Below are 72,089 nucleotides of genomic sequence, written 5' to 3' on the forward strand. Positions count from 1 at the left end.
CTGCTTTCGTGGTTTACTTCTCCCGGAATTCTCAGCATGTCCGGAACGGTCGTTAACGATTCGGTTGCCAATTCTAGTGCGGAATCGAACACGGTAAAGATGGTGAATCCAATTGTCGTGGAGTTCATTAAGTGCGACTGCTGCGGATTGACTGAAGAATGTACTCCCGCTTATATTACCAGGGTTACGGAACGGTTCCACGGTCGCTGGATCTGCGGCCTTTGTTCGGAAGCTGTGAAAGATGAGATTTATCGATCGGAGCGGCTGATCGGGATGGAAGAGGCTCTTAGTCGCCACATTAGTTTCTGTAAAAAGTTCCAATCTTCCACTCCCAAAAATTCTACAGAGCATCTGATTACGGCTATGAGACATATTCTCAGGCGTAGTTTGGATTCTCCGAGAGCGATGAGAACGATCCCGAAGAGCCCCGCGAGAGACGGTGGAGGAGTTTCGAGGGCCTCTCTCTCGCGGTCTGGGAGTTGCATGCCGACTTTGGCTGGTTAAGATGCAGGACAAGGAGGTACGAGGACGCAGAGCGTGAAAGGTAAAGAAGGCAAAAAAATGAAAGTGAGATAAAGAAGTTTTTAATTCAATTATAGAAAGTTACTAGCAGGATCAGAAGTTTAGGTTTAGATTTTCTGCAAGAATTTTGGTCTAGAAACTCCTTAGTTTTTTCTATCTTCTGCCTTTTTTGAGGATTGATTACTGTAAAAAAGGCTTTAATTGAATGGGATTGAGATTTATGCAATTGTGATTTTTTTATGCTCTGCTCTTCTTCGTCCTCCATCAATAGCTGCAAGCATGCCAGAATGAGCTTATTATAGTTCTGTTTTTTGATACTACGAGGCTTTTACTGCTTTTTTTTTTTTTCCTTTTCACTATCATTTACTCTGAAGCAGGAAAGTGTTGCCATTGGAGACTCTTCATTCTTGCTTCTCTGGAATGTTCCTATAGCTCTTTCTTCTTGTTTCTAAATTCTAATCTAATTCGCTGACCTGCTCACTTCAGGTCAATCCTTTTTCCTTGTTTGAACATTAATATTTAGAATAATGTAAATCTGATTCTCCATTAGCTATTTTATAGATGTTATTACCATCCATAGATTCTATTTTTTGTTCTTGCTCTATCACCGACTTACCAGAGTTGCTGACCCTTTGATTTTCGCAATTGATACAGGTTGTACTATTTGGCTATTGAGTCTTTATTTTGTTTGTTTGTTTGTTGAAACGGGAGTAAAAATATCATAGAATAAACACCTTCAAGTTTTACTTTAATATGCATTGATGGTTTGAAAATTATCAAAACTGAATTGGTTTGAGTTGGGAAATAAAATTCGAGTAGATTTGTTCTTCTTTGAATGAGTAAAAAGCTTAAATGGCCTGTTTGGAACCAATAGAAAAGAAAAGAGGAGAGAAATGTAGTTTCTTTTCACTTTTTGGTAGCAGGAAATTATGGAGAGAAAAAAATTAGAGAGAAATTTTTTTTTGCACTTTCCACATATATCCAAACGTACATTTCCCTTCCATAATACTATTTCGATCTTTTTATCTGTGTCTTGGTTTCTAAGCTATTTTGATTTTTTTATCTGTGTCTTGGTTTCTGAGCTGAAGTCTGGTCCAGCTTTCGGAGAGCTGCTTTCATCGTAATATTGGAGTTTTATTGATTAGGAAAATCTATGCCCATCCTGATCCTTCTCAGAAAGAAACTCTACCTGAAACATGCTGAGGGTTTATCAGGCTTCGTTCTCCACTCTTTTGAATCTCTTCTCTGTATCTCCAGAAGGAGATATGCTTCTGCTGGGGATTTTTCAGACTTTTTCTGAACAATGACGTGAATGCCTATTTCATAGACTTGTTTCTGTCCATGTTCTGCACCCCACCCACGTGATTACCCCTGTCCTGCTTTCTGTTACAGATGCTTCCGTCTCTACTGGGTTCCACTAGAAAGATGCCGGAGGCCAGAAACAACCTTTCAATTGTCTCTCTCCTCTTTGGTGGGGGTCCTTCCTCTGTCCGCATATAGATACTGGACAAAAGAAGCAAGATGACAATTTAATACTCTTCTTCTTAGTTTCATCTTTAAAGTCCAAACTAAGCCTGGCTCTCGCCCATTTTCTTTATGTTCTTTTTTTCTTTTTCTGATTAACCTGTTTTTGTTCCTTCCCTATTGCATCTTCGGTCTCTGTGTTTCCGGCCATCTTTTTTGGTTAAACCAAAGGTCGCATTAAAGAAAGGATGTGTCAGTAAATCGTGTAGGCACTTGGAAGCCATGGGAATCAGTGACATCATTTACCTGTACCGTCTGCTATGCAAATGCTAAGCCAATCAAAACTCAAAATGATACCTGTCCTGTCCATATCGAGGTTTCTCCCATTTCAAGAAAAAAATGTTTCTTTTTCCATTGAAGCACTTCTATGATGGTCCCTGAATAAGTACTACGCAAGGTCAGCCAATAGATACTTTCTTGTGCTTCTAGTATACAAATAGCTTTGGCGACAATAAACGGGAAACTGAATTTCGATCCGGGTACCGTTCCACCTTGAAATCTGATAAATATGGGTTGAAACTTAAAATTTTCAGCACATGTCTAAGTAGACATAAAAATTTGATAAAATTTAAAATCATAATTAAATGGTTTAAACTATTAAATACAGATCATGAAATCCACCAAATGGGTAATTGGTTCAATTCAAATATTTTAACCCGTGGCATAATTCCAAAGTAGCGGCCAAACAACTAAGCCCTATTGACCAATTGTGATACAAATTAAAAAACCACATTCACAATTCAATTAGTAGTTGACCTACAACTAATATTGAAACTTTGATCAACAATACAAGTCCAGATGTACAATCCCATAAGTCAACTTGGAATCAACCCTTAGTAAATATGGCCAGTCTAAAGTTAAAGGAGTTGACAAATTGAGGTGAGATTATTACCAAGATTAAATCAAACACCTAAGTAATTAACTAAAACTTCTCCATTAAGAATTAGTGGTCCAAATCATTTGATATGAGCTATCATATAAATCCTGCCTAGTAGGCAACACTCAGTGCCAACAAGAGCTACATGTGGCACAACATGATCTATATCATCTGATACATGGAGTAGCCAAGAGATAAACTTGCCAGTGCCACATATCGTGATCCCATAACAAGCACACTTGGGTTTGCCACGTATCATGATCACATGAAGACGAGACTTGGTTTCACTTTGTGTCGTGATCCCACGAAGAGGAGGTTTGACCTTGAAGTGTTGTGAGCTTGTGAAGAAGAGAGTTGGTTTTGCCACACATGGTGATCTTGTAAAGAGGAGACTTGATTTTACAATGTTATTATAATTTTGTGAAAAGGAGACAACTTCGTCACGTCTTGTGAATTCATCTAATGAAGACTTGACAAAGAGAGATTGGAAGAGAGAAATGTGGGGTGGTTGAACTATCTTGTCCCCATTATAAATAGTGCGCTCCCTTTAGCTTGGAGCATTCACAGTTGCATAAATTTTCACCATACGACAAACAGATCTCTCCTTTCATCACTTTGTCACAGTTCAAACCCACCATATGACATGAGACCAAATTTTTTCGTCCACACATCAAGTAGAAACTAATTTTAAAATATTTAAATCAATCTAGTTTGCTTGATCTACAATGGTAACTCAAGCTTATTAAGTGGAGATTTAATAAACGGTTTACAAAAGATAGGACCTTAATGACTTATAATTTTCTTTTTTTTATTGTAGTTAAAGGTCATGTTTCTATGCAAATCCACCACTTACTTCTGTTGAATTTATGGAAAAGAAAGATAATTCATTAACTTATTATAATCAGAGTATATGAACCTCTATTTATAATAGAGAAACGCAGTAGGGTCCAATTGCAATAAAACTACCTTTGTCCCAATTACAACGAAACTCTAACACTTAAAGATAAGTCTTAACATAATTAAATAACTCAATATAGATAAAAGACAAACATAACTCAAACTAGAACTCTTCTAGGACGTGACCATAAGATAAAGATGCCTTTGTGAGTCCTTCTTGATCTTCCAACTTATGTGATAAGGATGTCAACTCGTGGAGATCATGGTGGGTCCTATTTCTTATGGACTTGAGCCCATCTTGTTGGTTTTCCTTGGTCGTGTGACCCATCTTATAATACTCTTAGATATGTGGGCCTTCCTTGGTTGTGTGGGTTGGAGCCCATCTTTCAACACTCTCCCTCAAGTTGGGGGTGAGAGAACATCATGAACTCCTAGCTTGCTGCATATGATGTATTGAATCTTTTTTGTATAAATTGACACATCTTCCAATATGCCTTCATCTTCCAACACTCCCCCTCACGTTGTTGTGTCCTTTCATGAGGCCCTACTGGCAGAATATAAGTGAGAGTAAAAATAACTCCTAGCCTATAAGACATTACTCCATACTCCAGTCCTAATACTGGATGTAGGACACACTTCGTCTTTTGTAGGTAGTGTGTCTATCAGCATTGCTATGAAGTGTCCACTACTGTGTCCCTCCACAGGACAACGACTCTTAAGTGATAAGAGTAATAAAAGCCATTACGGGGGTTGGAGGGAGGTTTTATCATGGTGTCCCAATCCGGGCACCGACTCTCATGGTGTCCCAATCGTGATATTTTTGAGAGTCAAATAAATTATGGTATGAGAAAAGGTATTGAGGCCACCTCTTTTTCAATAATAATGTCTCATCCAAAGGGACATAATAGCTGCAGCTGTAATGTAACACGACCATCTTCCAACACATATAACACGAATCAAAATAATAAACCTTTGTAGAAGGACCTATGAAATAATCATAATCCGATATAAATATTTTTTCTTAGACGCATAAGCTTCATCTTTTGTACTCCCCCTTTCTTGAATATTTTGGTCATATAAATTTAACCACAACATATGGAATAAAATACCTCTTTCTTGTACTTCTCCCCCTCAAGCTGGGAGGTAATGACAGTGATCCTTGCTCGAACCAAATATCATAGATGTAACAATAAGCCCAAATATCAGAAATATATAAATAAGCTCTCAAACCAAGGAGAAGTGAGATATTTTCTTGATATATCAACTCAAAACGTGACGCAAAACAATGGGCTTAAATTTGGATTTTTCAACGCAACAGAATACCAACATGACTTTGATTCTTCCAATACGAAAACATATTTAAATATAGATCAGATTGACATGAAATTTTCTCTTTTTGAAACTAAACTTAAATAAATTTCATCTAAGTATAACTTATCTTCATGAAATATAATTATCATAAGATAAATAATCTGATAGATTTTGGTCTTTGTCATCTGGCTGAACTAAGCACTATTTCTCCTTTTTTTTTCTTTTTAGAATGACCATTAACTCTTCCAAGATCAATATCTCCTTATGAAAATTCATACCGAGAATTGGTATAATACGTAAGAAAATAGACTTACATATCTGTCTTTTGATATATAATTCTCCATATAAAGTCTTCTTCTTGATAGCATAAAATACCTCAAAATTTGAAGCTTTCTACTACTACTCGAACCTCTTTTATAATTTGACCTTTGCTGCTTCAAATATCGATTTCTCTTTGTAGACAACTCAGATCAAAATTTGGTTGAATAGATAAAAGAATATACTTACGGATATTCTTTTTGATATATATATATATATATATATATATATATATATATATATATATATTTCTGCATATAAAGTCTAGTTCTTGATAGCATAAAATACCTCGGAAATGAAGCTTTTTGCTGCTGCTCGAACCTTTTTGCAATATGACCTTCGCTCATTCAAATATCAATATCTCTCTGTAGATAAATCCGATTGGAAAAAATCATTTTGATTTGGAACGTAGACTCAAATATCTTTCCATAAATATATAATTTACAATATGAAAATTTCAATATAGTGCTAAACATGCAAATAAAATTACAAGTATATGGACTAAAAAACAAAAACTGCGAACCTAAACTTAGGGTTTAGGGTTTAGAGAAAAGGATCTCATTATCTAAGTGGATTGACCAAGTAAACTCATAGAACCTTCTATGATACCATGTTGAATTTATGGAAAAGAAAAAAACTTTATTGACTTCGTTAATTTATTATAATCAGAGTACATGAACCTCTATTTACAATAGAGGAAGGTAATAGAGTCCAATTACAATAAAACTACATTTGTCCCAATTACACCGAAACACTAACACTTAAAGATAAGTCCTAGCATAATTAAATAACTCAATATAGATAAAAGACAAACATAACTTAAACTAGAACTCTTCTAGGACGTGACTGTGAGATAAAGATGCCTTTGCGTCCTTCTTGATCTTCTAACTTATGTGATAAGGATGTCTGCTCGTGGTAATCATGGTGGGTCCTACTTCTTATGGGTTTAAGCTCATCTTGTTGGTCTTCCTTGGTCGTGTGACCTATCTTATAATACTCTTAAATATGTGGGCCTACCTTGGTCATGTGGGCTAGAGCCCATCTTCCAACAACTTCTATGTAGATCCACCTCTTATGTACTTTCACATACTTTGACATACCCTTATGGGACATTATGCATCCTTATCTCTTTCTCCAGTACTTCGAAAAAAAAGAAAGAAATATGGAGCCACCAAAAATAGAAGAAAGAGGTTCTAGCCAATACTACATCAAGAACTCATTTGGGTCTATTCACCCAATCAATAAAGAAGAATTTATTAGAGCAACAACTATGCCTTGAAACAAAAGAAAACAAAGCATTCAAAGTTTCTATGTGGTCAGGGAAGATCATGCACCATGCCAATTTTTGGGTGACTAAGTCTCTATCAACAACATGTGGAAAGTCTCATGCTGAAACTCTGTGAAGAATTCCTCAATATTCAAGTCACATAATGGTGTAAAAGAAGGTCAAGCAATACTAATTGGATTATAACAGTTCTTCTCAGAAAAATTAGTTCACCATAATCAACATCTCGAAGAATTAGTGTATCTATCATGATGACACAAACACTAAATTTGGAACTACAAATTAAAAACTTTCATCAAGCAATTCAAACATGAGACGAGTAAATTCATGTAAAGGCGCTCAAGTTGCACAACTAATTGGCAAAATTGAGTCATTGACATTACATTACATCTTGGAATGGTTCTCCTTCTCTTACTCTTCTTCTTCCCCTATTGAATTATTTATGAGGTAAAGTCTTAGAATTTAACATAGTATTAGGGTAGGGATTCTAGGGCTTTGTTTTTACTACATTATTGTCACTTTAGATGCTTGAAAAGCCAGTAGATTTTTTGCAACAAGAAGAGAGCCTAAACTATTTCTTGCCTCCACAATCTATGAAGATGGCATCTTCTCTCTTAAGATGAGTTTTTTATTCATGTAATTGGAAAAACATGTCTTTTTTTTATTTTCCTTATTCTCCCATGCATGTTTAGTTTCCTTTCATGCATATCTTAGACCACATAAATATGTCATGCATGTAAAATTCGATTTTTCTTAAACCCATGCCATTCATTGCATAGTTGGAATCGTTGGATAGCCATCTCAAATTCGAGTAATCCCTCAATTTAATTTTTTTTTCTCCCAACAAGGCATCTTTCACTAAACCTCATGTGCATATACTCAACAAAATAGAATAGCTGAATGCAAAAATAGATACCTATTAGAGGTTGCTCGGGCTTTACTTTTATTTATGAATGTTCCTCATTTTTACTGACCTTGTGCTATTTTGACTTCTTGTTATTTTATTAATTGTACGCCATCAATGTGCTTGACAATACATCTCCTTTATAATCTCTTTTGCAAGATATCACACCTTTTCCTATTCCAGTTGGAGTGTTTGGATGCATTTGTTTTGTTCATTAACTCTTGCCAGCTAAACAAAAACTTGATCCAAAAATCCTTTAGGTGTAGTTTTTTGGGGCACACCAGGAATGAAAAAGGATATATTTACTATCCTCTCACAAAACCTTTATTTTGGATGATATCAAATTCTTTGAGGATCACACTTTTATGCCAAAGCCTCCACACCTCCAAGTTTTGAATCTTCTCCAATTTTTGAGTCTCTTGTAGGTATGCCTCGATCAATTGAGCCATTGGACCAGCCACCATCTCCCACTGACCAGAAATTTTCGGATCCTCCTACTCCATTGGCTGACTACTCACATGTTCCTTCTACTGATTCTAAGGTTAGTTATTCATCCCCCTCTTCTCCTATTGTTTTTGGACTTTCCTATGATACTTGATCAAATTCCCTTCGTAAAGAACCCGGTTCTTGTGTTCCTCACTAGGCTTCTACATCCGATTCTATGTTGATTTTTATTTCTACTCACCAACTCTCCTCAAAGTATTGCTCTTTTCTTATTGCCTTATTTTCTATTTCTATTCCCAGGAATCATGAAGAGGCCCTATAGCATCCAGGTTAGAGAGCTGACATGGAAGAGGAGATGATGAACATGTATCACAACAATACTTGAGACTCGATTGATTGAAAGATACCTATGGCTCTTCGATGAGTTTTTACGGTAAAATATAACATTGATGGCAACATTGCTTACATTAAAGTGTGGTTGGTTGCCAAAGGTTTCACTCAAACTTATAGAATTGATTATGAAGAAACATTCTCATCAGTGGCCAAACTCAATTCTATAAGACTTCTTATCTCTATTGCTTCTAATTTTATTTGATCTCTATACCAACTTGATATCAATAATGTTTTCTTCCATGATGATCTTCTTGTGGAGGTCTATATGATCCAACCACCTAATTTTTTGGTTGAGGGGGAGAAAGTGTGGAAGCTCAATAAGTTAATTTATGGGCTTAAACAATCACCATGAATATGGTTTGATAAATTTAACAAAGTAATGCATGATTTTGATTATAAGAGATGTGAGATGGATCATTGAGTATTTGTGAAACACACTAATAATGGTGTTGTGCTTATGACTATTTACATGGATGATATTATTATTACTAGAAATGACACGAATGGTATCAATCAATTGAAGGAAGGGTAATGCAAATATTTTCAAACAAAATAATTTGGTTTATTAAAGTATTTTCTTGGAGTTGAAATGTTTCAATATCAACATTGTATTATCTAACAAAAAAAGTCTTAGATACAAGACCTAATATCTCATTTTTAGTATGTTATTATTTAGATTATGCACAAACCACAACTCTCTCATTGGTAGGCACTCGTGAGGATTTTGAGGTATTTAGAGAAAAGTCCAATGCATGGAATTTTATATTAAAAACATAGATACCTCAAGATCAAAGGATTTGCAAATGCAGATTGGACAGGTTCTCTTGATAATAGAAAATTAACTTCCAATTTTTCATGTCTTTGCACTAGCTTGAGAGGGAGTGCTACAAGTAGACATGTATTTACCTTTGATTATTCAATGTTGCTTATTAGTTATAACATTCTCTTCTGTGAGACCTCCTTCCATAATAATTCTGGATTTTTAAGATTTCTTATTGTCAAAATCATGTAAGACTCTTCCATATCTACTCTTCAACACCCTCCCCCTCAAAGTGGAGTTTACAACTTCAACTTTCAATGAAAAGGATTATTGGTCTTCAATTTTCTTTACTAAAAAAAATTCTTCACGGATGCAATTCTTCAAAGATAAAAAAACTTCATCTTTTGTGCTCCCCCTTTATTGAATATTTTGGTCACATAAAAATTACAACAACACGTGGAATAAAATACATTGTTCTTGTACTTCTTCTTCTACTTCTTCCCCTCAAGCTGGAAAGTATCGGCGTAATCCCAACTTGAAACAAAAACATAACTATATTTATTATCTCCTCCATCAAGGTGTCATAATGATAAGAACTCAATCACACACAAACTCTCAAAAAATAAGATGAGTGATGTATGTATAAAAAAATTTGAAACCAATCCTCATAGGATTCCTAACAAAAGTAGTGATAATAATCACTAAAAAGGATAACACCAATCACTGAAAGGACGACGATAAAAACTAACCTAAGGGTACTCATAAAAAAAGTCTCAATGGACTTAAAACACCCATATGTATATATAATGAGAAACAAAGCATAAGAGGTTGGGCCAAAGGGGTATGCAAGAGTAAAAAAAAGGATGGTAGGAGAAAGGTAACCAATAAAAAGGGCTAAGTGGGGAATGTAATGAAGGAAAAATAGCAACTTCAATAATAAGAAGGAGATTACAACGATAGAAAAATAACTTAAAAAATTTGACCAAGTATGACCTCAAGATAATTTTCATGAGGGTGAGCAAAATTTTTCAAAGTTGACAATGCTGAAGATATACAACCAAATAACAAAAACACAAAACTTGAAAACAACATTGACTATGAAAACTTTGATAATTGCCTAACTTAACTTACATGTTTCTATTTCTAAATTGATCAATCCATTTGACGAAAATTTATAATCAAATACTCAACGAGAATACTTTTTCAGATTCTGCATATTCAAAATAAAAACTTTCCAATGATAGACTTTCTTGAATTAGCAACACTTTCCTAAATTAGACTTTCCAAAGATGAGAGATTTGGGATCAAAGAGGCTTCAAAAAAGAAGATAGAGTTGAAGTCAAACCAAAACTCTATAATTAGAAGACAAATTTGGCTAATAAACTCAGATTTATGAGAAAAGGAAACTCAATTAATGTCAATGCCTAGAAAGATAAAATGAGAGAAAATAGGAAAAAAGAGAGTTTTTGGCATAACTGACCTTTGGTACTTCTAATATCAATATCTCCAAAAATGTAGCTCAAAATCACAAAAGATTTGTTGATCAAGAAACTAAACTCGAAGAGATTTATTGTGATATCTAATTTCCCACAAAAATATTTGTTCTTGAAGCTTTTATGACCTCTTGCTTCTCTTCATTATGTAGCTTGACCCTTGCCAACTCCAATGTGAAAATCTCCTTAAATATAGATCAGATTGAAATAAATATTTCTCCTTATGAAATTAGATTTAAATAAATTTCACATAAGTATAATTTATATTCATAAAAAATAATTATTGTGGTTTAAATAATTTGATAGATTTCGGACTCTATAATGTTGTCAACTGCTTCTTTGGCTTGAATGACCACCGACTCTTCCAAGATCGATATCTCCCTCTAGAAAACTTAGATTGAGAATTGGTTAAATATATAAGAAAATAGACTTATATATATTTATTTTGATGTATAATTATCCATATAAATTATTTTTTTATGACATTAAATGGTTTTAAAGTTGAAGCTTTCTACTGATGCTCAAACCTCTCTTGCAGTCTGACCTTTGGTGCTTCAAATATCAATTTCCTTTTTGTTGAAAACTCCGATTGAAAAAATTCATTGTGAGTTGGAAATTAGACTCAATGATATTTTGCTCAATATATAATTTTCAATATTAGAATCTCAGTATAGAGGTGCAAACGCCTAGAAAACAAGGGTATTGGGAATGAAAAGAGATAAAAATAGAGAATACGAACCTAAACTACTGGAGATGATAGATAAAAAAGGATCAAGTCAACTCATAGAACCTATTCTAATGCCATGTTGAATTTCTGACAGAGAGAAAAACTTCATTAACTTGTTGTAATTTAATTACATTGAGCCCCTATTTATAATAGAGGAAAGTAGTAGAGTCCAATTAGAATTAAATTACCATTGTCCCAATTACACCCAAAGTCTAACACTCAAAGATAAGTCCTAACATAATTTAACAACTGAACATAAATAGAAGACAACAACATCTTTCAACTGAAACTCTTTGTGAGACCTCCTTCTACAATAATCCTGGCTCTATTAAACTTCTTGTGAGAGTCATGTAAGATTTTTTCGTATTTTCTTCAACAACTTTGATTATTCAGTGTTGCTTATTAGTTACAACACAAAGGCAGAATTATAATTATGATAAAAGTTTTATTAAAAATAAAGATAAGGAGAGGAACTTGAGTATGTTGTAAGGGGGGACTCTCTTTCTCCCACTTTCTTCCACACTTCTACCACCTTCTAGTTCTCCTTTTCCTTTTTTCCTTTTCTCTTCTCTTCTCCTCTTCTCTCTTACTCTTCTTCTTCCCTTACCATAGTATTTATGGGGTAAAGCCCAAGAATTTGACATAATGCATAGAACACAAGTGGCATGCCCAACCTATGTTAGCCTATACAAACAAATAATTCAGGCTCTGCAAATGCCACTAGGAGTCACCATCAAAATTTAAAACATTTGACAAAATGATATTAGAAGATAAGAATGGCATTCTTGTAATTTGTCTGATGTTTTAGTCCTTATTTTCTACCCTTAGGTTAAAGAACATTTATGTAATGTTTCAATTTTAAATCACTATATAAAGGGTTAGGGATCACATCGAAACCCTAATCACTCCCGCCCTCTTCTCAAGCTTGTGCCTCACATCTTGTTGGAAGACATCTCGAAGAGGCATTAAATAGAGGGTGTAAAAGGAGGTAATGTTAGATGCGGGACCGTAACAAAGGACTTCTCATAAGGATGACACAAGGGTGTAAATAAAGAAGATGATGTATGTCTACTTATGTCTTTTCTTTTATAAAGCTTGTAGTCCCAAGGGCATTGTAGTTATTGTAAACCTCCTTCCACAACTATAAATAGAGGTTCAAGACCTGGGGAAGATCATTAAGTCTCCCCTCTTCTCTCTCAAATTCGTCTCTAAAGTTTTCTCTTCTCTCAAGCTCTCTCTCCATCTCTTTAGTTGTCTCTCTCTACTTTCACCTTTCGTATGTTTTTTCCTCTCTTTTCTTCTCTTCTTCTTCTTTCTCTCATCTCTCACCACCTTGGTCGAGGACCTTGTTGTGGGATCCTAAATCCAACATGGTATCAATGCTAAGGATTTAGGATCCTCATGTAAAGATGGAGCTTAAGTTGTTTCGTTGATCAAACCCCATTCATGAAGCAAAGTATCAAGCCAATGACAAGATAAGTTTTTTTTTATATATCTTCATTCTTTATCTCCTTTAATGATAGGTTGCCGAGTATTTGATCTCTGAAAATGGATCAAGAGATGATGGTTTTTGTATAGAATCTTTAAAGGATATATCTATTGGTTTAGAAGATGTTATGATTATGTTTACTTTGCACTTGGTTTGCAAATTTGGTTTCTATTGATCAAGATCGGTTATGTTGTAATAATTTGCATGAAAAGTTGATATTTTATGCATTGGAAGTTATATGAAATCAAGATTAATCATCCACTGATTAGTATGATTGAAGAGATCTGTCTCTTGGATTTGATGAATTGATTTAAATTAGTTGTTGTGATGCTTTCATTGCTCCTCTCAAAACAACTTTGATAGTTTTTTTTTTTTTGTGGAGCAATTACTAAGCCTTAAGTTGTTGTTGGAAGATATGATGTAATTAAAGTGTTATTGATGTAATAAGTTTATGTTTTCTGTCTCTTCTTCATTCTTATTAGGGAAAAGGGTATAATTATAATATTATTTCTTTTAACATCTATACATATAGCTTAAGGGGGAGGGTTTGGACTAACTCCATAACTTTGTTCTTCTCCCTTTTTCTTCCTCACATGCTCTTTTCTTTCTTCATTATTCTCTCTTCTTCTTCCTTCTCTTCTTTATCCAAGATGTAAACTATGGAATCCTGAAAGTCAACATGGTATCAAAGCAGTGATTGATTTTTAGGACTCCTCTGAGATTAATGTTCCTCTGAGAGTATACTACCACCATTCTCTGTATTTTTACTCCATTTTCTATATTCATGAGTAAGGTCAATTAATAAGAGTACATGTTGAGATTATGAGACATAATTAGAAGAGTCTCTCTTTCCCTCCTCCTCTGCCATTGAAGTTGTTGGAGATAACAAACCTAAAATAGTCGAGCATGGTGCAACAAAGATGGTCAAGATAGATAAAGTAAGATTCAAGGTCGCTGGTATTTCTGCCATTGGTATCTCTTGCTAATACTCATCATCTTATTTTTGCTGGATGTTTGTTCTACTCAGCCTGGAGGTATTTTTCGGTGATCATGCACTCTATTACTGCTGCTTGGCTTGGGAAGCTTACTTTGTTTTAATTCTCCTACTGTTATGCTCGGGATTACAAATCCATCGGTATCCTTGTAATCTTCTTCAATCACGGGCACCAAATGGATTGAAGACTAATCCATAGATCACGCTTGATCATGGATTTTGGCAGAGCTGAGTTGTTTATCTTGGAAAGTTGCTGGCATTACCTATGATGGTAGGCTTCTACCAATTCTCTCTGCCTGGTATCTTCGACCAGTCGTGTTCTGCTTCATCCAGCTCAGTTTTGCTCTCTACTCTCTGCTCTCATCCAGCCTCGTATTGCTGCTCTTGCTGTCATCTGTTGGCCGTCAGAAGTCTTTGTTGCCATCTTGCTATGATCTCATATATTTCATCTATGGTATAATTGCCTCATCCTATTGTGTCTCCTAATCGTTTCTCCTTGAAAGATTGTCATTATCATCGTTCGTCTTCAGCAAGTCGTATCTACTACTTGATCTATTTTTGGTAGTTATATCTTCAAAAGATATTCGTGGTATCTCTTGAAAGTTGCCTCTAAGCCAGCGCAGATTACTGTGGCTATCAATTACTGGTATCTATTATCTTTAATTACTGGTATTGCAATTCCAACGAACTAATCCGAGTTATACATTGCATCTTGCTGTCTTCAATCTGGCCAAAAGTACTCTACGACATCATCTTGATTGCAAGCTTGGATTATCCTCAATCTAGCTCGTCAATCTCATCCAGTCTGTTTACAACAATTGCCTTCTTCCAATCGTTATTCCCATCTAGTCTATTTACAACAATTGCCTTCTACCAATCGTTATTCTTGTCAATTTGCTCTTCGGTTGGAAATTTGCCTTCACTGTTTTTGGCTCGTCTCCTTCGCTGGCCAAGTTAATAGTAATTCAGTGAGTCCAGGGTGGTCGTCTCCTTCCATGGCGTGAGATTGTAGCTGTCTCGTTGCTTTGTTGCTGTTTGTAGAGGACGAAGTCTCGGCTTGACTTTGCTACTCTAGTTTTGAAGACCAGTGCTTCATCCATCTAACTCAGACTTGACTTGATTTTGACTCAGATGGAATTTTTTGAGCCTGATACATGCGGTTATGTGGAATTAAATTCTTAATGCTATTAATCCAAGTTTATCTCCTATTGTATCTTCGACTTACAGATCTGGCTTACTTGGTATCTGACTCTGATCAACTTGGACTCATGAGTTAGCCTGACTCGGCCGACTTGCTCTCTGCCTTTGGTATATTGGTCCCGATCCTGTGTTGCTGATTTGGTTTATCCTGAGTAGGTGTGTCATACATACTGGTCTGATAATTGCATTTTGGTATTGACAGAGTTACATTGGTCTGACACCGACTCAAGCCTTGACTCCGTTTTTCTTTTTTGTTTTTTGGTGATTCGGCTTAACTCAAAGATATTATGGTAATTAAATTGACTTGACTCGGTTATTCACTGCTATTTGCTATATGTTATCTACTACCAGCTTGACTTCAGCTTGATTATTACCTTGGATTATCGTTAACTTATTACTTGGTGCACAACTTCCTTATTCAAGGATGGACTCCTTGCAGATTATTTTATGTGGCCTTATTATTCTTCAGGATTTTTATTATTTACCGGTTATCCTCTACTATATAACTATATATTTGGTACATGTTATTTGGACATTGACCCATTTCCGTAGCTACTATTGTGTCTCTTTGATTGAGACATTATTATTGAAGATGAACTCCTCAGTTGCTGACATTGGGTTCATTATTTGCTGATTGTTGTCGGCATTGGTTCATCTGTTGAAGAATTTGAATTACTTCGGAAAATAAAACATATGGGGACCCCGACTACTTGACCTTCTCTTCCTATTGGTTCTCCGTTACCCTTTTGTTATTTGACAACTTTTTTACTATCATCCTTTATTTGACTCTCGCTTACGCCCCTTTCGTCAACCCTTTTGAGTGTTGCTTTGGTTAGTCCTTTCTATATCTATGGGTATTTTTAAAGTCCATCAAGACTTTTTATTTAGTACCCTTGGGTTTTTATCTCCGTCTTATGAATGATAGGCATTACCCCTTTAGTGATTTTTATCACTATATTTGTTCAAAATCATTTGAGGTTGGTTTCAACTTATGTTTTATCATTCATTTCTACCATTTGAGAGTTTGTGCCTGGTTTCGTACTTATCCTTGGGACACTGTGATGGAGGAGATTATTACTACATCTTTATTATTTGTTTCAAGTTGGGATCACTGCCATTACCTCCTAGTTTGAGGGGGAGTATTGGAAGATATGATGTGATTAGAGAGTCATTGATGTAATTTGTTTATGTTTTTTTATCTCTTCTTCACTCTTACTAGGGTGAAAGGTATAATTGTTATGTTTTGAATTTTAACATCTATAAATATAGCTTAAGAGGGAGGTTTAGATTAACTCCATAGTCCTATCTTCTCCCTTTTTCTTCCTCACGTGCTCTCTCCTTTCTTCATTCTTCCATCTTCTTCTTCCTTCTCTTCTTTATCCAAGATGTAATCTATGTGTTGAATTTATGAAAAGAGAAATACTTCATTGACTTCATAAACTTATTATAATCAGAGAACATGAACGTCTATTTATAAAACTACCTTTGTCCTAATTACACCCAAACTCTAACACTTAAAGATAAGTTCTAGCATAATTAAATAACTCAATATAAATAAAAGACAAACATAACTTAAAATAGAACTCTTCTTGGAAGTGAACATAAGATAAAGATGCCTTTGTGAGTTCTTCTTGATCTTCCAACTTATATGATAAGGATGTCAACTCGTGGTAATCATGGTGGGTCTTACTTCTTATGGGCTTGGGCCCATCTTGTGGGCCTTCCATGGTCGTGTGACACATCTTATAATACTCTTAAATATGTGGGTTTTCCTTGGTCGTGTGGGCTTGGGCCTATCTTCCAACACTTCCCCTCAAGCTGGGGGTGAGAGAACAACATGAACTCCCAACTTGTTTCAAATGATGAATAAAATCTTTTTGTATAAAATGGCACATCTTCCAATTTTCCTTCATCTTCTAACACTCCCCCTCACGCGTCCATGAGGCCCTACTGGCATAATATAAGTGAGAGTAAAAATCAATTCTAGTTGTATGACATTGCTCATCAATCTTGTCAATTAACTCATGTTGGATGTTCGACACACTCCTATCTTCTATTAGTAGTAGGTCTATACACTGTTCGGAAGTGTAATAATAAAAAACTCCTCCATCATTGTGTCCCTCCATAGGACAACGACTCTCAAGTGGCAAGTGGTAGGAGTAATAAAATCCATTACAGGGGGGGGGGGGGGGTAGTGGGTTTATTTATAATGGTGTCCCAATCCGGACACTGACTCTCATGGTATCCCAACCTTGATATTTTTGAGAGTTAAATTTATCATGGTGTCCCAATTCGGGCACCGACTCTCATGGTATCCCAACTGTGATTATTTTTGAGAGTCAAATAACTTGTGGTAAGAGAAAAGGTACTGAGACCACCTCTTCTTAAATATTAATGTCCCCAAAGAGACATTATAATTGCAGCTGAATATAGCATGACCATCTGCCAACTCATACAACACGAACCAAAATAATAAACCTTGTAGAAGGACCCATGAAATAATCATAATCTGATATAAATATTTTTTTATTAGATGCAGAAGCTTCATCTTTTGTGCACCCCCTTTCTTGAATATTTTTGTCACATAAACTTATCTATAATATATGGAATAAAATACCTCTTTCTTGTACTTCTTCTACTTCTCCCCCTCAAGCTGGGAAGTAACGGCAATGATCCCAGTTTGAACCAAATATCATTGATATAGCCATAAACCCACATAACAGAGATGTATAGATAAACCCTCAAATCAGGGAGAAGTGAGATATTTTTCTGATATATCAACTCAAAAAGTGATGCAAAACAATGGGCATAAATTCAGATTTTTCAATACAATAGAATACCAGCATGACCTTTGATTATTCTAATACGAATATATCTTAAAATATAGCTCAGATTGACATGAAATTTTCTCCTTATGAAACTAGACTTAAATAAATTTCATCCAAGTATAAATTCTCTTCATAAAGTATAGTTATCAAAAGATAAATAATCTGATAGATTTCGATCTTTGTTATCTTGATGAACTAAGCGTTGTTTCTCTTTTTTTACCAGTATGACCATTGACTCTTCCAAGATCTCCTTAAATAAAAATCATACCGAGAATTGGTTGAATAGGTAAGAAATAGACTTATATATAGTTCTTTTGATATATAAATCCATATAAAGTCTCTTTCTTGATAACATAAAATACTTTGGAAGTTGAAGCTTTCTGATGCTGCTCACCTCTTTTTCAAACTGACCTTTGCTGCTGCCAATATCGATTTATCTATGTAGATAACTTAGATTGGAACAAATCATTTTTATTTTGAACTTAGACTCAAATTTATTTCCATCAATATATAATTTCAATATTAAAAACTCCGTATAGATGTAAAAAATGCAAAGCAAACTACGTGTGTTGGGACATAATAGGTAAAATAATTTACCTACAGGTCTTTCTTTTGATATATATTTCTCCATATAAAGTCTAGTTCTTGATAGCAAAAAAATACCTCAAAATCTGAACTGCAGTTGCTTGAACCTTTTTGTAATCTAACCTTCGCTCATTCAAATATCGATATCTCTCTATAGATAACTCCGATTGGAACAAATCATTTTTATTTTGAACTTAGACTCAAATTTCTTTCCTTCAATATATAATTTCAATATTAAAAACTCCGTATAGATGTAAAAAATGCAAAGCAAACTATGTGTGTAGGGACAGAAAAAAAATAACGACGAACCTAGACGTAGGTTTTAGGATTTAGAGAAAAAGGATCTCATTATCTCCGTGGGTTGATCAAGTCAACTCATAGAACCTGCTCTGATACCATGTTGAATTTATGAAAAAGAGAAATACTTCATTGACTTCATAAACTTATTATAATCAGAGAACATGAATCTCTATTTATAATAGAGGAAGCTAGTAGAGTCCAATTACAATAAAACTATCTTTGTCCCAATTACACCCAAACTCTAACACTTAAAGATAAGTCCTAGCATAATTAAATGACTCAATATAGATAAAAGATAAACATAACTTAAACTAGAACCCTTCTTGGACGTGACCATAAGATAAAGATGCCTTTGTGAGTCCTTCTTGATCTTCCAACTTATGTGATATGGATGCCAGCTTGTGGTAATCATGGTGGGTCCTACTTCTTATGGGCTTGGACCCATCTTGTAGGTCTTCCATGGTTGTGTGACCTATCTTATAATACTCTTAAATATGTGGGCCTTCCTTGGTTGTGTGGGCTTGGGCCTATCTTCCAACACTATGGAGTCTTGAAAATCAACAACTGCTATCTTCCTCTCCACATTGAGATAAGTGGTGTATTTTCTTGCCCAAATATTCCAAGAAAAAAAAGGGAAAGTGAAAGTGTTTTCTTTGGATTAATAGTTGGTGCCAAGTGAAGAAGGAAATTTCTTTTCTTTAGATCACCTTTTTTAGACCACAAGATATTCTCTTTCTAGCCTTCTCAAGATCCTATATAGTTGGAACGATCTCAAATTGCTTTGATTTACTTGATTTGGTATCTTTGCCAAAAATAAATAAGGCAAGTCAAGATTGAGATCCTCTTGAAGTGGAGCCTATTAACAAAGGAAAGTTTCCCTTTTCCATCTTTGGTAGTGGCTGATTTAAGAGAAAATCTTCCATGGTTAGATTGATACCCTTTCTTAATTTAGAAAGATACATGTGTATCTAATTGATATTGACCTGCATGAGGGATTTTTATTGATTTATGCTCAGGTTGGTTCCTCTTGATTTTGTCTCTATCCAAATTGGTTCATCCTTTGGCTCATGTTGGTGGCTTAACTCAAGTTTTATTTGCTTAATCATTTGAGAAGTGCATTAATACATGGTCAAGACAAACATATATTAAACTGGCTCAATTTTTGATATTGAAGTTGATATTTTATCAAGCTCTGGATTATATTAGTTTTTGAAGCTTTCCCTCTATTCCATACGAAAATTGCCTTTGATAGTTAATGATTGAAGATTACATGGGAAGTAAAAGTGACCTCCTCAAAATTACAACTGTAACCTTGAGAGGGTTGTCTAATTACTTAAGCTGGTTACAATCGGTTAGGAGGTTTTTATTATCCAAGATCTCTTAGTCATCTAACTAGATCAACTCCACCTATTAATGAGGAGGACACCTCCTATATTAAATGGTTGAAGAATGATAGATTGGTTATTAGCTGGCTCATAAACAACATGGAAGAGCATGTGGAAAACAATGTAGTTCACCTTGAAACCACCAAGCAGATATGGGATACATGTGTCAAGATGTATTCAAGTACAAGAACCTACATAAATTATATGATGTCTTTCAAAGCATGTTCAATACAATTGATACCTCAAGAGGAGGACAATTGACATGAGTACTTGGCACGGTTCAGAGGGCTGATTTAGGAGTGGAAATTGTTCAACCCTCTTCCATTGATATATCTGTTCAAGAAAAACAATGGAATGCATTAGCAGATGCTATTTTCTTGGCAAATATCAAGCCCTATCTTGAACTGGACATAACCCAACTCCTCCACTCTTCATCACTTCCATCATTCAATGACATAAGTGCAATACTACTTCAAATACCAAACCCTTCTTCTGCCCCTCATACTGAAGTGTCATCTACTATGTACTCAGGTAATAGGAGTACATCTTCTACCACCCGAGGGCGCGGTAGAAATTTTAGAGGAGGCCGAGCAAGAGGAGGTAGAACTGGCTCGGGTTCTACAAGGACAAATACCTGGGTATGCATTCATTGTGGTGGACTTAACCATCTGGTGGATACCTATTGGAAGCTTCATGGCAAAGCAGATTGGGTCACCGCCAAATAGTCTTCAATTCATAATGATAAAAATGAAGACAAATCTGGGTCCCAAACAGGCAAGAAGACTATAACAAATGATGATTATGAATTATTCCACAGGATGAAAACACTGATGGTAAACTCTCTATCTTCTCCTGCATCTTCAACTACTAATGTTGTGTTATGCACCTAGAAAATATATACCAAAAGACCAATCTATTTGGTAGCGAAAAGCCAAGTACTTAACCTAGGATCACAAAAATACTCTCGCCATTATGAGCCGATGTCCACGACAGCCCACTCTAGCGACACTAGCCCTACCCACATTTTGAGCCTACCAGTAGTTTTAATCTGGCCTCTAGGTTGCCCCCTTCGGAATTTTAGTTTTGCCCCCTTCAGAATTCATTGTGATGGGCCCAAGCACATAAGAAGTAGGAGTCACCATGATTACCACAAGCTGACATCCTTATCAAGAAGGACTCACAAAGATAACCACAAGCTGGTTGGAAGATCAAGAAGGATTCACAAAGATCATCACAACTTAGCATCTTTATCTTATTTATCTTATGATCACGTCCTCATAGAAGAGTTCTAGTTTGAGTTATGTTGTCTTCTATTATATTGAGTTATTTAATTATGCAACATATCCTTAAGTGTTAGAGTTTGGGTGTAATTGGGACAAAGGTAGTTTTATTGTAATTGGACTCTACTACCTTCCTCTATAATAGAGGTTCATGTACTCTGATTATAATAAGTTAATGAAGTCAATGAAGTATTTCTCTTTTCCATAAATTCAACACTGTTTTATAAGAAGGTGACTGCTCCTTAGATAGCCTAAAGTGACTAGCCAAAGGAGTACTCACTACTTTTGCATTGTTCATGTTGAACCTGCTCAACACCTTCACATATTCTTCTTGTGACAGTTTCAAAACATCAGTATCTCTAGTAATCCTTATCCCTAGGATTTGTTTTACAACACCCAAATCCTTCATTGCAAACTTATTGGACAACTCCCTTTTCAACTTATCTATATCCTGTTTTCAAACACCTTCTATCAACATATCACCAACATATAGCAGTAGGATGATGTAGAAGTAATCCAGCTTCTTCACATAACAGCAATGATCCACTTGGCACCTCAAGAAATCATTACTACTCATAAAGGTGTCAAACTTCTTATACGATTGTCTTGGAGCTTGCTTAAAACCATACAAGCTCTTTTGAAGTTTGCACATCATTTTCTCCTTTCCTTGTGCTTTGAAACGATGTGGCTGCATCATATACATTTCTTCCTCCAAATCACCATGAAGAAAGGTTGTCTTTACATCCAATTTCTCTAAGTGCAAGTCTTCATTTGCCACAAGTCCAAGCATTGTTCTAATAGTGATCAATTTCACTAATGGAGAGAAATCTCAGTGTAGTCAATGCCTTCTTTTTGTTGAAAGCCCTTTACCACCGGTCTTGCATTGTACCGCTAGTTGCCATCATATTCATCTTTTATTCGGTACACCCATTTATTATGCAAGGCCTTCTTCCCTGTTGATAGCTCAGTCAATTGCCATGTCTGATTGGAAAACAGTGAATTCATTTCATCCTTCATGGCCAACTCTCACTTGTTTGATTCATAAGCTTGCACAACTTCCTTAGAACTCTCGGTCAATAGAATATAATCCAAGCATGGGAGTACCTCTATGGTGGTCTGCTAGTTATAGCAGATCTCCTGAGTTCAGTCACAAGAATGTTCGGATTTACTTATGGGGGTATGTTTTTGTGGTCTTCCTAAATAATATTCTCCATTTCAATAACTAGAAGATCTCTCAACTGAATCACTTCAGACTTCTTGGGTTCATTACTTGTGCTCCCTGACCTTGTTCTCAACATGTCTTTATACAGTGCACCTTCATTGAAGATCACATCCTTGCTCTTGATAACGTTATGACTTTGGTCATCCCAGAAGCGATAACCAAACACGGTTGCACCATAGCCGATAAAGAAACATATCTTAGATTTAGCATCAAGTTTACTTCTAACAGTAGAATCAATATGAATGTAAGAAATACAACCAAAAATTTTCTAGAAAGAAAGGTTTACCTCTTTTTCACTCCAGACCTCTTCTGGTATTTTGCAATCCAATGGTGTTGAAGTACTTATGTTGATCAAATAGGCAGCGGTGCTAATGGCCCCAGACCAAAACATCTTGTTAAGTTGTGCAACCTAATCAATGCCCTACGCTGAGTCGATATGCAGGTCACACTTGCCCTAGTTTCCTCTTTATATTTGGGGCGTCGCTATTAGAGTTTTATCATCCGAGGAGCATCAGTTACGGCCTAGAGAGGTTAGAGAAAAATAACACCTATAAGTGTGTGTGATCTCTCTTGTAAACTATTTCATCTTCATAGTGGATTACTATAGTGGCGGAAGACAGGATGTAATTTACCTTGAGCTAATCTGGTATTTGTTTGTTCTTGTGCTTAATTTTCCTTACTTCCACGATTATTATTATTCCTCTCGTTAGTTTGGAATTAGAGCGTAATTACTAACAAGTGGTATTAGAGCTTTAGATCATGATTGAGAGCAATGGCTAGTAGAGAAGGATTGACACTTGGAATCAACAAGTTTGATGGTATGGATTTTGCGTTTTGGAGGATACAGATCCAAGATTATCTTTACAGTAAAAAGATGCATGCACTACTTCTGGATATGAAACCAAAAGGTATAAAAGATGATGAGTGGAATCTCCTCGATAGACAGGTGTTGGGAGAAGTACGGTTAACACTATCAAAGAACATTGTCCACAACATGGTGTCGGAGAAAACCACAGTGGGGAAGATGAAGATTTTGTCCAATATGTATGAAAAATCTTTCTCAAATAATAAGGAACATCTCATGAAAAAACTCTTCAATTTATAGATAACAGAAAATACATTAGTGGCATCGCATTTGAATGAGTTTAGCACAATTGTCAATTAATTGACATCCGTTCAAATTAAATTTGATGATGAGATTCGTGCTTTAATTCTTTTGGCGTCTCTATTAAAGTTTTTGGGAGCCTATGAGAGCTGCGATCAACAACTCCGTAGGCAATGGGAACTTGATCTTTAATGATGTTTGGGATACCATTCTTGTGGAGGAAGTTTGTAGAAAGAACTTCGGAGAATCGTCGACTTCCAATTCTGCCCTAAGTGTCGATACTAGGGGCAAGAACTTTGAGATGAATTCTAACAAGGGCAATGGTAGAGTGAAGCCAAAGAATGGAATAAGCAAGTCCAAATACGAAAGGAATGTGGAGTGCTGAAATTGTGGCATGTCTGGTCACATAAAGAAGAACTGCAGAGCACCAAAGAAAGATGACACAAAAAATGATTCAGCAAATGCAGTGATTGAGGAAATACAAGATGTTTTACTCTTGTCGGTTGACAACCCTATTGACTATTGGGTGTTAGATTCAGGAGCTTCTTTTCACACCACTGCGCACCATGAGATCATGGAAAAATATGTTTCTTGAGATCACGAGAAGGTGTATCTTGCTGATGGAGAGCCTTTGGATATTGTTGGTATTGGTAATGCCAGTTTGAGGATGTCAATCTAGTTAGTGTGGAAAATTCACAAGGTTTGACATGTACCAAAATTGATGCATAATCTGATCTTTGTAGGGCAGCTTGATGATGAAGGCATAATGTGACTTTTAATGGTGATGCATAGACAGTCACTAAGGGAGCCATGGTTGTTGCATGAGGAGTTGCAACTAGAACTCTTTACATCACTTCCAGTTGTAGAGACACGATTTTAGTTACTGATGTTGTTACTTATTCTGATTTTGGCTCGATCACATGAGTAAGAAGGGAATGAAAGTGCTTCAATCCAAAGGGAAGCTACCAAGGTGTTGAGAATGAGACAGATTTGAAGGTGAAGTGCCTACATTTAGATAATAGGGGAGAATACATAGATGATGATTTCAAGATGAAGAAGACCATTCCTAGAAAACCTCAACAGAATGGTGTGGTTGAGAGGATGAACAAGACTTTGAATGAGCGTGCTAGGAGTACGAGATTACATGCGGGATTGCAAAGATGTTTTGGTCTAAGGCTATTAGCACTGCTACCTATTTGATCAACAGAGATCCTTCAACACCATTGGATTGCAAAATACTAGAAGAGGTTTAGAGCGGCAAGCAGGTTAACCTTTCTTTCTTGAAATTTTTTTGTGGTGTTTCTTATATTCATATTGATTCTGTTGTTAGAAGTAAACTTGATGCTAAATCTAAGATATATTTTTTTATTAGCTATGGTGGTACCGAGTTTGGTTATCTCTTCTGGGATAACCAAAGTCGTAAGGATATTAGGAGCAAGGATGTGATCTTCAATGAGGTGCCCTGTATAAAGACAGGTTGAGAACAGAGTCTGAGAGCACAAGTGATGGAGCCAAGAAGTCTAAAGTCATTCAGTTGAAAGATCTTCTAGTTATTGAGATGGAGAATATTGCTCAGGAAGACCAGGACAACATACCCCCAAAAGTAAATCAGAACATTCCTATGACTGAACTCAGGAGATCTTCTAGAACTAGTAGACCACCACAGAGGTACTCCCCAACACTGAATTATATTCTATTGACTAATAAAGGTAAACCAAAGAGTTATGAGGAAGTCAGGTAAGCTAAAGAATCAACCAAGTGGGAGTTGACCATGCTGGATGAGAGTAATAATAATAATCGTGGAAGCAAGAAAAAACAAACATAAGAACAAAAACAAGATTTATACAGGTTCACCTCAAGGTGAGACTACGTCCTATCTTCCGTCGCTGCAGTAATCCACTATGAAGATGAGATAGTTTACAAGAGAAATCACACACACTTATAGGTGTTTTACTCTAACCTTTCTTCGGGCCGCAACTCAAGATTCTCCTCAAAGATGATTATACTCCAGGTGATGAAACCCTAACAATGACGCCCACAAATATAAAGAGAAAATTAGAGCAACCAGATTATAAGTGTGAAATACCCAAACTACCCTTAATAAAACAACACTCAATATGTCATGGATCTGGCGGGGGCTCCGCCCTCAAAGCCCAGGGGAGGGAAGCTCCCCGCTCCCCTTCAACCCCCATGGCGGCCTTACCGCGAAGGTCGACTTGAGTACCAAATCAATGCAGGACGTTGTTTAGACTTCACAACTTAACAATCTCCCACTTGGAGACTAATCTATCATCAATATCTCCTCTACAAAGAAAATAACTTCTCAATCCTCATAGAGAAGTTCAACTAAAGTTGCACACAACTTCAGTTTCTCAATCGTAACAGTCTTTGTCAACATATCAACTAGATTCTAACTCCCTTGAATCTTCTCTAGTGCCAATACTCCATCCTCAAGAGCCGATCTAATGAAGTGGTAACACACTTGTATGTGCTTTGTTTTGGCATGATAAACTGGGTTCTTTGCTAAATAAATAGCACTCTGACTGTCACAAGACAACACATTCTTCCCATGCTTGAGACCAAATTCTTCTAAGAAAGACTGAAACCATACCATCTCTTTGTTGGCTTCAATCACAATGGCATATTCTGCCTCATTAGTGGAAGAGAAACTATCTTTTGCAACTTAGAGACCTAACTAACTGTTGCACCACCCAATGTGTATACATATCTAGTGGTACTCTTCCTACCATCAATGTCTCCAGCCATGTCAACTGTAGGAAGATAGGGCCCAAGCCCACACGACCAAGGAAGACCCACATATCCAAGTGTGTTGGAAGATGGGCTCAAGCCCATAAGACCAAGGTCCATACATCTAAGAGATATAGAAGATGTGCTCAAGGCCCACAGATTAAGGAAAAGGCCCATAAACCCACATACAATGATGGCAGGATGGTAAATAAAGAGTCATCTCATAGAGATGGAATTGATGTAATTAGGTTAAAGTTCCAGGGTTAAAACCCTAAGTGTAGGGGTATTATTGTAATACAGTTGTTTCATTCATCTATAAATAGAGCTTCAGGGAGAGGGTTAGGACATCAAGTCCATAACCTCTTCTTCCTTTGGTTTACTCCCAATGGGTGTCTCTCTCCTTTTCTCCATGAGCTAATCCATGGAGTCCTGAAAATCAACATGGTATCAGATCATTGACTTTCAGGACTTGTAGTATAGTTTTTAGAATTTCTAAATTTTAATAATGGGTGTGTGCCTCCGCATTGTCTCCTTATGTTTTCGGATTCTCAGTATTTTTTTCTCTACTAATTATATAGTCCTTGTTTCTAGTCCATTGCTAAACGTAGCAGAAGACGGTTAGAATGCATATCAAATCCTCCTCGCCTTTATCTAGTTAATCCCAATTCTGAAATCAAATTGCTAGTTTATCATTCATAGCTTTAGCTAGTAGAGATTTTGAGCCAGGAAACCAGTTACAAAGCCGATCACTATCTCTTGCATTTGCGTCTCCACATTTTTTTCTCTGCACTCTATTGTATTTGGTTCTGAAAAATGAGAAAGAAGCAGCAGAGTGAGACAAAACGATAGCAAGGTCTCTGTTATATCTCTTGCTCTTCTTTGTCTCTAGAAAACAAAACGAGATATGGAATCACAATTCGAAAGCAGCAAGAGAGGGAGTTTTAAGATTAGCCATCGGGACCGTGGCCACAACGACTGGCGCCAAGATCAACCCACGAATCGAATCCACAGTCAGAGGCACGACAATCCATCGGAGGTTGGAGTTTCCTCCTTTGTTTAGTCATTTTAGGAATTGTATATAAGAGGAAGTTTCTTCTAGTTTTTGGAAGAAGACCGATGTTAGTCTTTCCAACTGGTGAATAGTGATCTTAGGGTTGTGTATTGTCCTACAAGATCCCTAAGTTCAACTTTGTCAATTATTTTTTTAACTTCGGACATCAGTTGAGACTTATTTATATTTTGAAGTACGTTGGTTTCAGCTATTTTGATTATAATCTCTTCTTTAGTTGGTTTTTTCTTTAAAACATTTTTTTTAATTCCCTAATTGGTTCTACGATTTGGGAATTATTAATTTTTTGTTCTACATAAACTTGTATATCATATACCATTGGTTTGGTAAAATTTTCCTTTAATACTTCTAAATGAGATATGAATTCCTCTCGAAGAATTTCTAGTATACTTTTTATTTCGATTTCTAACCGTTGGCATAAGAAATCGACATATTCGAGAGAATATTTTTCATTACAGCTTTTATGATAAAAACTTTGATGTAAATCTCTGACTAAATCAATTATATTAGTTAGTGTAGGATTTTCTTTTCTATGTCATCCATGTGGATAGCCTAAAAAAGTACATATTTGGGTTTGTCCTAATTTGAATGTAGTGCTACTTGAAGGACCATTACACCTTTTTGACTTACAAATTGTGATTTTTGGTACATTTTTCTACCAAAATATATAGAAATTAACCTAGCAACTAGATGTAACCTTGGGAGTATGTTACCTAACCTTGGATCTAATATACAACTTGGGTCCGATACCATTTTTGTAAACACACATTTTCAAATATTACCTAAATATGCCCATCATGTTTTCTACTGCTACTTACTACTATTAAGGTTTTGACCCTAATCTTGTCGGCTTACCACTAAGTTGGATAAATTGCTTAAAGCAACCTTGCGGTTGTTAGACGTCCACAAACCGTACATGCTAACCGATGTGGTTCCTTAGCTGCTTTAACAAGGTAGAGTATAACTCCGTTTCGTTTTCTACCTTCGAGCATAAATGAACATTTTAAGTTATAGACAAATTTGTTGTTTGACATAAATTCTACAAAAATATTCATTAAACACTATTCGAAAATTACTATTCAAAAGTATGGTTCATAATTATTGTTTATACATACTGAGAAAAATTAAAATAATATAATTACTACAGTACTCCCTGGGTTACCGACCAGTCACCGGTTAGTTCCCTGTTTCTAATTAACCACTACGGCTGAAAAGGCACATACCATGCTTTGTTGCTGGAAATCGCCTTTGAACTCTTCTCCAATTTCTTGTTTATTTTTTTTGATGATCGTTTGAATAGCTGAGAGTCCAATTTATAGATTTCTGTTTTTTTTTTTTTATTTCATCCCTAAAAGGAATGGTTGTAAGGAAAAGCGTAAGGGCATTCTTGACCTTTCCTTTAATTCCAAAATTACCCTTGCATTATTGGACAGTAGCACCGAAAGTAGGGCTAATTTCGTCTTTTTATGTTGTGATGTCATCTTTGGTGACGGAAGAGCACCTTCTTTGCTTGTATCATGCTGACGTTAACTGGTTGACGACCGCGATCGATGTTGTCTAACATTCGTTAGTTTGTTGACGATCTTTAAGGTTTTTGTCTGTTTAGAGCAAATTGTTTTCAAAAAAACTTCCTTGTACAGAGACTACACAGGTGCTAGATTTCAAAAGCTTCCTTGGCTAAGGCACAACTTTTCTTCTGTTGCCATAGTGCTTGGACATTTTCCAAGCCACATTTTTATTTCTACTTCTTCTTGAGCCTTCAATATGGGGATTGGAGTCTCCTTATAACTCTTTGATATAATCAATGGAATTAGAAAAGTTTTCTTTAGGATTATATGCTGCAAATATTGGACCCTGGTCCTTATCCCAATTGCTCTGCGGTAGCTTCACTTTGCTTCTAGGCATTCTTTGACTTTTGGCTTGATTTTTGGGTTGAATTAACGAAGTTCCCTATCATTTTTGTCTCGACTTCAAGAGTAATTACTAAAAGACTCGTTAAATACTTATTTGGGCCAGTGATTTCAGCAATTGTTGAAACAAACTTTAATCGTAATGATTTGCATTTTACCACTGAAAACAAATTATTTGCAAGCATTTGTAATATCCTTAGGAAGAAACTTTAAAGTACTTCAGTCATTAACCTTTAGCAAGATTTGACTGATGAGGCCATATTCGAATAAAATTCGAGTATATTTGGAGTCTGTCTCCAGATATATAACTATCCTTTTCCAAATTCCATCACTAATCCATTGATTCCACACTTGGAATTGAGCTTGGTGATCAATTATTTCTGGAGGACTAGCGCTAGCAAGAACCTCAGGCCTTAACGAATTTTTTTCATAAATTATTTCACAAAGTTTGAGCGGTTTTATTTTTCGAAGAAAATTCAATTCACTTCTCTCACTTAATACTAGTTTACCAAGGTTTTTCAACCGTGTAAACTCAGAAGGGGTAACTAAACACTTCTTAAAAGATTTTTCTTTTGTAGACGTCTTTGTTTCCTAGAGGAGAGGATCTGCTATAACAACTTCCTTTCTAGCTCGAGACTGGTAGGTAGAAGTCCCTAAATCCTTTGTCTTCATAGAAGACTTGAGTTAAGATTTCCTTCTAATGCCTTGCGTGACCAGTAGAAATCCTGGGTTGATCTTCATTCTTTAGAATGATATAGTCATCCACTGACTTATTAGAGTCTGGTGTTGTGGCTTCATTTTCCCGCAATAGGGATTCGGTAGAAGTCCTAAAAGAATTTGGCCTTTCTCGCCAATTTTGAAGTTCTTGTAACTTAGAAGTTAAATGTTTAACCTTAAGCTTTAAATCCTCAGCATTAAACCCGTATCGGGCATAATTCTCATTTATATCTATTCTTTCATAAAGGACTAGGAGATTGTCGAATAAAAATTGTAGAGTGGAGAGCAATACCGTTAGTATAGTAATTGCTACCACTAATTCATGTAGGCAATCACTTGCTACCACTAATTCATGTAGGCAATCACTGAGTGGATCAGTTGCCATCTTTTCTGTCTAGAACACAAAGTATCAAGTAAATAATTCTTTTCTCCTTTAATATGTTCAACTATAAAAGAAATTTGAAAAAACCATTGTTGCCATTGGAGTAATATTCCTCGGCAAAGTGAATTTTCAAGGTTTCTTTTCATGAAACCTACAAAGTTTTTACAATCAATACGTACTAAACATTCCTTAGGAGCAAGATATATGAGGAATGTTTTAATACATTTTTAACAGCTAAAATTTCTTTTTCATAAGAATGATAATTTAATTCAGTTGCTTTAAATGTTCCAGAAGTATATTTGCATATTTTTTCTTAATCGTTTTCTTTACATTTTAATACAATTGCCCGTGTGTTCTGAAGCATCTGTTTCAAAAATGAGAAAAGCATTTGGATATGCTAATGTTAATATTGGAAGTTTTGTTAACATTTGTTTGATCCGGAATATTTTTTTAACATCTGTTTAAAAGGTTTTCAAATTTCTACAAGATTTTCGATATATTTCTTAGCATATGTGAAACAACCTAAGAACCTTTGAAGTTATTTTATATCTTCAATGTCATTTGGAAATGAAGAATTTTTTTTCAAGAATATGATTTTGGAGAATTATTTCTCTTGAGGAAAAGTTTAATCCTAATAAATCTATCTTATTACATAACAATTCAGTTTTCTTTTTACTAAAGGCAATTCCTGCAATTTTTAAAGCTTCTAAGACTTGTATTAACTGTTTTATATGTTGTTCTTTTGTTTTGAAAAAAAACTAAGATGTCATCAACATACACTATATAGAATCTAAAGAATGGTTTTAAAATATCATTCATTCGTCTTTGAAAAAAATTAAGAGTTTGTTTTAGGCCAAAGGGCATTCATAATGTCCGAACGGACAACTGAATATTGTTAAAGGAATGGCACGTTCAGTATGAAGAATTTGCCAAAATCCTGATTTGCAATCAAATTTGGAAAACCAATATTTTTCACGAATTGATGCAATTAATCTTCTAAACCTTTCAACAAATCTTGATGGTGGCTGAGAATTCTCTTTTCAGAGGAGGGAAAGGTCTTGATCACGATGTTAGCTTAATCAACCAGAGATGTGGAGTAGGACAAGTAATTGAACTCTACTGTAGTGGCACGACATCAGCTCTTTTAAAGTGGTCATCGTAAATGCACTCTTTTCTAGTGGCACGACATCAGCTCTTTTAAAGTGGTCTTCGTAAATGCACTCTTTGCTGGTGGCACGACATCAGCTCTTTTAAAGTGGTCTTTGTAAATGAACATACTCTTCGGGACCGCTTGCTAACCGCTCGCCTTTCCCTGCTCCTCGACCACTTCGTAGCGCTCCGCTGTGTTCAACTCGTAGAATCCGAGTTGAAATCGCCTGGCCGATGTCATATCCAGATGATTAAGACGATTCTTTCACCCTTCAACTAGGAGAGGACCTCCAGCAGAATCCAAATCTGAAGCTTAAAGTAAATCATTCCCGTCCTCAAGCACCCGAATCATTCCTTTCTGAATCCATCCGCCCCATTTGAATTTGAAGCTACTAGTCGAGAATCAAATAAGAAGATGAATCTCCATATGCTGAATCAAAATTTCAGGCATGACTGACTCAGACTCGCAAACTGAATTGTATAAATCTGAATCTGGATCCTTAAAAGAGTAATCATTTACCGAATCTCAAGATAGAGATGACCCTTCATTTGTGAATCTAGGGAGACTTCCAGAAATCAAAACCGCTTTCTTCCTGGCCTTCGAACAATACTAGAGGTTTTCAGTCCTTTCCTCGCATTCCATCTGGACTTTTCAGCTAAGCTTGACCTACAAGTCATGCATGAACAAAAGCTGCCATTATTCCAGAAAAAATCCGCCTTTCTGCCAGAGGCTGTTTTTTTCTCCTATTGCAGTTGCCGTTGCGCTGGGCAACCCTCTCGCTTATTGATGCCGCTTTATCTATCTGACTCAGCTTTCTAACCTCGTTTTCTTCCCGTCTATCTCTATTTTCTACTGCTTTTCTTTGATCTCGAAATCATCTAATGAATCAAAATCATATATCGCCTAATCAGATGAACGAATTTGTGCACAAATTCCTGCTTTGGTACCGTAAGCTGAAAGCAGTATTAAGCTAACCACAGCCTAATCTCAGGTAGCTGAAGCCGGGCAATAAGAAGTAGAGGTCTCAAAATGCAACTAGGATGAAAGCTCCAAGTCTAGCTCCAAAGCTGATAGAGCAGGTGGATTCGGCTGATAGAAATGCTAACGTACTTATATCATAAAATTGTTAGTTCCATCAAACCAAAAATCCAAGAATTGGCTATCCAACAAGCTGAGTTAAATTCGGCAGAGAAGGAAGGCGCAACCCATATGATTCTTCGGAGAAAAATTTTGTTAGGTAAGCCGTGAATGAACCTTGAGGCATCAACCATCCCTAGCACCTACTTGCTTCCAGATGTAACAAGGCCACTCATAAGCAGCAAAGCAAAAAAAGTCAAGAACCATTATAACGATGTAGGATACAAAATGTAATTCTCACAACCAGAAATTCATCTGCCGCATACACTGATGCTAACTACACATACCAGAGAGAGGAAGAAAGAGAGAAAAAACATAGACCTAGAACTTGCGCTTAGCCAATCCCATATCACGAAGCTCCCACAGAGGTTTAGGTTCCTTTGCAACATCTTCCTTGATTGCTCCCTGAATTCTTTTCACAACAAAGAAATACTGCAAAATGGTCCCAAATTATTGAAAAGTTTAATAAACCAGACAACCTAAACATTAAAGCTAAAATAAATAAAAGAATAGGATTTTTTTTTTTTTTTTTTTTTGGCAAGCTCAGACTAATACTACCCTCAATTTCTGTAATTCACCATTTTTTTTCTCCTGACAAGCCAAGATATAAGTACACTATCAGATACACGTATTTCCATCCAGCTTACCTGAAAGGCAAGAATAAGTGGAATGAAGAATTTTCCCCTCTCATTTGGGTTTGGCCCCTCAATTAGCTTCTGATCAACCACAACTGGCTTGCTACCATTAGAGATGACATCTGTGATTAACATCACCAAATTTGGAATCCATGAAGTCCCATTTGGAAGAACCTATGTTTCCAGGAGGTTCAAGTTTCAGTATTTTAGAGCATATTTCAAATGCAAATAATGAAGTTAACACTTTTCAGGTACCTTTTCACCACTATCATTTGTGTTACATCGTCCACTGTTCTCAACCAACACAACAGGGATGGCAGAATCCTAACATTTAGAAATCCATCAGATAGAAGATATATACAAGTATGTGTGATTGTGTGTGTGTGTATAGAGAGAGAGAGAGAGAGAGGAGAGAGCGAGTAACTTTTCTGAAACAATGCATGTTCATGACAGGAACCTCCATTACAATGCCCATGAATGTCATACATATATAACATTTACTGACGTTAAAATATTAGAATATGGTAGTTTTTTTTTAATAGTCAGTAGTAACACATAATACTGGAAAAGCTAAAATTAAGACTAGTACCACAAAACCTCTACCCATTTTGTGAGAACATATCAGTAAATACTCGTAACAGCCCCACGACAGAAACAATATTCTGCCAACAAAAACATCCTGCTAATTTATTGCCCACTAACCTGAATAACCCGAACATGGGAGGTAGATGTGGAAATCTAGTCTGGCATATACACTGTAAACACCATCAAGAGATGTGACTCTAGGAATACTGTGGATTATAACTAAATTATCTAAGTGAGTACATATTTGGGTTAAATCGGTCACTTAACTTAATGTGAATTAATAGATATTAAAAGTTGAGGTTATTTTCGTCTTTTTCAATATAAATTCCAATATATAGAGAGAGAGGTTAGATCTTATGTCCTAATCTCTTGATTATTGGATTAACAAGATTAGAAGTTCCCTCTCTCTCCTCTTAAGAGCTCTGTCCTCAATATACTCAGTTTCACAATTCTACATAGTATTAGAGGAGCATTGATCAAATTAGGTGCTTCCTAATCCTTTTTCTTTTTTTATTCTCTCCATTTTGTCTTGTTGGATTTAGGATCCCATGATCATAAAGTAAATGAGCAGCACAAGAGAAGTGGAAACTGAGGAGAAGGAGAAAGAGAGAAGACGAACAAGAGGGAAAGGAGAGGAGGAGAAGAAGAAGAAGAAGAAGAAGAAGAAGAAGAAGAAAGGGACGAGAGTTTGGAGAGTTTGGAGAGAGTTTGAGAGAGAGAGGGAAGGAGGATTAGGTTAAGTGACGTGCCTTATCCTCCCCCTCACATATAGTTATAACAATTGATATATCAAGAATTACATCACTACCCATCACCCTAAGAAGGGAGGAAAAGGACAAAAATAAAGTATAATTTACATCATTGCCACTACACAACTTGTATCTTCCAACACTCCCCCTCAAGTTGGGGGAGAGAAAACATCGTAGATACCCAGCTTGCCGCATATAGTGGTATAGATCTTGGATGTGACAGGTTTTGTAAGTATGTCAGCCACCTATCCTTGAGATGAAACATGTCTAATAACACCAACTTGAAATTTCTCCTGTATGAAATGGCAATCTACCTCAATATGTTTTGTTTTCTCGTGGAAGACTAGATTTGAAGTAATATGGATGGTTGTTTGGTTGTCACAATATAGTTCCATAAGGGCTTCTTCGTAGAACCCTAATTCAGTAAGGAGGGATTTGATCCATAGAAGCTCACTAACTGCATGGGCCATTGCTCTGTATTCTGCTTCGGCATTGACTCACAACAACATTCTGTTTTTTAAAGTACCGTACCTAGAAGTCGACTTCCTGTCATCAGGTGATCCTGCCTAATCTGTATCTGCAAATCTTTTTATATAGAAGTCCTTTCCCTAAAGTTCCTTTTAAATACCTAAGGATCTGCTCCAGAGCTTGCTAATGGGTAAGTTGTAGTTTATGCATATACTGACTAACCACACTTATTGCATATGATACATCCGCTCTAGTCATTGCGACATAGATAAGTTTTCCTACAAATCTCTGATATTTACCTATATTAACATCTTCCCAGAGCTTGTATCTAACTTTGTGTTAGCACCCACCGGAGTATCTACTAGTCAACATCCCATCATCCATGTGTCCTACAGTAGATCAAGAACATACTTCCTCTGAGATCAAATGATTCCATGCTTTGACTGGAAGACCTCAATACCCAAGAAATATTTTAGAAGTCCAAGGTCTTTTGTCTTGAATTCCTTGCATATTTTCTTTTTGACTTCTTTTATATTATCTGCATCACTACCAATCAAGAATATCATCCACATAAACTGCCAGTAATACTCTTCCTTTTAAGGTATTCTTGACAAAAACAGAATAATCTACTGAGCACTTGTTGAATCCAAACCGCAACATTGTTTGACTCAATTTGTCAAAACAAACCTAAGGAGACTGTTTTAAGACATTAGAGATTTCTTCAATCTGCATACCCATTCCTCCTCAACCACAAAGCCAATGGTTGATGCATATAGATTTCTTCCTTAATATCACCATTCAAAAAGGCATTCTTCACATCTAATTGATATATTGGCCAAGAGGAATTTGCAGCGAGTGTAAATAAGATTCATTTTTTAATGAAATGTGTGAAAATAAGATTCTTACGAAATTTAACTTGGCCATGGGGAGAAGTCTCCTCATAATCAATTCCATAGCATTGAGTATACCCTTTTGTAATTAGAAGAGCCTTGAGGTGAGCCACATAATCATTTGGATTGTGCTTAATAGTAAAAACTCATTTATAACTCATAGGTTTCTTTCCATAAGGAAGTGAAACCAATGCCCAAGTTTGATTTTCATATAAGGCCTTCATTTCCTCTTCCATAACCGCCCTCCATTCTGGATGTCTCAGAGCTTCCTGATACGATTATGGAACATATATAGAAGATATAAATGCAACAAATTGACAGCAAAAAGAAGACAAATTATGGTGAGAAACAAAATTTAATATAGGATGAGAAGTATAGGGCTTAATACAAGTCCTAGTTTCCTTTCAAAGAGCTATGGGCCTAGTATCAAATGGTGGACCACATACAAGAGGGAAAGATGGACTTACCTTGGGAGGATATGTGAAGTCCACAAGTGTGGGATCGATCGATGCTTTAGGGGGCTGAATAGAGAGATCCACATCAAGGGGCACAACAGGCTTCGGAGCCGCCGGAACATATGAAAGACCTGGAAGAATAAAAGGATGTATCTTCAAAAAATGTTACATCCCTGGAGACAATTAACTTCTGAAGAGAAAGTTATCCTTTTTGGGTATAAGAGTAATCTAAAAAAATATAGTTAATAGCCTTTGGATCCAACTTATTTTTTTGTGAGAATGTAACATGAACGAAATGTGTGCAACCAAAGACCTTCAAAGGAAGGGAAAAATGGTCATCATTTGGAAATAACAAGGATATGGGAACTTATGACCAAGTACCGGAGATGGTAGCCTATTAATAAGACAACAGGTTGTAAGAATCGCATAAGGCCAATAAAGAAATAGGGCACATTCATAAAGTAAAGAAAGCCACAGGCTACCTCAAGGAGATGTTGATTTTTCCTTTCGGCTTACACCATTTTGTTGAGGGTGTAAGCACATGAGGTCTGATGGATAATGCCATTATCCTTTCAAAATGATTGAAACTCTCCTGATAGGTATTATCTGCCACTATCGGAGCGAAGTACTTTAATCTTTTTACTGAATTGAGTGGAGACCATTGCACTAAGTACCATGTTGATGGATGACCGAATCTGTAGTGCCATAACTATGCCTCTGTCTGAAAAGTAGAAATTGCAATCACTAGAGGCAAATCTAAGTATTAAAGCCCCCCTGTTCATGGCATCCACCAATCACCTGCTTCGTTGCTAGATCATGGAAAACACAAAAAGAAGATGAAAAGGTGATAGAACAATTAAACTCCTTTGTTAACTGATTGACAGACAACAAATTTAACGGAACTGGGGAACAAATAAGACATCAGTTAACTGAAGTGTGGGAGTAGGAGAGGAGAATCTCTTCCCAAGAACTTTGGTTTGAGATCCATCTACTATTGTAACAAACATTTCTGGTAAGCATTGAAACATGAAATGTAAAAGACTTTTATTACCTGTAAGATGCTCGGAGGCCCCTAAGTCGATAATTCAAATTGAAGAGGAGGAAGTGGTAAAAATCATACCTGAGACGGTGGTAGCAGTAGTATTAGTGGAGGAAAATGTAGAAGTAGATATCATCAAAGTTGGATAAGATGAAGAAGCGTTTTCTTTGGAGAGGAATCAACTCAGAATTCAAGTACCATTTGGTCAGTTGGGAGAATGTCTACCTCCCAAAGACCCTTGGAGGCCTCAGAATCCGGCTTACTGGAGACATGAATGTGTCTTGCTCCTAAAATGGATTTGAAGACTCAACTTATCTGCTCCAAACCTTTGGCTCGGCATTACTTCGATTTGGTGGACCGAGGGGGGAAACAGAAGGCTCTTATCTCCTATCTCGAGATCTCACTATCTCCTTATCCCATTTTTCTCCTCAGTTATCCGATTCCAAGTGGAAAATGGCCAAAATATTAGATTTTGGGAAGACTGGTGGTCAGGTGATATGCCTATTCAAAACTCTTTCCCCAACCTCTTCAAAATTTCAAGATTGAGGAGAATTACCATTGCTAAAGTCTCCAATAATGGGGGATGGACCATTCAACCTCATCGTCTATCAGAACTTGAAGCTTTGGAAGCCTTACAACCAACCAAAATTCAAACAAACAGATCAGATAAATTAATTTGGTTGCCAGATAAGAGTAGCTCTTTCTCAGTCTCCTCCGCCTAACTTGTTATACGAGATTGGATCACGCATGGTCCCAAGCAACAATGGAGTTCACATGGCATCTCAGCACTCCCCCCAAAGTAAAATTCCTCATTTGGAGTGTTTGCCTCAACAAAATTCTCTCTGCAAACAATCTCATAAATCATGGCCAGCTAGGGATGGACCCCATTAGTCCTTTCTACCATGTCACAGAAGAAATTGTTAGCCACTGCTCCTATGCCCTTTCTCTTGGGGGATTTGGACACCGATTATCAGTCGAACTGGACTCCAACTTTGCTTCCTTGCAGACCTCCCCACAGCCTGCCGAATGCTTGCTAAGACCCCCGTCCCCGGTCTTGGAAATTGGATGTCGATGATCTTGGCTTGCTCCACTTTCATTTCGTGGGGTCTCTTGTTAGAGTGAAATCAAAGGAGATTCAATTCCAAGTTCAACTCTCAAGAAAGAGTCGTGGAAACTATCTAAGGAAATATTGCTACTTGGCTTTACTCTTGAACAAGCTTCTCCCCCTTCTTGGGATCTTCCATAAAAAACAATTAAAGATGTCTTGCGCAACTTCACACCTCTTCGAAGCCCCTAGTTAATTTTGGGTGGACCCCACTGCTTGCTGGTGTCCTTAAATTGAACTTTGACGGATCCTCTTTCGGCAACTCTGGCTTAGCTGGTTTTGGAGGAGTGATTCGTGACTCTCTTGTGAACCAAATCGTCTCCTTTTTTGGTCCTCTCGGTATTGCAGATTCCACGATAGCCGAGCTCCACAGCTTGCTTAATGGACTCCATGTTTTCCGCGATCATTGCTCTAGGCCCATCCTTATTGAGGGAGACTCTAAGGTGGTGATCAGCTGGTGTGAAAATTCCTCTGCACCTCTGTGGCTCCATTGGGACACCTTTTTTGAAATTATGAAAATTGTCAATTTATTTGACTGTTTTGGTTTCGTATCCCGAGATTAGCAAATTTTATGGCTGATGTTTTAGCCAAGCAGGGATCTTCTTTGCAATCTCATTGTTGTTAGGAGTTAGCTTCTCCTTTTTGGTTTTCGTAATAATATCACCTTTCATAAAATAAAATAAAATAAATGATACCATCGAAGTCTTCATCTTTTGTAATAGCTCAAAATCATCATCTAAAACAGTCTTCTTTCCTTTCTGCCACGCGATTTTTCCTTCATTCTTTCCAATGTCATTAACCAAGGTCTGATTGGCAATAACCCAATCTAGGTTGTCGTGAAGCTTCCAACAAGTGTCCACCAGATGATTCAATCCTCCACAGTGAGTGCACATCTGGTTATTAGTCCTCGAAGGACCAAAACTAGCTCTACCACCTCTTCCTTTGCCTCCTCTATAATTTCTACCCATATTCATATATCATTCAGCCATCAATTAAGGAATATCCAATCCTTATATGAACAATATCAACCCAACAAGGGAGAGAGGAAACTAACCGAATCTTAAAACCAAATAAAGATACAGCAACCCAAGCCAAACTAACCCGAGGCAAAGATGAACCAACTCGAGAAAAGAAAACCAACCCAAGCTTAACTAGCATCATCATCAATCATGCATCAAATAAAGATTTCACTTGTTGGCTCATATCATTTAAGGTAGATCTCCTGCCTTTCTTAAAGGACCTATCAACTATCAAGGTAACTTAAAATAGAACCTTAAGCCGAGGGATGAAAAGGCAATCTGAAACCAGCCAATATCCTTCCTTAATCATGCACTTAAATAGATAGGTAATTGTCTCACGTCCTGGTCATACCATTTAGCAAAGATTCCTAATCTTCCTCAATTAGGAAATAATCTTAAACCACATCAAATCTTAAGAGATTTCAAATCAAAACAGACTCTTTTAAAGAAGGAAACTTTCCTTCTAAATAAAATGTGCCAACTTGCAATGAGAGGTCAAATCTTTGACTTCCTTCTTCCCTCAAATAAATTAGAAAAGATATTCCAGAGAATAAATTCATATAGGAAACCTTCAAAGGAGGAAAAACAGCAACTTCCTTCTAGCAAAAACTTCCATCTTGGCAAGCTCTAAAGAAGGAAACTTTCCTTCTAGGTAGATTGCCCAACTTGTGTACTCAAATTACAACTTGACTTACCTTTTCTCCTTAAATATTTAAGGTAAGGTAATCTAGAGAATAATTCAACTATTGCAAGGAAAAAAATCACTGCAAAGACCAGCAATACCTTCAAGAAGAAATTCCTCCACCGGTAAGAAAAAAGAAAAAATATTCTTAACCGAGCTCTAGAGAGAGCAAATCACACAGATCACAATATGAAACATCCTTCAACGAATTCAAACATGTTTCTGATAATGAAAACCCACAGGTACAGTAAAAAACTAGTGAATCTTGATCCAACATATAATTTCCAAGGAGAAAAATCAAACTTCTATGCTTAACCGAGCACTTAAGAAATTTTGTTTATCAACTTGAATAATTCAAGGCAAATTGAGCACTGAAATTTAATGCTGGAGCATAAGGCATAAAATTACTTAACTTTCTATCCAAAATGGACAAGAAAGCTCATATACCAATCATCTTTTCAAGACCAAATAGCAGTAAACATTTCATCAAGGAGAGGAGTGAAAAAAAAACTTATCTCGGAGCAAAATTGAATCCTTACTTCACCACGTGAGGCTTGATGAAAAAACTTCAACTTAACACCATCTTAACTTCAGGATCCTAAACCCACTACTATGATACCATGTTAGATTTAAGATCCCAAGATCACAAAGTAAATGAGCAGCACAAGAGAAGTGGAAACCGAGAAGAAGGAGAAAGAGAGAAGAAAAACGAGAGGGAAAGGAGAGAAGGAGAAGGAGAAAAAGAAGAAAGGAACGAGAGTTTGAGAGAAACAAAGGGAAGGAGGATTAGGTTAAGTGACAGGCCTAATCCATCCCTCCCCCCTCCCCCCCACACCACCTCACATGTATTTATAACAATTGATATATCAAGAATTAAATCACTACCCTTCACCCTAAGAAAGGAGCAACAAGGACAAAAATAAAATATAATTTACATCATTGCCTCTACACATAAGTTGTATCTTCTAACATGTCTCCTCTTTAATATGCAGCATGAGTAAGAGTTCTCTTTCTTCTGCAGCAACCTACAAATTGTCTCTTTTCAATCATTACCTTAAGGTAATGGTCTATGCGCTTGCCCCCTTGCATTGGGTGATGGTTTAAGTAGCTGTCTGCCCTACCTGAGAGTGTTTCTGAGAGTCCTACACCTTGTGAATATATGTTACATGTTTGCTGACCGTGAAAGTCATTGTTTTTGGTTGGAAATCAATTTCTGTGCAATTCACTGGCTAATTATTTTTAGCTTATTTTGAGTCATTATCCTTCTTGTGTATGTTTGGTAGATTCCAAGCGATCTGGGGCAGCTACACTGATCTCATTTTCCAAGCGATCTGGGGCAGCTACACTGATCTCATTGATAAGCGCTATTGTTGGGTGATATATCTCATCTGAAGATATGGAGAATGTGAATGATATGAAGCAGCAAAGGTGGATGAAAAGGAGAACGATATTACCCAAATTACCTCTATGAAATTGAATGGAAGAAATTATATCATATGGGCTCATGCAGTCCAGATTTTCCCTGGGTTAAAAAGTGCTAGCATCTTTCTTTTAAAAAAAATAATGTCACTGAGGACCCTCCTGAACCAAAAACCAAAAGAGTGGAAGGCAATACAATCATGTCATTGCTGCTAAACAGTATGAAGTCCCACATTAAGAGCCAAGTGATATTTAAAAAAACTGCTAGGGGTCATTGCAGAAACATCAATAAGAATGGAAACAAGTCGAGAATTTATTATTTGGATATCAAGGCTTTCATCATGCAGCATGAAGAAAAGTCATTGACTGAAATTATTATGTGACTTGGATAGTGTGGCATACTATATCATCCATTTGTGTTGGAAGAGCAAAGGCTGAAAAAGGAAAGAGGCACTGCAAGATGTGAGTCTGTAGCATGCTATTAGACCAGAATATTATTCGGTTAGAACTCAGCTATTGGTCAGTAGTACCTCTCAGTCCTCTGAATGCACCTGTGGAAGTTCATTGAGAGCTGAATCTGCAGTGTCCTCTCCTATTAATCAGCTACATAAGAATGATAACTTTGCTGCATTGAATGTTGTTCAAGAGCATATTTGGAAGAGTCTTACATGACTTTCACAATAAGAAGTCTCACAGACAGAATTAATATGGCGGAGTCTTACAAAGTCTCAAAGGAAGAGGTCTCACAAAAGAGTTTTAGTTATGTTAGTCTTCTATTTATATTAAGTTGTTCAATTGTTTTAGAATTTATCTTTTCGTGTTTAACTTTGGGTGTAACTGGGATAAGAATAGTTTAATTATAACTAGATTCTTTGCACCCCTTTTAAAATTTACACCTTTTCTCAAAAAAAAAAAAAAAAAAAATTGTAACTAGATTCTACTTCTTTCCTCTATTATAAATAGAAATTCATTGTACTCAAATTACATCAAGTGAGTGAAGTTTTTCTCTTTTCCAGAAATTCAACATGGTATCAGAGCAGTTTTTTTTTTTTTAAATGTGAGTTGACTCGATCAAACCATAGAGATAATGTGATCATTTTCTGATCTATCATCTCTAATAGTTTAAGTTTGTATTATCTTTTTTTTCTTTTTTTCCTATCCCATTACCTATTCTTTTCTTAGCGTTCACACCTCCATACTGAATTTTTTTTATTGCAAATTACATATTGACCAAAAGATCTTTGAGTCTACTTTCAACACAAAAAGAAGTTTGGCAATCAGAGTTTTTTACTAAGAGAAATCGATATTTGAAGCAGCAAAGGTCAAATTGCAAGAAAGGTTTGAGCAGCAGCAAAAAACTTCAACTTTCAAGGCATTTTTGGCCATCAAGAACGAGACTTTATATAGAGGTTATATGTCAAAAGATATATTTGTAAGTCTATTTTCATACTTATTAAACCAATTCCAATCTAAGTTTTTTAAAGGGAGATATCTGTATCGGAAGAGTCAATGGTCAGGCTGGCAAAAGAAGAATACAGAATTTGAAATCTATTAGATTCTTTCTCTCAAAAGAAATATATTTTATGAAGAAATATTATACTTGAATGAAAGGTATTGAAGTTTAGTTTCAGAAGGAGAAAACTTCATGTCAATCTGATCTATGTGTAAGGCAACTGTTAAGCTACAGAATGAAGGAAATAAAGAGGTCATAAAAAATTCAAGAATGAAGTTTTTGATGTTAAATTAGGTATCAAATTCAAGCTCTTTAAGTTTAGTTTCTTAAGCAACAAACGGTTTGTGATTCTAATCTATATTGTGGGAGATATTGATATCAGAAGTACTAAAGGTGAATTTTACCAAAAATCTCTCTTTTTTCCTATTTTCTCTCCTATTATCTCTCCATGTGCATTAATCTCAACTTTGAGAGTTGTTCCGAAGATATCTGGGTCCAGCAAGCATTGTAGAGTATTTAGGTTGAATAACAAGTCTGTTGCTTTTTCCTACTCGGGCCCTTAGGTTATATGGACTCTGTTTCCGCTGAGATCAGTACTATGCTTCATCTGCTCAGACTCTTCTAATCTCACTTTTCCGCCCCCTTAAAGGTGGAAGGCGAATCATAAATAGTCATTAGCTGGTGCAACAGCAAGTTAGAACCCCTGTAAAGACAATAAAATATCTTTCATGAAATCGAGCATCTAGCAAAAATGTTGCAAATAGATCTGCATATGGTATCGCCAACTGTCTTGCAAAAGGAAGGGGTTGATCAGTAACCTCTCATTGTTTTTATCAACTCTCCTTTAGACTTGTAATCTGCTTGCTGGCCTCTTGGCCTGTAATTTAATCACAATTTTACTAAAAAAATCCATCTAAGATAAACAGCAATAGATGAATAAAAAATTGATAACCATTCTCTATTTATAAGCAAAAGGAAAAGACACAGTGCCTCACACTTTTGCAAATAGGAGATTAAACAAATGAGAGGATTCTTAAGACTTATAACAGCTTATAAGGAAACTGAATGACCAAGAAGCAGGTAAGAAAAGTAGTTGAAGATCTAATACAAAGGCAGTGGAGGTTCAATTTGTCATTTGCAAAAGAACTGAATAGTTTGTTATTTTATTTTTATTTTTTGAAAAGTGAACAGATGATTTTAATTAACTATTTTTCCCATTATCAAGACGATTCTAGAACATCTCTATAATCCAGACCAACCTTAGCCACTTCTATCTTCGAGTTCTAGAGAAAAACATTTAACACTAAGATGCTTCTGTTGAGGTACATTGAGTTGTAATCATATTACACAGATCAAATGATGTTAACCAATTGTAAGTTAAATTCAGCTAAAACTGTTCTCATGGGGCTATTTAGCTGCCATACTCTCATAGGACCCTAAGTTTTGGAATGAGATATAAGTTTGGACTTTTTCTAGAAGGTTATGTTTCTACTTTCTGCTATAGTTTCTACTTCTTGGCCAATTTAGGGGTACTCAATTGCTTAATAAAAGAATGATGAAAATATCATCAAATCATTTGAAAACCTTTGACTGGTTGGGAAAATGTTTTTTCATGGAGAAAGTAATATGCATGTGCAATTTCACAATACATCATAATCTTTGATATTCACTTTTCCTGATAGAACGACTGGACCATATGGTTCATTAGGCAACCTTCATAGAAGTACTACTTATGTCCAGTTCAAGATCACTCTGAAACAGGATATCATGACTTGAAGAGATGCAGTGTATATATATATATATATATATAATATAGTGAGCGAGAGAGAGACCACCTGAAATTCTTGTTTCTTAATCTTTGCTCCTAAACGCACAACTTTTAGGAGAGCTTCTGATCTCTTACTGCAAAATTCTTCATAGTTTAGTCCATCTGGTGGTGACAGCTGAGCGTGCGTCAGGACCACCAAACCTCTCTTCCAGATTCCTTTGCCAAAACTATCAGATATAGCTTTAATTACCTGCCTATCCAAATTATCCACCCTATAGGCATCTAGACGATCAACATACAGTAGCACATCAATTGTTTTGTTCAAAAGAAACCTGTTAGAAAAAATAAAAGCCCCAATTACAATAACTACAGGAACAGAAAACTCAAAAAAGAGAAAATGACAAACTAGATTACTAATTTCCTAAAAAAATAAAGAATCGAAAGAATAACAATGAGTGGAATATCAAACTGTCCAAACTATTTAGAAAGCAGAAACTGAATGAAATGGTGATACCTCTTTATGATCTCCAATGCATGTTCATTAACATAACCCCCTTCAACTATACCAGGTGTATCAATGATGTTTAATGTAAAACCTGCTCGAGAGCGTGAACATATTATAGGTCTCAGAACTTCAGACTGTCATAGAGAAAAAAATAAACAATTATTGACCTTCACATTCATATACGTAGAGATACATATAAAAGTCAATTCAACAAGAACATTGATAGTGCAAACTAAAGTATATTTGCACATAACTATTTTTTTACATGTTGTGCACATAATTACTTTGAAATCCCAATACGAGAAATAACCCTCTTAGCTGACCAACAATCATCTAAAACTCAAAACAGGACAAAGTGTGATAACATAACCAAGATGGTTGTACATTTGGCCTTGCTGAACCATTCATTTAAATCTAGAGACAAATAAATCTCAAAATTTAGCATTCTTTAGAACAATCATTAGTGACCAGTAACTGCACAATTTGACACTACTTCAACCATCAAGGCAAATTCTCTCTAGATACAATAATTTGACAAATGATGCAAAATGGTGGGTGCCATCACCTATCTGCATCATTTGTCCTCTCTGCAAGAACTTGATCGTGCAAATGAAAAGTGGGGGCTCTAAGGATGGGAAATCGTTAGTTGGACCGACTGCATTTAACATATGGCCACCCAATTCTCTTAATACTTTATAAAGAGTAGTAAACCTTTTATCTCCCACTGGGTTTTGTTTGTGAGACCACACGTATTCAAGGATTATTCTCTTATTTGATAAAGATAAAAGAGTTGTGAAAAAAGGTACTCTTTCTGGAACCAAATTATCACTTCTTTCCTTTTTGAATGGCACTATTAGTCAAATTATTTTCCACCAAAACAACAAAAGAGGCTGTTAAGCAGTAAATTAGTTCTTTATCTCAGAAACACCCTCCAACAGTACAACTCTATATTCATTCAGCTGCCCAAACCCAGACTGTCTAATAAAGCACTGTAATAAGTAAAAAATAGCCCTGGACATTCCAAGTTTCCAATACAGAGAGAAAGAGAGAGAGAGAGTGAGAGAGAGAGAGAGAGAGAAAACTCAATTTTAAATGTTTTCAAAAATAATAAAATAGAGAATACAAAGTATTTGGCTTTAAATTTGGACAACCACAAACCTGAAATGCACTAACAGCAGCCACTCGTTCCCCTAAAATGGAGTTTACAGTGGAGGATTTCCCAACACCACCTTTACCCATCACTAGGATCGTCATCATGCTCACATTCTGCAAGATGCAAATCACAAAATTATTGTAATGAAAGAAAAGCGAGAAAAAGAGGGTGGAAGCACTACACTGGCATCACTAGGGATGGATAAACCTGACCTCTTGCTTTAGTTTTCCCAACAAATCGAGTAATTTAGTCTGCGTAGCAGGAGGAAACTGCTGAATCCCCGTCCACTCACGGATTAGCAGCGAGGCCATTGAACACTCTCTACGGACCAGTAACAAGCTGAAGGAAGCGTAATAAAAGCATAATACTCAACAAACCTAATATTAGATATGAAACTACAAGAAATGACGACCGCGTGCAACTGCAAAAATAGAGATACCTTATAACAAAACCCCCAAAAACAAAGGATAAACTAATTGAGTACCTGTTCTTCAAAAGAAAAGTGCAAGTAGCAAATCCACGGTGAAAAATACAGAAGGAAATTTAAAGAGGACAAAGAATAAATAAATGTAAGAGGAAGAAAAGTATAACCTTTTATTCTACCTAAGAAACTTCCACCCAATTATACCGTTAAAACCTCTCTGAAGTTCCAACGAACCTCGCCAAGCGAAACGATGGTACTCCCGCAATGGTATGCGAAGCTCAGTTACGCTAAACACAAGAAGGTTTTCACCTTCTGAGGAGGATATGGTGGGAAGGAGCCAGAAGGATTGTAATAGGTCGTTACGCCCGATAAAAAGATAAGGCAAGCCGTTACTCGGCGTTTGGAGTGAGAAATGGCGCCTCCCGCCCTCCAGTGGGCTGAAGTACGCTGAAATGCCTTAAAGGTTTCAATGCTGTAATAATAAATTGGTGATTGCCACGTAAAAAATCATTTGGGCTATCAAATATAAAAAATATAGAAAATATTACTATATTTGAAAATCTAACAAGCCTGATTCAAAGATTCCATTCAGAGAAAAATTGAATTACACGGAGTTAAATATATATATCAATGAAGATTCTAAATTTAGAAAAAAAATATCCCCGTTTTTTATACTTTTATTAAAAATTTCTGAAATTGAAGGGTATTTTAAAAAAATACCATCAATGAAAATGAATCTACCTTAGCCCTAATGGAGCTAAATTGAATTAAGCGAAGATTAAATTAATTTAGTGTTCGCAAAATAAAATCTTTATGAAGCTAAATTGAAATATGTGAAGCTTAAATTAATCTGGCTCCGCCAAATTCCAATTTATAGCTACCAAATTTTAATTTTGGCTCCATTAGATTATTTTCAACAATGGTGGAGTTTTTTATTATTTTTTATGCCCAACATTCCCAGGTGATCTTCTTATACAACTCAGTTGGGTTGGATTCGAGGATTTTATGATCCCATGTCATACATTAGGGAAGGTGCTTCAAATTTTGATGTATATATTATTACAGATAGAATCAAATAAATTAATATTTTATTCATTCACGATAACTTTGAAATCTATATGGGATCTATTTTGTATTGCATGCATTAGTGATTTGAGCATATAATATCATAGATTTGAGTAATTGTTTATAAAAAATTCTTAGTTTGGTTAATTATCAAGTATTATTTGAAATTAAACATGCAAGGTGACATGTTCCTAGTCCAATACTTTCTCTAATTACAATTTTAGTGGTGATTAAAGTGTTAACCATAGTTGACTCCTTTATTACTTTTGATGATAACAAAACTTAATAAATCTAACAATTTGTAAAATCAAGTATTTCAGATATTTTACCTTCAAGAGTCAATGCATCTCAAAGTCTAAAGTTTCGAAATGATCGAGCCTACTTAAAATCTCAAATATTATTGAAGGATCTTGAAGAAGTAGCCACAAGGAAGAAGATAATAAGAAAACTAAAGTTCAAATGTAAAAGTCATATGTTAAAACTCAATCAGAAATGTAAGAGAATTATTGAACTACCTTCTTTGAGTACAATAGTGAATATGGAGCCTTAGGTCTTACATTATATGTAAACATATTTAGGAACATCATAAACATCCCTTAGAACATGTCAGAGCACTTAGACAAAATCATTCTCATGATTTTAAAGTCAACTTAGTTGAACTAGCACCGGAATGATCAATTAGCCTCTACCAGTGATCAATCATCTAGAAGTGTGCAGGGCAAGACTATAAAACATTATCGATTAACATTAGTCGATTGATCAATCATCCCATTTGGATTTATTGATCAATATTGTCTAGACAAGGAAATTTTACTTGGACCGATCAATCATCCCACATGATTGACTGGTTAGATAGAATCTTTCCAGTTAGGAATATAAAGTATGATCGGTCATAGGAAGTGCACTAATCGATCATATTTTCATTGCACAACCAAAGGGAATTTTGATTGATCAATCATCCCCTTGCAATGATCAATCAACTTAACTTTTGAGGACCAACAGTAACATATTGATTGATCAGTCCATCGATCAATAAGTCACATTCTGACACAAAAAGAGTTATTATGATTAATTGATCGATCAATCACTTTACAATGATCAGTTAATCACTTTACAATGATAGATCCATCAATATATTGATTTTAATAAAAGGGCAAAAACTGGCTAGTTTAGCTTGGGGAAGCTATAAATACACTAGACCACACATAAAGAAGTTAATGAGCATTTATTGGCAAATCTTTTTAGCTTTTACTTTCAATCTTGCAAAACTTCTCAAAAGTGCTTTAGAGTGAAAGAGACAACCTCAACCTTGCAAAATCATCTTCTCTTTCCCTTCCTTTCCTTGCATTGCATTATAGACGATCTCATTTACTCCATATTGTGCTGCTAAATAGTGGAAGCTTGAATCTCTCAAGAAGAATGAACTCTCTAACTCAGGGTGAAAGTTTTTATTTTTCTTTATTTTACTTTGTGAAATGTTCATCTAGAACATGTTCAACCTAGATAGAACAAACCAGCTAGAGCTAAAATCTAACACCAATCTCTTAGGGGGAGATTTTTATTGTAAAAGTGTGTATTGAGTTGCACGTGGCTTAAAGAGAGCCAAAATCTCTTTTTATAAATTCCAGCTTTTAGAGCTTTGAAATAGTGGAATTTCCTAAGCAAGAGTTCTTGGGTGTTGAATGCTATTAGGGGAACATCAATAACAAAAAATTTCCTTGTGCTATAGTGTGTGAATATTTATTTTCCATTGAAATTACCAATTTACATGATACTTTTAATTACACGCATTACATAGCTTTTAATTTGAAATACTCAATTCACCTCCTTCTTGAGGAGCCAACTGGGCTAACAGTTAGAATCAGAGTAGGCCAAACACTTAATTAAAATTAAAATCCACTTGATTTTGAAAAATGATTAAATCGCACCTCAAGATAAAATTGATCTTTTTAAAAGGACAATCCACCAACCGTCCACCTTTGTTTAATAGAACAAACTATGGATATTGGAAGGTAAGAATGAAATCCTTCCTTCAATCCATGGATTGGGACGTACAACATGTAATCAAGAATGACCCTTTTGAGCCTTAAAAGCTTGAGAATGACATTCCAATTGCAAAGGACTTCAATGAGCTGACTAGGGAAGATAAAGAGCTGCTCGAGATAATAAACCTCTTGTTATGTGCATTAGGACTTAATGCGCTCAATATGGTCTCCACATGTAAGACTGCCAATGATATTTGGGAAAAATTAGATGTCATAGATGAAGGAACCACTAGAGCTAAAAATTCTAGAATTAGCTTATTGATTGCTCAATATGATGAATTCAAAATAAAACTAAGTGAATCAAATAGTCGTGATGAACACTATGTTCACTCATATTATAAATGAGTTGAGTATCCTAGGAGAAGGGATTTCCTTATATAGACAAAATGACAATCTTCTCGAGGTTCTTCGAAAGTCATTGGACATGAGGAAGACAACCATTCGTGAGAATACAAACTTTAGAACTATGAGCTCGCCAGAGCTACTAGAATCCTTCTCAGATATGAGATGGAACCTCAAGAAGTTGAGGAAGAGCAGCCCAAAATAAAATTAATTTATGTTAAGGCCAAGATGATTGTTGAAAGCAACTCTAGTGAAGAAAGTTTTGATGAGGTGAGTTTTATCACTAGACATCTTCAAAGAATTTATAAATAAAAAGAAAAATTTCAAAAAAGGACAACGTAGAACTTGAAATAACAAATCTTACAAGAAAGCTAATGTTTGTTTTGAATGTGGGAAACTAGGACATTGAAGGAACAAATGTCACCTTGAAGGAAAAACCTCATCTACAAGCAAAGATCTCACAAGAAGAATGTCTTGATCACAACTTAGGATACCATGGATGAAGAGTCTAACCACTCAGAAGAAGAAGAAAGCGATGTTGGACTCATAGCAATAGAAGACAATGATGATGAGTCTGCTACTTTCGAAGAGGTTTGTCTCTGAGTCAAGGCACTAAAAAACATTTAGATTTTGGATAGCGGTTGCTCGAGGCACATGAAGTATTATAAGAATAAGTTCATTGAACTCAATCCAAAAGGTAGAGGTCATGTAACTTTTGGGGACAATAGCAAAGGTACCATAAAACGAATTGGTAAAATTGGTACCTCAAACTCTTTCATATCCAATGTGTATTATGTAGAATATTTTGTTGAATTTAGGACCCATACTTGAAACCTCGAGCAAGATGAGAGAGGGAGAAGAGAGGGGAAAGAGAAGAGAAGAAACGAGCAAAGAGAGAGAGAGATCTCGGGTAGAGAGGAGAGAACATTAAAGGGAAAAGATAGACTTTTAGGCTAGGAGAGAGATTCTTCCATGAATTTGAAAAGAGGAGAGCGTGATTGAAGCCTTCAACCAAGACCCCTATTTATACTATATCAATTACATATTTAGGGAAACTCCTCAATCAATTAGGATCCATAATTACATCAGTCATGATTAGATAAATTACATCAATCAATTACATTAATCAAGGAAGATTGCCAAATCTTTCAACTCTTGTGATGAGGATTCCACCTCATGTGATGACTCATCATGCCACCTCGTGTGGGCATGGTGGGTTTGGTCCCACCTTCTAACACTCTCCCTCAAGCTGGGGGTGAGAAAACATCGTAGAACTCTTAGATATGTGGGCAATCCTTGGTTGTGTGGGCTTGGGCCTATCTTCCAACACTCCCCCTCAAACTAGAGGTGAGAGAACAACATGAACTCCTAGCTTGTTGCAAATGATGTATAAAATCTTTTTGTATAAAATGGCACATCTTCCAATATGCTTTCATCTTCCAACACTCCCCCTCACGTTGTTGTGTCCTTCTATGTGGCCGACATAATATAAGTGAGAGTAAAAATCACTCCTTGTCGGTAAGACATTGCTTCATACTCTAGTCCTAATGCTGGATGTAGGGCACACTCCGTCTTCTTTAGGTAATGTGTCTATCAGCATTTCTCTAAAGTGTCCACCACCTTGTCCTTCCACAGGACAACAACTCTCAAGTGTTAGGAGTAATAAAAGCCATTATAAAGGGGGGGGGGGGGGGGGGGGGGGGGGGGGGGGGTTCGGACACCGACTCTCATGGTATCCCAACCATGATATTTTTTAGAGTTAAATTTATCATGGTGTCCCAATCCGGGCACCGACTCTCATGGTATCCCAACAAAGATATTTTTGAAAGTCAAATAAATTATGGTACAAGAAAAGGTACAGAGGCCACCTCTTCTTCAATAATAATATCTCATCCAAAGAGACATAATAGCAACAACTGTAATGTAACATGACCATCTTCCAACACATATAAAACAAACCAAAATAATAAACCTTGTAGAAGGACCCATGAAATAATCATAATCTGATATAAATATTTTTCTTAGATGTATAAGCTTCATCTTTTGTGCTCCCCCTATCTTGAATATTTTGGTCACATAAACTTAGCCACAACATATGGAATAAAATACCACTTTCTTGTACTTCTTCCCCTCAAGTTGGGAGGTAATGGCAATGATCCCAACTTGAACCAAATATCATAGATGTAGCAATAAGCCCAAATAACAGAGATGTAGTAATAAGCCCTTAAACCAAGGAGAAGTGAGTTATTTTCCTGATATAGCAACTCAAAAAGTGACACAAAACAATCGACTTAAATTCGGATTTTTCAATGCAACATGATAGCAACATGACATTTGATTCTTCCAATGAGAATATATCTTAAAAAATAGATCAGATTGACATGAAGTTTTTTCCTTCTGAAACTAGAATTAAATAAATTTCATCCAAGTATAAATTCTCTTCATAAAATATAATTATTAGAAGATAAATAATCTGATAGATTTCGGTCTCTGTCATCAAGCCGAACTAAGCATTGTTTCTCCTTTTTTTCCAACATGAACATTGACTCTTCCAAGATCAATATTTCCTTATAAAAAAATCATATTGAGAATTGGTTGAATATGTAAGAAAATAGACTTACACATATTTCTTTTGATATATAATTCTCCATATAAAGTCTCATTCTTGATAGCATAAAATACCTCAAAATTTGAAGCTTTCTACTGTTGCTCAAACCTTTTTTCCAATCTGACCTTCACTGCTTCAAATATTGATTTCTCTTTGTTGATAACTCCGATTGAAAATAGGTTGAATATGTAAGAGAATAGACTAATAGATATTTCTTTTGATATATATATCTCCATATAAATTCTCATTCTTGATAGCATAAAATACCTTGGAAGTTGAAGCTTTCTGTTGTTGCTTGAACCTCTTTTGCAATTTGACCTTCACTCATTCACATATCGATTTCTCTTTGTAGATAACTCCGATTGGAAAAAAAATCATTTTTCCTTGGAAATTCAACTCAAATATATTTCTGTCAAAATATAATTTTCAATATGAAAATCTCAATATAGAGGTGAAAAACAAAAAACAATCTATGGGTGTAGGAACTGAAAAAAATAACTATGAACCTACACTTAGGGTTTAGGCTTTAGAGAAAAGGATCTCATTATCTCTGTGGGTTGACCAAGTCAACTCACAAAACCTGCTCTGATACCATGTTGAATTTATGAAAAAGAGAAATATTTCATTGACTTCATTAACTTATTATAATCATAGTACATGAACCTCTATTTATAATAGAGGAAGGTAGTAGAGTCCAATTACAATAAAACTATCTTTGTCCCAATTACACCCAAACTCTAACACTTAAAGATAAGTCCTAGCATAACTAAATAACTCAATATAGATAAAAGACAAACATAACTCAAACTCTTCTAGGACGTGACCATAAGATAAAGATGCCTTTGTGAGTCCTTCTTGATCTTCCAACTTATGTGATAAGGATGCCATCTTGTGGTAATCATGGTGGGTCGTACTTCTTATGTGCTTGGGCCCATCTTGTGGGGCTTCCTTGGTCGTGTGGGCTTGGGCCTATCTTCCAACATTTTTCTATGAATTTCAAATTTTGCATCAAACGAACCAACACCAACAACAGTTAGCAAATAATGAACCCAAAGTAAGCAACCAAGGAGTTCTTCTTCAAAAATAATGTCTCATCAAAGGGGCACAATAACAGTTGTGAAAATGGGCCAATGCTCAAATAACATGCACCACATGTGTAGTTTTATTGTAGCAGATAACTGATAAATAATAGAGGTCCTTAAAAATAATAAGGACACATGAAATAGTCCACAGTGACTATCTGCACTAAATAATATGTTGACCAAAAATAATAATCCAGTTGAAGATGAAGAACCGAGTTGTGCCAAGTCAAATAGTAGACCAATATAGCCGAATCGTGGAAGAAATATGTATAAAAATTGGGACTAGAAAACATATACCGCTGCAGAAAAATAAGTTGGCCAAGTCAGGTTGACCCAGACCCGGTTTGAGTTGGCTTGGGTTGACTCGATAATGAACAAAAGCAACGCTAGATTAATTCGGCCCAATCCGGCTCGAGACTTAAGCTCGTTGGGTTGAATCAGGCGCGACCTGATGCTAATTAAATTTTCCTAAGTTAATGTTGAATTTAGGATCCCTTTTTTGAAATCATGAGCAAAAAGAAAGAGGGAGAAAAAAGAAAGAGGAGAGAGACTGCTCTCGGGTAAGGAGGAGAAGAGAGAAAACATAAAAAGAAAAGAGAGAGGTTAAGCAAGAGAAGAGTTCTTCATGTGAAAGAGAAAAAATTAAACTCCTTTCTTATGAGGACGTGACCTTTAGGATAAGAGGCCAGCTTGTGGCTATCTTGTGGTCCCACTAAACCTTCTAACCAGCTCGTGACTCTCCTTAGGAGTCCTTCTTGATCTTCCAACCAACTTGTGTGAGTCCCACTTAATCTTCCAACTTATGAGATATCTATAGCTGCTTGATTATCGCAATATAGATCCATAGGAGTTTCTTTATAAAAACCCAATGCTGTGAGAAGAGATTTGATCCATACAAGTTCACTAATTGTGTGTGCCAATGCTCTGTATTCTGCTTCTACACTAGACCGTGCAACTACATTCTGTTTCTTGCTTGTCCATGTAACCAAGTTCCTTCCAATCTTAGTACAGTATCCCAAAGTGGATTTTCTATCATCCGGGGATTCGACCCAATCTGCATATGAGAATTCTTCTATGTTGAAGTGATCATGGTTCTTGTAGAGAAGCCCTCTTCTTGGAGCTCCTTTCAAATATCGCAATATTCTTTTTAAAGATTGCCAGTGGCTGATTTGTGGTTTGTGCATGTATTGACTCACTACACTTACTGCATATGATATATCTAGCCTTGTTACACAAAGATAAATAAGTCTTCCCACAAGCTTTTGATATTTTCCAATATCCACATCTTCTCCAGTACTTGCACATAATTTTGTATTTGAGTCCAATGGGGTGTTTGCTGGTCTACACCCCATCGTTCCTATCTTCTAGTAGATCAAGGACATACTTCCTTTGAGATAGTACAATCCCATGTCTGGATTGCAGTACTTCAATTCCCAAAAAATATTTAAGTAATCCAAGATCTTTTGTCTTGAATTCTGCACATCTCTTTTCTTTAGTTTCCTGGATGCCTTCGGGATCATCACCGGTTAAAATAATGTTGAATTTATGGAAAAGTGAAATACTTCATTGACATATTATAATTAGAGTACATGAACCTCTATTTATAATAGAGGAAGGTAGTAGAGTCCAATTACAAAAAAAACTACATTTGTCCCAATTACACCCAAACTCTAACACTTAAAGAGAAGTCCTAGCATAATTAAATAACTCAATATAGATAAAAGACAAACATAACTCAAACTAAAACTCTTCTAGGACATGGCCATAGGATAAAAATGCCTTTGTGAGTCCTTTTTGATCTTTCAACTTATGTGATAAGGATGCCAACTTATGGTAATCATGGTGGGTCCTACTTCTTATGGGCTTGGCCCCATCTTGTGGGCCTTCTTTGGTTGTGTGACCCATCTTATAATACTCTTAGATATGTGGGCCTTCCTTGGTCGTGTGGCCTTGGGCCTTATCTTTCAACACTCCCCCTCAAGCTGGGGGTGAGAGAACAAAAAGAACTCCCAACTTGCTGCAAATGATATATAGAATTTTTTTGTATAAAATGGCAGTTCTCCAATCTTCCAACACTCCCCCTCATGTTGGTGCTCTCTTCCATGAGACCTAGCAGGACAATTCAGGGGGGTATAATATAGATGTAATAATAAATTCCTCCATCATGGTGTCCCAACTGTTGACAGTTGATTATTTTGATGGGGTATTGAGTTCCTCCGTCATGGAATCCCAACGATTGACTCTTAATATTTTTGACGGGGTATTAAGTTCCTCCGTCATGGAATCCCAACCATAGACACTTGATATTTTTTACAGGGTAACATGGAATCCCAACCATTGACATTTTTTATATTTTTGACGGGGATAAATAAATAATGGTATGAGAAAAGGTATTGAGGCCACCTCTTCTTCAATAATAATGTCTCATCCAAAGAGACATAATAGCAGCAGCTGTAATGTAACACGACCATCTTCCAACACATATAACATTAACCAAAATAATAAACCTCGTAGAAGGACCCATGAAGTAATCATAATCCGATATAAATATTTTTTCTTAGTTGCAGAAACTTCATCTTTTGTACTCCCCCTTTCTTGAATATTTTGGTCACATTAACTTATCCACAACATAAGGAATAAAATACCTCTTTCTTGTACTTCTTGTACTTCTCCCCCTCAAGCAGGGTGGTAATGGCTGTGATCCCAACTTGAACCAAATACCATATATGTAGCCATAAGCCAAAATAACAGAGATGTATAGATAATCCTTCAAACCAAGGAGAAGTGAGATATTTTTTTGATATATCAACTAAAAAAATGATGCAAAACAATGGGCTTAAATTCGGATTTTTCAATGCAACAGAATACCATCATAACCTTTGATTATTACAATGCGAATATATCTTTACATATAGATCAGATTGACATGAAATTTTCTTCATCTAAAACTAGAATTAAATAGATTTCATCCAATTATAACATATCTTCATAAAATATAATTTTTAGAAGATAAATAATCTGATATATTTCTGTCTCTATCATCTAGCTAAACTAAGTACTGTTTCTCCCTTCTTTTTCCAGCATGACCATTGACACTTCCAATATCAATATCTCCTTATATAAAAATCGTACCTAGAATTGGTTGAATAGGTAAGAAAATAGACTTACATATATTTCATTTGATATATAATTCTCCTTATAAAATCTCTTTCTTGATAGCACAAAATACCTCTGAAGTTTAAGCTTTCTACTGCTGCTCGAACCTCTTTTTCAATCTGATCTTTGCTGGTTCCAATATCGATTTCTCTTTGTAGATAACTCAGATAAAAAATTGGTTGAATAGGTAAAATAATAGAATTATAGATATTTATTTTTATATATATTTTTCCATATAAAATCTAGTTCTTGATTGCATAAAATACCTCAGAACCTTAAGCTTTCTACTGCTTCTTCAACCTTTTTGTAATTTGACCTTAGCTGATTCAAATATTGATATCTCTCTGTAGATAACTCCGATTGGAAAAAATCATTTGTTTTTGGAAAGTAGACTGAAATATATTTCCATCGATATATAATTTTAAATATTAAAATCTCATTATATAGGTAAAAAACGCAAAGCAATCTACGGTGTAGGGACTGAAAAAAAAACTACGAACTTGAGTTTGGGTTTAGGGTTTAGAGAAAAAGATCTCTTTATCTCTGTGGGTTGACCAATTCAATTCATAGAACCCGCTCTGATACCATGTTGAATTCATGGAAAAGTGAAATACTTTATTGACATATTATAATTAGAGTACATGAATCTCTATTTATAATAGAGGAAGGTAGCAGAGTCCAATTACAATAAAATTACCTTTGTCCCAATTACACCCAAACTCTAACACTTAAAGATAAGTCCTAGCATAATTAAATAACTCAATATAGATAAAAGACAAACATAACTCAAACTAAAACTCTTCTAGGACGTGACCATAGGACAAAAATGTCTTTGTGAGTCCTTCTTGATCTTCCAACTTATGTGATAAGGATGTTAGCTTGTGGTAATCATGGTGGGTCTTACTTCTTATGGGCTTGGGCCCATCTTGTGGGCCTTCTTTGGTCGTGTGACCCATCTTATAATACTCTTAGATATGTCGACCTTCCTTGGTTGTGTGGGTTTGGGCCCTATCTTTTAACAAATAATATCATCAACATATACTGCTAGGATTACCTTGCCCTTCGGTGTGTCTTTAACAAATACAAAGTGATCTACCGAACATCTTTGAAATCTAGCCCATATGAGAGCTTGGCTAAATTTTTCAAACCACACTCGAGGAGGCTATTTCAGGCCATAAAGAGATTTCTTTAATCAACACACCAACTCCCCCTCAACCACATAACCAGGTAGTCATTGCATATAAATCTCTTCTTTAATATCCCCATTAAGAAAAAACATTTTTCACATCAAGCTGATATACCTGCTAGGAAGAATTAACAGCCAGAGATAATAAAATATGTACCGAGTTTATTTTGGCAACTGGAGAGAAAGTTTCCTCATAATCAATACCATAGCACCGTGTATAACCTTTAGCAAGAAGGCAAGCTTTAAAATGTGCAACAGACCCATCTGGATTATATTTCACCGTAAAAAACCCACTTGCAATCGACAAGTTTTTTTTCTAATGGCAGAGGAACGAGAGCCTAGGTCTGATTTTCATATAGTGGTTGCATTTATTCATCCATTGCCACCTTCCACCCTGGATGTTTGAGAGCCTCCTGATTGGACTGTGGGACTGATATGGAGGAAATAGATGAAAGAAATTGACAACATAGAGGTAATAAACTATGGTGAGACACAACATTTGAAATGGGGTTCTTTTCTCTAGGAAATTGGATGAGTATCATATTGTGGGCCAAAAAAATTTGGAGAAGATGGACTTACCTCAGTGGGATCCATGAACTCAGCAGGTGTGGTGTCAGCCAGTGTGTCTGGGGGTTGAGCTGTTTCTGTATCAAGGGGCACAACCAGTCGAGGAGAACCTGGTACTGAAGAGAGACCTGGAGGGGCCTATCAGAATAATATGATGAGTCTTAAAAAAAGGTGACATCCCTGGACACAAGTAAACATTGGAGAGTGGGATTATAACAAGCATAACCCTTTTGTGTGCTAGAATATCCCCCAAAAAAATACATTTGATAACTTTTGGATCGAGTTTTCTGTGTTGTGGGGAAGTAACATGAACAAAACATTGACCCCCGAAGACTTTCAAGGGAGTGTTATGGTCCCAGATCTGACACATGGATTCGTAGGTAGGAAGAAGATAAAGACAAAAATCAAGCCAAGGGGAAGCTTGAAAACCCTAGGTTAGTTAAGGAGAACACACACCCCTGAGCTCATTGAGGAGAACTTAAAACCCTTGTTTACTCTAAATCAATGATCTACTTTATCATTACTCTTACCCCTTAAATAGGGTTCACCCTTACAAGGTTTATGATAAAATATTACAAAAAAACCCCTATAAATAAAATATTCCAAAAATGCCCCTATAGCCTTTTAATTCTTTAACTGAAATGAAATAAAGTAAATTAAAAAAATAATTAAAATAATAATGTTATTGTGTGCATAACATTACACCCCCTAGAAGAAAGAGCTTGTCCTCAACCTCAAAGGTAGGCTCTGCTTGCCCGGGCCGATGTCTCCACCTGTTCTTAAGTAGCATCTACGGTATCTGTGAAAGTATTTACTCTTCTCATAAATTTGTTTCTTCAGACTTTGGAATTTTTCATAAGCTTGTTGGTGAAGCGAATCCGCATACTTAAACTGCACTTGCAAAATTTTCAAATCCTCACACTCATCTGAATGCTTCTTCTTAGCAGCTATAGAGGTACGTTCAACTTGTAAAAGCTCACTCTTAAGAGAATCCAGTTCCTGTCTCAAAACTTTAATGCGTTCTTCGATGTTGTCCCGTTGGTTAAATGCCTCTAGAACTTCATCTTGTGTGCCCATATTTGCACAAAGCTGCTCTCTTGCCTATTTCAGTTGTTTGATCTCACGAATGAGTTGTCTCTCTTCTTTCAAATGCATGGTCTCATGTTGTATCTTATGCTCCATGCCACGTATCCTTTCATCAATCTCATCAATGGAAGTTGCATTCTTCATCCTATTAATAATCAAGTGCGTAGAATCCATTTCCTGAAATTTTGCATTGACAACATTTCGTGCAGCTCTTTCTTCTGATCTAGAAGCTAGAACATTGTCCCAGTACTCGGCACAAGTTGCCTTTTTCTTCTGTAAAGCTACTCGAATGGAGTCCCTCTCCTGGGTATTTGGGTTGACTTCTAACTGTTCCCGATCAATCTTTGCCCTAAGTTCTTCATTAACAAATCTTGGGACTCTAATGATGTAACTAACTCCTCTTTTTATGGCTTCCATCTCAGCCTTCTATGCATCCAAAGAAGCAACGGTAGAATCCTCTTGAGGAGTTGGGTGGAACTTTTGAAGCCTTCCAACATCTTCAGAAATAAGTTTTTCATCGCCATTTCAGTTGGTCAAGCTATCTTCATTCTCAATCACACTGGTAGTAGAACTGTCAAATTCCACCTTCACATCGTCAACAAGTGCAAGAGGCTTATACTCATTGCTTTCCACACTATCTTTTTGAAATTTGGCCTCTGAACCAAAACCATCAACAGGGACAACAGGCAAGCACTGATTTCTTTCCAAAGAAATTAACTCAGTTTCACTTGAAGCTTGCATGGACACTCTTTCAGCCTTTTCAATATATCTGTTAGTGACTTCAACCCTTGATTTCACCTCATTAATAGAACAAACCGACAAGTTGTCACCATTTTCAACTTCATCCTTGCTTTCTAACTCAACACAAAGATAGCCAAATTCAACCTCTAATTCCAAGCTATCACCAGGATTTATAGACAAATTGCTTTTGTTTTCACAAAAATGAAGACTAACTTCACCTTCTCTTTTGACATCTTTCTGAAGAGAAGTTGCAATGTTTTGCCCACTTTTACCAAAGTCATTTTCATGTTCTGCTTCATGTTGGACATCTTCAACAGAACTAGACCTTATTTCTTCAATCTCAACTGAATCACTTCTAATAGCAGAAGCTAATCTTTCTTCTTCTACAAAAACTTTTCCAATATTTGTTTGCAATGCCTCCATAATAGAAGCATCTAAAGTTTCACATTCAAATATTATCGCGTCCAAAGAAGTCAATTCCCCACTTTTGACCAAATATTTTGTGTTTGCATTGCCAATTTGGGCCTCACATGTAACAGAACCACTCTTATTTACATCAACAACTATCTCCACACACTCAAGGGAGTCCATTGTATTTTTGGTTTCCAAACTCGTATCAACCGTGATCAATTCTCTAATATCAGCAGAGTCTGAAACCTCACTCTCTAATTTTGCATCATCTATATCCTCTATGACCAATTCTAGTTCAGAAGAGGTATTTATGATTTTACTTTCTAACATTGGAGAATCATTCATCACTAATTCACCTTTCTTAGCAGACCCATCAGTAGTTTCAGTATCCAGATCATTAACCACTAGTTCCCTTCTCTCACGAAACCCTTAAGTAGCTTCAGTATCCTGATTGACCACAACTTCCTCTTATCAGTAGATCCACCAGTAGGTCCATGTAAAGGGGTAAGATCAACCCCATAGTAATTATGTTGCTGCCAAAAGAGGCACTTGTTTGCAATTTCAACATACAAAAATTCATCACTGAAGGGAGCCAAGTGTATCCTCCCAATTGTTGGAAACATTTTCCCATTGGGAACAAGAATTGGACCGATACTGCTGGAAAAATGACCAGAAACAGCCACATTGTTGCGATGTTCATCCACAACAATATAATTCGTTCCATAAAATTTGATATCATTCAACCACAAGACCATTCCCAACACACCCAAAAACATTTTTATCTCCCGTTTTCCCCACCTTAGCTACCTTCTCATTTTCAGAACTCCCACTAAATTGAAACATTTCCATGAACAGTGCCCGAGCGGCAAATATGGAACCCAAAAAATTAAGCACCACTTTTTCAATTTGACAACGAACATATCACATGTACTGTGCGCATCAGTAGAAAAACAAATCACCCTAATAAGTTTTTTTAGCTTTCCCGGAATTCCCAAAAAAATTCCATCTCAGAATTCATACACACAAGCCTGAATTCCATCAATTGGGCATTGTTTTTCTGCTTCACAGAACAGTGAATCTCTCTCAAAAATTTTCGAGCAGCGTTGCTGCTGCTCAGGCCCTTGGAGCCCCATCAACCCCATGGAACAACTAATTTGACCTAAAAATCGATGGCGTTTCAGAAACTTACCCCCCAAATGCGTTGTATTTGGTTCCCCACTGGATTGCCGAGAGCGAGATTGAGAGTGAGAGTGAAAATCCGAAAGCCAAAGCCCACCAGATTTGTTTCCGTCGGCGCCTCCTCTTTTTCCAATGGTGAGTAGCAGCCCGTTGGGGCTTCGCTGCTTGTAGATTTTTCAAGATAGAGGGCTCTCGGATTTTTTTCCCCAATTTTGGATTGCATCCCTTGAGAAAGGGTTTTTTTTGAAGTTGAACGCAAATCTACCATTACTGATGAGGTGTTTGCAGTATAAGCCTCCAATTTTGGATTTCCAGGGGATCACAAAATTAAATTTGTTTAACACATCGCTGGACTTCCCTGCGCGGAGATGTTGAAATTTTTTGAAGCTTAGCCTTTTTGCTCGTTCGAGAGAGCGTCTGCTCCCTCTTGTTCTGTGCTTATTTCGTCCTCGGAGATGGTGAAATTCTCTGGCCCTTGGCCTTTCTGCCCATTCAAGACAACGTCTCAAATGACTGCGACAACGAGTTTCTCTATCATAACAATGATTTGAGGTCGTGTGACCTTTTTTGCGAGAACAGATTTCTTCCAATTGATCGCACATGGCAATCCATTTTTCTTGGGACGTAGAATCGCTCATTGTGTTCCCACTCTGATACCAGTTGTTATGGTTCCAAATCTGACACATGGATTTGTAGGTAGGAAGCAGAGAAAGACGAAAATCATGCCAAAGGGAAGCTTGAAAACCCTAGATTCGTTAAGGAGAACGCACACCCCTGAGCTCGTTGAGGAGAACTCAAAACCCTTGTTTACTGTAAATCAATGCTTGAATTTCTCATTACTCTTACCCCTTAAATAGGGTTCACCCTTACAAGGTTTAAGATAAAATATTACAAAAATACCCTTGTAAATAAAATATTCTAAAAATACCCATGTGGCCTTTTAATTCTTTAACTGAAATAAAATAAAGTAAATTAAAGAAAAACAATTAAAGTAATAATATTATTGCGTGCATAACGAAGTGCAAAAGGGTCATCATTTGGCAATAATTTTGAGTATGGGGATTTATTACCTAGAACGGAAGAAGGTAGCCTATTTATAAGAAAAGATGCAGTGAGAATGGCATGAGGCCAATAAAAATATGAAAGTTTTATGGCATATAATAGACTACAGGCTACCTCAAGAATATGACAGTTCTTCTGTTCTACTACACCATTTTGTTGAGGGGTGTAGGCACATAAAGTCTAATGGATAATGCCATTTTCTTGACAAAAAAGAGTCAAGATCTCTGGAAGTATATTCTTTGACATTATCAGACCGTAGTACTTTTATTTTCTGATCAAACTGAGTGAGTACCATAGCATGAAAAGACTTAAATATGGATGGTATTTTAGAATGTTCTTTAAAAAGAAATACCCAAGTGGTACAAGTAAAGTCATCAATAAATGTAATAAAATACATGACTTTGGAAATATTTGAGACACTCAAGGGTCTTCATACATCTGTATGAATCAATGAAAAAGGGGTAAAACTTTTAATTTCTAGACACGGTGAGTATGTAGTTCTCTTGTGTTTGCTCAGTTGACAAACTTCACAATTTAATTCTGACCTTGCTTTAAGAGTAGGAAAAAGATGATGAAGAGATTGTGCGGATGGATGTCCCAAACCGATTGTGCCATAGACTTGTCTCGATTTCACTAGTTGAAATAGTATTTATTTGAGGCACATCTAGGTTGTAGAGCCCCCCTTGTTCATGGCCTTCACCAATCACCTGCTTTGTTACAAGATCCTGAAAAACACAAGAAGTAGGTGAGAAGTTGATAGATCAATTAAAAATTTTTGTGAGCTGACTAACAGATAAAAGGTTCAAGGAAAAAGTAGGAACAAATAGAATATCTATGAGCGAAAGTGATGGTGTAACGGAAGTGGATCCTTTCCCTTGAATTTTAATTTGAGAACTTCTATGGTAACAATTTTTTGTGAAAGACAAGGAGACATTGAGTGTAGTAAATGTTTTCTACTTGTGAGATGCTCGAAGGCCCTTGAGTCAATTATCTAGGATGAAGAGGAGGCAGATAGCATACCTAAGGAGGTAGTGGCAGCAGTAGTGGAGGATGGACTTGAACCAGAACCTAGTAGTATTTTCATTTTCTGGAATAACTCAAACTCATCATCATTAAGGTTTTTTTTTTCTGTGGATTTGGTAGGTTCCTTTGTAGCACTTAATAAGGCTTGATGAGCCTTCTTATAACATATCTATGCAATGTGGCCATATCTTTTGCAAAAGGTGCATTCCATGTATGAATAGAACATATCTATAGTGTGGCCAATTTTCCCACACTTAGTGCATTCTTTCCAATCTGTTTTATCATAACCAATCCTTCCACCTCTTCCTTATCCTCCTCTAAAATTTCTGCCACGGTCAGATGATGGTCCCCTATGCTCGGAGTACATAGCAGATGACTCTGTAGTAGTAGAGAAAGAAGTGTCTGGAATACAAAGTAATGTGGCACATACATCATCAAAAGTGGGAATGGCCAAAGTGCTAAGGAGTTGACTTTTAGCAACTTTGAGATACGGCTTAATGTTTGCAAGACATATGGCAGTGATTAAAGCTTCTTTTTGTTTGTCTTGGATAGAGACATCCGTGGAGTTAGGCTGAGCTATTTTCCATTCTTGAAGAAGGCTTCTAAAACTAGCCAAATATTCATGGATATCTTCTCCTTGTTTAGTGTTAAACATTCCTTGGAGAATATCATGTGGCTTGTGTAAGTTGCCAAAGCTAGAATACAACTTAGCACATGTCTCCCAAATTTGTTTAGCAGTATCAAGATGAATGACATTGTTGGAGACATGTTCTTCCATGTTGTTTATAAGCCAACTAATTATCAAAGTATCATTCCTCAACCACTTGTTATAAAAAATATCCTCTACAACAATTGGTGGTTCACGGTTGGTGAGGTGACCAAGAAGGTCTTTTGTTATAAGAAATTGGCTAACCGATGTTGACCAGCTCATATAATTTGATACCCCTCTCAAGGGTATAGTAGTAATTCTGAGTATATTGTTCTTGTTACTCATGTTGTCTTCAGCCATAATAGGCAATTAAAAAAAAAACTCCAATTTATCAAGAAAAAACCAAGTAGTGTTCTTTAACTAACTCGGTTAATGGAAAGATTTAGCATTGACGCTAAATGATCATTATTCTAATTTTTTTATTTGAATAACCACTCATAAGATGAGTCAAATCTTCTATATCAGGGGACTCTTGTTCCCATGCAAAAATATATTTTTTCAATAAGTGAGATGGTGTGAAAAAAAGCTCCTAAATCTAACACCCAAGAGTCAATACAGTTATCAACCGACAAGAGTAAAAAATCTTGTACCTCTTCTGTCACCGCAATTGCAGTATCACTTTTCTTTTCATCCTATCCATTGGTGCTCCGCACTTCTTCTTTATGTGACCAGACTTGCCACAATTCCAACAATCCACGTTCTTTCCAAATTTGGACTTGCTTCTACCATTCATTGACTTCTCTCTACCATTGCCCTTGTTGGAATTTATCTTGAAGTTCTTGCCCCTAGTATCAACATTTAGGGCAAAATTAGATATCGACGATTATCTGGAGTCATTTCTACGAACTTCCTAAACGAGAATGGTATCCCGAACATCATTAAAGATCAACTTCCCATTGCCCACAGAGTTGCTGACCATAGTGCTCATAGGCTCCCAACAATCTGGCAGAGGAGCCAAAAAAATTAAAGCATGAACCTCATCATCAAATTTAATTTGAATGGAGGTCAATTGATTGACATCCATGCTAAACTCATGCAAATGCGATGCCACTGATGTATTTTTTGTCATATTTAAATGGAAGAGTTTTTTCATGAGATTTACCTTATTATTTATGGAAGACCTCTCATACATGTCATAAAGAATCTTCATCAGCCTCACCGTGGTTTTCTCTAATGCCATGTTATGAGCGACATTCTTCAATAGTGTTAATCAAACTACTCCCAAAACCTGTCTATCAAGGAGATTCTACTTATCATCTTTCATACTGTTAAACACCTAGCCAATACTACGCAAAAGACCGACCTGTTAGGAGCGGAAGGCATAGGTACTTAAGCCCAAGACCATAACAGTACACCCCACCCTCCCGAGGTGACGACCACGGTGGCCTTAACACTGCAACGGGGACCGGGTCAGGAGCCCACACTCCCTTACAGCGCCCCTCCAGAGGCATGAGGTCCACCTACGCACGCGGGGACTTGAAGTCGGGCCATAGCGCTTGCTATGATACCAAATGTTAATCACCTAGCCAATACTACCCAAAAGACCGGCCTGTTAGGAGCGGAAGGCTTAGGTACTTAACCCCAAGACCATAACACATACCTTCTAGTTTCATATCTAGAAGTGGTACATGCAGTTTTTTACTGTATACATAATGTTCAATCTGCATCCTCCATAACACAAAATCCATACCGTCAAACTTGTTGATTCCTAGTGCCGATCCTTCTCCACTAGTCATTGCTCTCAATCAGGAACTAAAGCTCAGATACCACTTGTTAGGAATTAGATGCTCTAATTCCAAACAGAGATGAGCCAAATGAGTTTTCAAAAAAAAAAGTAGGAAAATAACAGTGAAGGAAACTTTTTGACTGATGATAAACTCCCATCAGCGGAAGAACAATGATGAACCAGAGATAGCAGACGAATCTTTGGAAAAAGCATTGGAACTGGCACAAGGAGATGAGCCAACAAAGATATCCAGATTGACAACAATAGATATGATTCTATCTTTGGTAGATACGAGTTTTATACTTTCAATAGATTATGGGATGGAAAAGCCAATGAAGAACAACAACTTCCGAAAATCAACAACGTAGAACTTTCATAAGATAGCCAGTGTTGATTTAGGCAGCTTGGTAGAGTGCAAAACGACAACAATACAACAACGGAGAAGAAGAGATCCAACTCAGTATTGCCAAAAATAGAATAGCAAGATAGAAAGGTGATCTATCGCGATAAGCTGTCAGAGTAGTCTTTGACAGATATGGCAAGATATGGACTCGCTAGATAGAGAGAACTTCTGCTAAAGAGGATACTCTCAGCCAGAAATAAGATGACAAACATCAATTACGGTGGGTACCAATTACAGGAACAACTGTCAAACAGTAGAGCAGTGAATAGGAAATGTTGGGCAATAGGAGAGGATGAGAAGTGCTTAATGAATGCAATCTCTTCAACGGTGAAGGGTCACCGAGTAACCAAAGTAATCTCTTCTTTCTATTGCATTGTTCTGAACACAACACCGAGAGTTTTGAGGGGAAGGCAAATGAGCTTTAATATAAGTAAAGGAAATGGTAGAGAGACAATCATATTTCTTCTCTTTTTTGTCTGGGTTTTTTGATTCCCTGCACACCAGCGACCCGAGTGTTGCTTATTGTTTGTTGTTATGTTGAGTTAACTAAGCTCAACTCAGACTGGACTCGCTAGATAATCCAATTGTTGACAGGTCCTTCTCTGTAAAAATTCCTTCAAATAAGCCTTCACTTTCCTGATTTCTCTTTCTCTGATATGGCAATGCAAATTCTTGGTGGAGAAGGCAATATTACGGAGAAGGTCGATAATAGCCATATACAGCGTGGTGGAAGATATATGAATTCCTAGAGACATCATCAGCTAGCCGAAGATAGCAAAATAAAAAAATTAAAATGAGAAGAAAAAAATAGCTATAGAATATCCGAGTAAAAAAATGTGAAAGCAAAGAATTGAGAAGCTTGGAATTTTTAAAAACCATAGCTACGAGTCCTGAAAATCAATGCTCTGATACCATTTTAATTTTCATGACTCCATGGATTTAGTTTAGGGAGAAAATGAGAGATGGCAAATTAGGAGAAAACAGGAACAAGAAACTAGTTATGAACTTGTGTCATAACCCTCCCCCTGAGGCTCAATTTATAGATGAATAAGATTATAATATTACAATAATACCCCTAAAAATTAAATTAATTACATAAATGCCATCTTTATGAGATGACTCTTTATTTACAATAATGTCATCACTGTGTGGCCCTATGGGCCTTCACCTTGGTTTGTGGGCATTGAGCCCATCTTCCACCTCTCTTAGATGTGTGGGCCTTGGTCTTGTGGGCTTGAGCCCATCTTATAACACACTTGGACATGTGGGCTTGGGCCCATCTTCCAAGTAACCCAATTCACATCTGCAAAGCTTTCAATATTGAGATGACCATGACAATGTAAGAGCCCTTGTCTTGGTGCCTTTTTCAAGTATCTAAGAATCCTCTCCAATGCCTGCCAATGAGACATCCGAGGTTTATGCATATATTGACTGACCACACTTACTAAAAAGAAATATTGGGTCTAGTTACAGTGAAATAGATAAGCTAGCCAACTAACCTCTGGTGCTTGCCAACATCAACTTCTTCTCTTGAGCCATCACGTAGTTTTGTATTTGTCTCCATAGGGGTGTTAGCAAGGCGAATATAATATCACTACCTATCAAAATAATATCGTCCACATATACAACAAGTAGTACAACTCCTTTCTCAGTAGCTTAGCAAATACATAACGGTCTACAGAGTACCTTATGAACCCAAATTGAATAATTTTTTGGCTAAATTGCTCCAACCAGGCCCTCGAACATTGTTTTAGGCCATATAATGACTTTTTGTAGCGGCACAATAGCTCCCCCTCAACCACATATCCAGGTCGATGCTGCATATAAATTTCCTCCTTAATATCACAATTGAGGAATACATTTTTTACATCTAGCTGAAAGGTGGGCCATCAAGAATTTGTAGCAAGAGATAATAAGAGATGCACCCAGTTGAGCTTGGCAACTTGGGAAAATGTTTTCTTGTAATTAATCCCATAACATTGGGTATAGTCTTTATCCACAAGTCGGGCTTTAAGGTGGACCACCGTGCCATCTATATTTTTTTCTTTTACAGTGATGACTCATTTACAACCGGCTTTTTACCAGATGGTAAGTAAACAAGGCACCCTGCTTGATTCTCATAAATAGTTGTCATTTCTTCGTCCATGGCTACTTTCCATCCTAGATTCTGAAGAGCCATCTGATAAGATTGAGGAATAGTAACAAAAGAAATGGAAGCAAGAGAGTGACAATAAGATGGTGATAATTGATGGGTAGATAAAAAATAAAAAAAGAACAAAGGGGTGAGAGGAAGAAGGTCGGGTGTGTTATGTTGTGGAGCCTAGTCAATGCCCCACGCTAAGTCGGTACGAAGATCGACCTTCACGGTAACGTCATTATGGGGGTTGGAAGGGAGGTGAGGAGCCCCCCTCCCTGGGGGTTCAGCAGTGGAGTCCCCACCAGGTCCAAGATATATTGACTATTATTTCATTAAGGGTAGTTTTGGGATTTCACACTTATAATCCAATTGCCCTAACTTTTTCTTTATAATTGGGGGGGGGGGGGGGGGGGGGGGGGGGGGAGGGTGCCACTATTAGGGTTTTATCATTCATCCAAGGAGCATTAGTTGTGACCTAGTGAAGTTATAGAAAAACAACACCTGTAAGTGTGAACGATCTCTCTTATAAACTATTTCATCGTCATAGTGAATTACTGCAACAACGGAAGACAAGACATAGTCTCACCTTGAGGCGAACCTATATAAATCTAGTGTTTGTTCTCGTGCTTGCTTTTCCTTTCTTCCATAATTATTATAATTGCTCTCGTAAGTTTGGAATTAGGGTGGCTAATTACGTACAAGTGGTATCAGAGCTTTGGTTAAAGCAATGGCTGGCGGAGAAGGATCAACACTTGGAATCAACAAGTTTGATGCTATGGATTTTTCATTATGGAGGATGCAGATCGAAGATTATTTGTATAGTAAAAAGTTATACGCACCACTTTTGGATATGAAACCAGAAGGTATGAAAGATGATGAGTAGAATCTCATCGATAGACATGTGTTGGGAGTAGTCCGGTTAACACTGTCAAAGAACATTGCTCATAACTTGGCGTCGGAGAAAACCACAATGAGGATGATGAAGATTCTGTCTGACATGTATGATAAGCCTTCCACAAATAATAAGGTATATCTCATGAAAAAATACTTCAATTTAAAGATGACTAAAAATACATTAGTGGCATCGCATTTGAATGAGTTTAGCATGATTGTCAATCAATTGACCCCTGTTCAAATTAAATTTGATGATGAGGTTCTTGCTTTACTTCTTTTGGTGTCTTTGCCAAATTGTTGGGAGCATATGAGGGTTGCGGTCAGCAATTCTATAGGCAACGCGAGGTTGATTTTTAATGATGTTCGGGATACCATTCTTGCAGAGGAAGTTCTTAGAAAGGACTCCGAAGAATCATCGACATCTAATTCTGCCCTAAGTGTTGATACTAGGGGCTGGAAGATCGTGAGAAATTCTAACAAGGGAAATGGTAGAGGGAAGTCAAGGAATGGTAGAAACATGTCCCTATTGACTCTTGGGCGTTAGATTCATGAGCTTCTTTTCACACCACCACACACCGCAAGATCATGGAGAACTATGTTGTTGGAGATCACGGAAAGGTATATTTTTCTGAAGGAGAACCTTTAGATATTATCGGTATTGATAATGTAAGTTTGAGGATGTCAAACGGGTCAGTGTGGAAAATTCATAAGGTGAGACATGTACAAAAACTGATGCGTAATCTGATCTCAATAGGACAGTTTCATGACGAAGGTCATAATGTGACTTTTAATGGTGCTACCTGGAAAGTCACTAAGGGAGCCATGGTTGTTGTATGAGGACTTAAAATTGGAACTCATTACATCACTTCCATTTGTAGAGACACGGTTGCAGTTGTTGATGTTGTCACTGATTCTGATTTGTGGCATTATAACCATGGGGGTTGGAAGGGGGGGGGGGGAGTCCCTGGGCGGGTCCATGATATGTTGATTGTGATTAAGGGTAGTTTAGGGATTTCACAATTGTAATCAGGTTGCCCTAATTTTCTCTTTATATATAGGGGCACCGTAGTTAGTGTTTTACCACCTTGACGAACATCATTCATCCGAGGAGCATCAGTTGCACCTGAGGGAGATTAGATAAAAATAATACCTTTAACTGTGTGTGATCTCTCTTGTAAACTATTTCATCTTTATAGTGGATTACTACAACTGTGGAAGACAAGATGTAGTCTCACCTTGAGGTGAACTTGTATAAATCTTGTAGCATTTTTGGTGCTTACTTTTTTCTTTCTTCTGTGTTTATTATTATTGCTCTCATTAGTTTGGAATTAGGGCATCTAATTCCTAATACACTCTTGTATC

General features: G+C 36.4%; 2 protein-coding genes across 5 annotated transcripts; one reads left to right on the forward strand and one right to left on the reverse strand.

Moving 5' to 3' along the window:
• The first annotated feature begins 36 nt into the window (after window positions 1-36).
• LOC137955029 (uncharacterized) lies at window positions 37-504 on the forward strand. Its single transcript, XM_068801909.1, has one exon. The coding sequence runs from the start codon at window positions 37-39 to the stop codon at window positions 502-504; it is 468 nt and encodes a 155-aa protein (XP_068658010.1).
• A 32,570-nt stretch (window positions 505-33,074) lies between these two features.
• On the reverse strand, window positions 33,075-47,689 carry LOC137955846 (translocase of chloroplast 34, chloroplastic-like). 4 transcript variants are annotated; one of them, XM_068803017.1, is made up of 9 exons: window positions 47,485-47,689; window positions 47,321-47,365; window positions 47,094-47,220; window positions 46,887-46,994; window positions 45,738-45,862; window positions 45,291-45,555; window positions 33,847-33,915; window positions 33,604-33,765; window positions 33,075-33,388 (listed from the first exon to the last, which is right to left on the reverse strand). In XM_068803017.1, the coding sequence occupies exons 3-9, from the start codon at window positions 47,190-47,192 to the stop codon at window positions 33,278-33,280; spliced, it is 939 nt and encodes a 312-aa protein (XP_068659118.1). In that variant the 5' UTR covers window positions 47,193-47,220; window positions 47,321-47,365; window positions 47,485-47,689; the 3' UTR covers window positions 33,075-33,277. The 4 variants fall into 4 exon arrangements, with proteins under 4 accessions (XP_068659118.1, XP_068659117.1, XP_068659119.1 ...); XM_068803016.1 differs by having other exon boundaries at window positions 47,473-47,689; XM_068803018.1 differs by lacking the exon at window positions 47,321-47,365.
• Window positions 47,690-72,089: the final 24,400 nt, after the last annotated feature.

The sequence above is a fragment of the Aristolochia californica genome, unplaced genomic scaffold, assembly GCF_029961685.1.
Source record: "Aristolochia californica isolate CCGP_79_NKW_82.1479 unplaced genomic scaffold, dmAriCali1.0.hap1 SCAF_2, whole genome shotgun sequence".
Lineage (NCBI taxonomy): Eukaryota > Viridiplantae > Streptophyta > Magnoliopsida > Piperales > Aristolochiaceae > Aristolochia > Aristolochia californica.

Bases quoted from the DNA above. Each gene is read 5' to 3' on its own strand.
- LOC137955029 (XM_068801909.1), top strand. From the start codon at position 37: ATGTCCGGAACGGTCGTTAACGATTCGGTTGCCAATTCTAGTGCGGAA.
- LOC137955846 (XM_068803018.1), bottom strand. From the start codon at position 47,192: ATGGCCTCGCTGCTAATCCGTGAGTGGACGGGGATTCAGCAGTTTCCT. The intron at 46,995-47,093 runs GTCAGGTTTATC...TGCATCTTGCAG, and splicing joins TGGGAAAACTAAAGCAAGAG to AATGTGAGCATGATGACGAT. The intron at 45,556-45,737 runs GTATCACCATTT...TTTTTCTAACAG, and splicing joins GCATTGGAGATCATAAAGAG to GTTTCTTTTGAACAAAACAA.